General features: G+C 43.8%; 2 protein-coding genes across 2 annotated transcripts; both read left to right on the plus strand.

The window, feature by feature from the left end:
• Positions 1–8,405: 8,405 nt before the first annotated feature.
• On the plus strand, positions 8,406–28,597 carry GUCA1ANB (GUCA1A neighbor). Its single transcript, XM_053248958.1, has 2 exons — positions 8,406–8,693; positions 27,919–28,597. The coding sequence occupies exon 2, from the start codon at positions 27,924–27,926 to the stop codon at positions 28,317–28,319; it is 396 nt and encodes a 131-aa protein (XP_053104933.1). The 5' UTR covers positions 8,406–8,693; positions 27,919–27,923; the 3' UTR covers positions 28,320–28,597.
• Positions 28,598–32,198: 3,601 nt separating this feature from the next.
• Positions 32,199–49,952, plus strand: GUCA1A (guanylate cyclase activator 1A). Its single transcript, XM_053250960.1, has 4 exons — positions 32,199–33,423; positions 45,939–46,088; positions 47,087–47,177; positions 48,313–49,952. Exons 1-4 carry the CDS (start codon positions 33,226–33,228, stop codon positions 48,471–48,473), a joined length of 600 nt encoding a protein of 199 aa, XP_053106935.1. The 5' UTR covers positions 32,199–33,225; the 3' UTR covers positions 48,474–49,952.
• Positions 49,953–51,417: the final 1,465 nt, after the last annotated feature.

Consider the following 51,417-nt stretch of genomic DNA (forward strand, 5'->3'; position numbering starts at 1 on the left):
CAAGGCAATGTGTGCACATGCACATTTTGGGTGGGGCCTTTCTGATTCAACCTGAGCGGGATCGAAAATTAACTGAGCAGACATCCAAAAATGGGTGAGCATGCACACATGTGCATGCCTTAGAACAGGACCTCACACAGACATATTTTTGAGAGCACAGGTGGCTGTCGAGGGAAAGGTGGATTGCCGAAAATCACCCCTTTCCTCTGTGTGTTCATGGAAGCATTCCCAAGTGTAACTTTTAGTTTGGTTGTAGGCAATAGTAGTACATTTCATGCAAGTAAGTCTGCAGTAGCAACTAGCAACGAACAAGCAACAAAATGAAGATATGCCTAGTTTCTTTTCCACAAGAGGGCAGTGCTCTATGGAGAAAAATGGATCTTCTAAATGAAAAAGTCTGGTTTTTCCAAATGTTTTGAATGTACTCAATATTTTTCCTACAGAAAGAAGTACAAAATAATTCTCTGGAATATATCTGGTGATTTACTGTAGTCGCAACCTCCAAAATGTTTCTACAATACACTATGAGGTGCATGGCACGGCGGGGCACATATAAGTGTGCCTTTCAGATCTCTTTTGTTTAAGAACACCAGAAGCCTAGTTTCATAACCATTTTAGCAGCAGCACATGAAAAACTGAGTCTATCAGAATGCTGCACAAAATCAATGTAAAAATCAATACATGCAAAGTTGTCATCTTCTGTGACAGAGACAGATCAGGTGTGCCGATTATGGACACTGCCATCATGAAAGGGGCTAGAAATGCAATTTTAAAAGAGTACTCAAAAGTTGAACAAATGGAAGCTGTGCTGGAAGAAATGTTCCTTGCCCGGAGCACCTGAATCTTGTTCTTTGGTAGGTATACGTTTCTCTTGTAGCTGTGATAAAACAAGGGACCTTGCAAGGGTCATGGAAAGAGAGCCAGACAAGTGTGGGGAAATGTTTCAGGTCAGACACATGATAGAAGGACCTCCTCAGAAAATAGACATGCATACAGTACGTATTCTGCAGTCAGCACTGGCAACAATGCTGTACAAATCATCATGACAAGGGCAAAATGTCCTAAGGGATTTCTCATCTGCAGAATTGATTAAGAATGCAGCAGGGAGGTTATATAATTAAAAAAACAAAACACATAGCACTCCCTTTCCAGGAAGTATCTGTTATGACATGATGGAAGTTATTCATGCCACTAACTCACAAGAAACTCAGCTATGTGTGTACTTAAAATGGTGCATGCCCAGAGGGGTGTAGTCCCTTTAAAAGATTTCTGAGAATGACAGGCTGCCACTCACAGACAACCCAATCATGGGACAACCGGATGTAGATGACCCTCCGTCAACATCCATGCCCCAAGACAGGGCAGTGACATCATCACTGTACATATGATTTGCAAAGAAGAAGAAACAAACAAACCCACAACAAAGCTTGTAACCCCATTATGTTTAAGTTAATGTGAACTTTCAGGCAGTAACAGATTAATGGCTGTATTTTGTGAATGGTTGACAGCAATGATTAGCACAACACATATTCTTAGACTATAAGACACCATGGCAACTCAGTAATGTTCAGTTCAGCACCCTGCACACAATAAGACTTCTGAGCACAGATAATTGACTGAATGTAAGGCTGAGGTATTCTCACATTTGAATCCTCCCTTCCTCTAGGGAGCTCAGGGTGCCATATAAAAGGTTAATTCATCAATTCTCATAGGGCCGGTTCAGATGATCACCAGCCTGCACACATGATCAGGATGGAGTTGCACCAAGAGCATTCCCGCTCTGACATAATTGGAGGATCCCAACACACTGTGTATATTACAGGACTAATTACTTTGACTAGAGAGAGACAGGGAGAGAGTGACCTTGTTAATTCTATCAGATCTCTTAGCAATTTACGATACCATGGTATCCTTTTGGATAGGCTGTCCAGGTTGGGTGTGGGAGGTGCTTGCTTGGCGGTGGTTCCGCTCCTACCTGGATGACCGTTTCCCAAAGTTGGTGCTGTGGGATTATTGCTCAACCCCTTGGCAGTTGTGCTTTGGAGTTCTGCAGGGTTCAGTTCTTTCCCTTATGCTGTTTAACATCAACACAAAACTGCTGGGAGAGGTCATTTGGAGATTTGCCTTGAGGTGTCATCAATTTTATTTATTTATTTGTTTACATTTATATCCCGCTCTTCCTCCAAGGAGCCCAGAGCGGTGTACTACATACTTGAGTTTCTCCTCACAACAACCCTGTGAAGTAGGTTAGGCTGAGAGAGAAGTGACTGGCCCAGAGTCACCCAGCTAGTTTCATGGCTGAATGGGGATTTGAACTCATGTCTCCCCGGTCCTAGTCCAGCACTCTAACCACTACATCAATAAAATAATATATAAATATTAGTTGTATTCGTCATATTCATAATATGTGGATGACACTCAGTTGTATCTCTCTTTTTCATCAGACGCAGGCAGGCGTGCAGGGAGGCCAGCAGTGGCCCCTGTTCCGCCCACCACCACCGCTCCCCGCCAACCACCCCCATGCATCTGACATAAAATGCAGCATCTGACCTGTGACACAGGGGGCATGGCTGGGGCATAAGGTGCGGCCCCTGAGGGGCACGGCCCGGGTTCTTTGAACCCATTCACACAATGGTGGCTCCACCCCGGACGCATGTGAGGCAGTGACTGTCCTGAATCAGTGCTTGGATGCAGGTGAATCCAGACAAGTCAGAAATATTACTGGTAGGTGGTTCATCCGCCCAGGTAAATGAGGTTCAGCTTGTTTTAGAAGGGGCTGTACTCCCTCTAAAGGACTAGGTTCACAGTCTGGGAGTGCTAATTGATGCAGTACTATTTGTTAGCCACTCCATAACAAATTGTTCTCTGGGCAGTTCACAACACAGCAGAATTAAAACATGAGATAAAAACACACCGCACATAAAATCGTAACAGACCAAAAAAGGAGGGGGGGGGAGATACAAAATACAATACAAAACAATTTAAAAGGCATTTTTAAAAAAATCAGATCCAAATTAAAAATGTAAAAGGCCTGAGTGAATAAAAAAGGTCTTTACCTGGCATCTAAAAGAATGAAGTGTTGAAGGCAGGTGGACCTCAGTGGGGAGGCTATTCCATAAACAGCATTTCATGCCAGTGCTTTGTCAGCTGCACTGGCTCCCAGTCTGTTTCTGGACCCAATCCAAAGTGCTGGTTTTTACCTTTAAAGCCTGAAATGGCTTGAGACCAGGCTACCTGAGAGAGCGCCTGCTCCATATGTCTCTACCCAGACCCTGAGATCTTCTTCAGAGGCCCTGCTGCAAGTGCACCCACCAGATGAAGTGAGGCGTGTGGCTACTAAGGAGAGGGCCTTTTTGGCGGTGGCATCCAATTTATGGACTATCCTTCCCAGTGAGGCTCGCCTTGTATTGTCACGTTGTTCTTTTAGACAACAGGTGAAGACCTTTCTGTTCACCCAAGGCTTTTTAAAAGGTTTTAAAAATGTTTTTGTATTGTATTTTTATTGTATTGTGATTTTTTGTTTTGTTATATTTATTTATTATTATTTATTTAAAATATTTATACCCCACCCCTCCAGTGCACTACTGCTCGGGGCAGCTCACAACAATAAGATAGACACAGATACAATAAAAGTACTAAAATTAACTATTAAAAAAAAAAATTAAAAAAATCTTTTTAAAGCCAGATGAAAAACCACAATTATTAAGTTCAAATTAAAACTGAAAATTATAAAAAGCTAAAGAACCTAACAGATATAACAAAATAATAATGGAGCATTAAAAAGCCACCTTTAAAAGGTGTGTTTTAAGATGTTTTTGAAAAACACTGAGGGACAGAGCATGGCGAAGCTCTTCAGGGAGGGAGTTCCAAAGCCGAGGGGCCATATTTGTTTTAACTGCATGATTTATTCTATTGCTGTTTTTCTTTATTGTATTGAGAGCTGTTCAGTGAACAATTTGTTATGGTGCAGCTAAATAATAATAATAATAATAATTATTATTATTATTATTGTAGTAGTAGTAGTAGTAGTAGTAGTAGTAGTAGTATAAGATTATGAAGACTGAAAGGCAACAGTATTCAATATCATTTCTCTTTTTCTTTTTAAGAATTAGCCTAGTTCCTATTAAAGACCATATGCCAAACAGCGCCATCACTTTATTTTACACTGTACTAAATTTTTGACTACACAAAACTTATCTAGCTGCACATTAGAATAAAGGATGCTACAGACTACAATAGGCTAGCCCAGAGGTGCCCTGTCTTGGGTCCCACACGGGTGCAGACAGAGGGAACCTTGAGGAGCAACTCCTCACTGTAATTTTTAAGATTATTATTATTTATTTTTTAGGTACGGTGGAGGGAAGGGAGACATTTGATGGGTGATATGGGTTTGGCAGGGGGAAGTTCAGTAATATGAGGGGGGGACTCTTCAAATGCTTGGGGTGGGTGGACCTGAAGTCCTGCAGTCCCCAAATGCTGCCTTGCCATTGCAGCTGAGGATGATGGTAGTTTCATAACTTGTTTCATGTTATCACCCTCACATAAAAGCCAGTGCTGTGTTGTGGACTGAATATTTGGATTTGGCATGCAAGGACCTTTGATGCTCAGTGAGCATCAATAACAATAATAACTGCGGACCCAAGGTAGGGAACTCCTAGGCTAGGCTAAGAGACATAACTGGCCACTCAGGTTACCAACAGTCCCTTATTAGCAGGGATGCCCCTTATTTTAGCCCAGCATTGTCAGGAAATGACAATTTCCTGGATTCAGGAAATGGGAAGAACCTATGGCTCATATCAAACCAGTTATTTTGACTAATAACGAAATAATGAATGACTCCAACTCCTTTCCCTTCTCCCTCCCTACCATTGTACTCTGTGGTTCTGGTGGGCTGCAGGGTGAAGGTTGCCAACAGTCATCAACGATTGGCGAGCTTAGCATTCTCCAGGTATCAGGATGGATCACAAACATCACACAAGCGATGACTATTAAATAGTACTCACGTGTGAAACTTTTTTTTACTGGCTAACAATGTTTCTCTTTCTAGGGAAAAAAAATTTCATCATATCCTGTTTGGCTAACCATGGTTATATCAATAAGCAGAGGAGAAGTAATCTAAGTTATAGCTTATACCACAGTTTCAATGGAAAGTGGTAGAACAACAACACCACAACACTCAGGCTCCCAATTACTCCCTGCCTCATGAACCTTATTTGGGCAGTGGAATGTTGGCAACCCTACTGGCCACTCACTGAGCATCAAAGGTCCTTGCATGCCAAATCCAAATATTCAGTCCACAACACTGCACTGGCTTTTATGTGAGGGTGATAACATGAAACAAGTTGATCTAGTAAGAACTAATCAGCCTACTTTCCTTTCAATGTCTCTACAACTGGAATAAATTTGGCTCAAATCAAGGTTCACAAGTTAGATCACTTGCAGCTCAAATGTACACGTGTCCACCATCTTGGATCGGGGTGGATGACATCATTCCTAACGACACCACTGAGGTGTTCCTATGTATCACTCACTATAACTGTACCAATTTGGTTCAAATTGATTAGACAGTCCACAAATTAGCTGGCTTGCGCATTAGATGTCTACGTGGCCACATCTTGGATTGCGGTGGGTGACATCATCTCAGACTATGCCATTGAGTGTCTCTTCAGCTGTACCAAATTTGGTTCAAATCAGTTAAGCGGTTTACAAGTTAGCCCACTTGCCCTCAAATGTTTACATGTTCACCATCTTGAACTGGGGTGGATGACATCATCACAAACTACATGATTGAGGTGTTCCTATGTGTCCCTACAACTGCAGCAATTTTGATTCAAAATGGTTAAGCAGTTCACATGTTAACCCACTTACACCTCAAAAGTTTATGCATCCACCATCTTGGATTGGGGTGGATGATATCATCACAAACTATGCCATTGAGGTGTCTCTGTGTGTCACTCACTGCAACTGTACCTAATTTGGTTTGAATGGGTTAGGCAGTCCACAAATTAACCCACTTGCACCTCAGAAGTTCATATGGCCGCCACTGGGATTGGAGTGGATGACATCAGCACACACCATGCCATTAGGGCAGGGGTGGGGAACCTTGGCCCTCCAGCTGTTGTTGAACTACAACTCCTATCATCCCCAGCCACAATTGGCTGGGGATGGTGGGAGTTGGAGTTCAAAAACAGCTGGAGGGCCAAGGTTCCCCACCCCTGCATTAGGGCGTCCCTATGTGTCCCTACAGCTGCAGCAAATTTGGTTCAAATTGGTTAAGTGGTTCACAAGTTAACCACTTGCACCTCCAAAGTTTACGCATCTGCCATCTTGAATCGGTGTGGATGACATCATCACAAACTATGCCATTGAGGTGTCCCTGTACGTCACTCACTGCAACTGTACCTAATTTGGTTTAAATTGGTTAGACAGTCCACAAATTAGCCCGCTTGCACCTCAGATGTTCATGTGGCTGCCATCTTGAATTGGAGTGGATGACATGATCACACACCACACCATTTAGGCATTCCTATGTGTCCCTACAGCTGTAGAAAATTTGGTTCACTTGTGCCTCAAATGTTTACGCATCCATCATTTGGATCAGAGTGGATTAGCTCATCACAAACTACTACGCCACTGGGGTGTCGCTATGTGTCCCTACAGCTGTACCTGATTTGGTTCATATTGGTCCAGGCATTGCGAAGTTGATTAGGGACATACACACACACACACACAGAATGCCAGGTGATCTCATTAGTCTACTGGAAAGTAGACTAAAAATGTGGAAACTGCCTCATGATTTGGAACAAGCAAACAACAAATATTTATTAACCACTTTTCAACAAAAGTTGAAAAGTGGTTTACATAGAGAAATAATAAATAAATAAATAAATAAATAAATAAATAAATAAATAAATAAATAAATAAGAAAGATGGTTCCCTGTCCCCAGAGGGTTCACAATCTAAAAAGAAACATGAGATAGACACCAGCAACAGTCACTGGATGTACTGTGCTGGGGGTGGATAGGGCCAGTTACTCTCCCCCTGCTAAATAAAGAGAATCACCACCTTAAAAGGTGCCTCTTTGCCCAGTTAGCTAGCAGGGGTAACTAGGCAAACAAAGCCATTGTCTGTTTAAGCCAGAATAGGGTGTACCTTATTGTATCTGTTTATTGCATATGTGGAATGTATTTTTATTGATACATTAAAAAAAACACATTAAGAAAATTGAGTCATAACAATGAAGATTTGTGTGCTTGCCAAAAGGAATGTGGTTGCTATCCACCGAATAATGCACTGAGAGGAGAGCTGGTCTTGTGGTAGCAAGCATGACTTGTCCCTTAGGTAAGCAGGATCTGCCCTGGTTGCATATGAATGGGAGACACTCATTGGAAGGCACTCCAATGAATGGGAGACATTGGTTGCATATGAATGGGAGACTAGAAGTGTAAGATACTCCCTTAGGGGACGGAGCGGCTCTGGGAAGAGCTTCTAGGTTCCAAGCTTCCTTCCTGGCATCTCCAAGGTAAGGCTGAGAGAAATTCCTGCCTGCAACCTTGGAGAAGCTCCTTCCAGTCTGTGTAGACAGTACTGAGCTAAGATGGACCAATGGTCTGACTCGGTATATGGCAGCTTCCTATGTTCCTAGAAGCAAATGCGTGGCTACCACACATTTCAGACTATACATCCTCCGCTGCTTCACACACACTACCGCATTCTTGATATATTTCTTACATCTATATTCCACCTTTTTCATATTGTGCAACTCAAAGCGGGGTTCCCAGGCGGTCAGCTATGTCGATTTAGAACGGGAAATCCACAGCAGTAAGGCAGCGGCGCCGAAAGCTGTTCATCCCCTTACCCGAAAAAGAGCAGATTCGAACTAGTGGCGTTATTTGAGCCAGGGTTCAGTCCAAGTATTGGGGACGGTGTAAAAGCCGGAACGGAACAGATCCTCTTAAAGAAAACGGAGGCAAATCAATATGGGATGTGTAGAAACTCCTTAGACCTGGGTCCCGGCTGGGAAAGGATTAATAAAGTTGGGTTTCAGTTCTAAAATATTAACAACGGTAATCTCGGTAAGCACTTTGAGATAATGCTTTTATCTCTAAAGCATCTCGCTGCTTGTTAACTCGGTTTTGTTTGTTTTTTAGAACTTGCCCGGTCCGGTTGTTTTGTTCCGTTCCGGTCTTTGCAGCATTCCGCGAATCATAAATAAAGAATGCTTCTGAGCATAAACAAAGTGCCTTGTCCTATAACTTCAGCTTGCAAGTGGATTTAGAATTCAAGGGTGGTGTCATGGGATTCGCGTGTAAGCGAAGCGGAAACGTCTCGTTTGAAGCCCCGATCGAGTCGAAACTCGCCTCCCGAGTCCCGGCAACCCCACATCGGCCAGAATACGAGCTGCTCGCTTCCCTTTTCGGCATCCCGCCCTGCCTTGCTAGCTGACGTCCGCCACAAGTCACAATGGCCCGGGCGGGCAGGAGAGCACAGCGCCCCCGCCGGCTGCAGAGCGGCAGCGGCGCAGGCGGGGCAGGTCACCATGCGCCCGGCAGCGGCAGCAATTCCTTCCCTCCCCTCCGGCTGCACTTTTCCAGGCGCTTAGGAACAACGGGCGGAGGCGGGCGGGCGCCCACGCGGGGAGGAGCTGCAGCGTGACGCACAAGGAGAGCCCCGCAGGGAGGATTCCCTCGGAGGTAGGAGCCGGCTGGGCTAATGGGCTTAGGAGTGGGGGGCGGAGCCGGAGCAGGGAGTCCCCCGCCAGCGGGTCCTAATCGCCTCTCTTGCAACTGGATGCAGGATCCAGCCCTGCCTTGTTGAATGTGTTCAGCGGATCGCGTAGAATTTCAGCCGCTCCGGGATGTGGTCAAGGCGGCAGGCAGAGGGGCTTCTTCAGCAAGCCCTTGATTCTGTCCTTTATTTCACAGCGAGAAAAACTGCCTTACAAGACATACAAAATATCCAAGCATATAGAGGGGCTTTTCTAGCAGAAAAGAAACTAGACACATATTACTGTCTCTATCCCACCCTGCCTCTAAGAAGCTCCTCTAAGGGCAGAGGACAAAGGAGACACTGTACAGGATCTCATTTTTATCTGCAGTACGGAGTCTCCTTTTTATCTTCACTGCAACCCTGTGATTTATTTATTTATTTTATTACATTTTATATCCAGCTCTTCCTCCAAGGAGCCCAGAGCGGTGTACTACATACTTAAGTTTCTCCTCACAACAACCCTGTGGAGTAGGTTAGGCTGAGAGAGAAGTGACTGGCCCAGAGTCACCCAGCTAGTATCATGGCTGAATGGGGATTTGAACTCATGTCTCCCCGGTCCTAGTCCAGCACTCTAACCACTACACCACGCTGGCTAGGTTAGACTAAAACACAGAACTTGCCTCCGAGTCACACAGTGAGCTTCATTGCCGAATGGAGATTTGAACCTGGGTCCCCCCATGGTGCAGCGCGGAAGTAACTTGCCTAGGGAGCAAGAGGTTGCTGGTCTTTTGGTAGCAAGCATGACTTGGTCCCTTAGCTAAGCAGGGTCCACCCTGCTTGGCTATGAATGGGAGACTTGATTGATGTGTGAGCACTGTAAGATATTCCCCCTAGGGGATGGAACCGCTCTGGGAAGAGTAGAAGGTTCTAAGTTCCCTCTCTGGCATCTCCAAGATAGGGCTGAGAAAGATTCCTGCTTGCAACCTTGGAGAAGCCGCTGCCAGTCTGTGTAGACAATACTGAGCTAAGATGGACCAATGGGCTGACTCGGTATATAGCAGCTTCCTATATTCCTATGCACAGGGGGAGGCCATGGTAAACCCCTTCTGTATTCTACCAAGAAAACCACATGGCTCACTGGTCACCAGAAGTCGACAGTGACTCGATGGCACAACCTTCCCCACCCCATATTGTGTTAAAGCACTGTATGCTGAACACCATAGCAATGGTTGGTCCATGGTATTATGTTGGCCTGAAGCAAGGCTGTATGCAGATAACCAATTTCTCCTTAAATAGTAACACTGGCTTTTGCAGTCGCGAAATGGCGGCTATTAGGTTGCCTGATAAAAAGATTTCCAGCCAGCAATAACCTGAGAGCCATCAACTGAACAGGCTGAATATTGGCAGCCCCAAGATCCTTCTGTACAGAATAGCTAGACATGGAAGAAGCTAGCTTGAAGTCCTCCCTTGCCATGGATTTGAGTAGCCTTGGGCAAGCAATTAGCACTCACTATCCATCTGGAAAATGGGGATAATAGTGACCTCCCTGATAGTATTGTGAGGGCCAGTGCTGTGTTTTTGAGGATCATGTCCACAGTTTCTAACTAGAAATGTTTGTTTTTGAAACTGATTGGTTTGTGAGCTGGTGTAGTATATAGTGCAGTGTAGTGAATGTGCATTGTGAGCTGAGAAGTCCCCAGTTCACACCTTGCCTCGGCCATCAATTCATTAGGTGGCCTAAGCAAATCACCCTCCCTCTCAGCCGCAGCTTTTTACCTGCGATGATAATAGTGACCTGCCTTATGAAGGTGTCTTAAAAATTGCTGTAACTGGGATAATGTATGTGACATTTTTGAACACTCTAAACTTAAGCACTATGTAGATGTGAAGTACTGGCATGTATTTGGGAGTAAATTATAGTAAGCATAAAGCTAAGTCTTAGTATATCCTAGATACAGTAAGACAGATTAAAATGGCTTCATAGATGATAAATAGTAGTCATCCAACAGTTATGCTGAAACCTTTTAAATTCCTTTTCTAGTGTAAAATCACCTGCTAATAAAGTACCCAGAATGTTGGGGGCAATATGCTAAATCATTGTAAACCGCTTAGAGAGCTTCGGCTATAGAGCGGTATATAAATGTAAGTGCTATTGCTATTGCTATTGCTAATAAGTCACTCACTTTGGGTAAGTTTTTTGTTTGTTTGTTAAACACAGCTCTTGTCTGTGGAATGAGAATGCTAATAGCCTACCTCACAAGTTTCTTGTGAGGCCAAGTATGGTAAACTCAGTTGACAATTTCGATCTCCTAGTTCTGGAGAAGGTTACACTTCATCAGAAGGAAGAGGTACGCAGTCTGGGAGTGCTTCTGGATCCAAATCTCTGATGTCTCAAGTTGAGGCAGTGGCCAGAGGTGCTTTCTATCAGCTTTGGCTGATGCTCCAGCTGTGTCAGTTCCTTGAGGTCAACAACCTCAACACAGTAGTACATATGCTGGTAACCTCCAGACTTGACTGCTGCAATGCATTCTCTGTGGTGCTGCTGCCTAGCCCCAAAACTGCAATTGGTGCAAAATCGGGCAGCCAGGTTGGTCTCCGGGTCATCTCGAAAAGACCATATCACTCCTCTATTAAGAGAACTACCCTGCTGCTGCCGCTGCTGCACCACCCTCTACCACAAAATGCCTGTAGAGCCACAGCATTCTCTTGCTAATTGCTGGTCCGCTCCGTGGCACGTTCTTCTGGGTCTGGTCCTCAGTCCAAAGACTGAGGGCCTTCTCCATCTGTTCACATGGATGGAATGCCATCTTGAGACTATCCAACAGGCGTGGAGGGAGGCTGGCAGCAGCCTGTGTTTGGCCGCCGCCATGGCCCCCTGTCCCTGTCCCCCGCGTCTGATGTCAGAGGCAGGGGGGCTGGCTAGTCATGCCCCCACTTCTGACATCAGGTGCAGGGGCATGGTCTCCTTCCCAAACGGGGCCCCATGGCCCCGTTTGGCTCTCCCTGCCTTTAAAAGGCAGGAGGATGTAGGAGAAAGGCAGGACGTAGGAGATCGGCCTTTAAAAGGCAGGGAGAGTCACTCCGGCCGTGCTGCCAATGCAGCGCGGGCCGATTTCAGTCCCAGACGAGGCCACACAGCCCCATTTGGGAGTGAAATAATGTCCCCTGCATCTGACATTGAACGTTCTTTGAACCCATTCACTCAGTGGTTGCTCCGCCCCTGTTATCCAGTGTGCAGGGGTGCACTGACACGGATGCTGGCTTCACACTTCTTGATTGAACAGATAGTCAACTCATTGATGCCAAAATGGCGGCCAACAGATGCGACACTGTCCTCCCAAGCCATGTCCAGAAGCTTGACCTTCTCATTCAGTGGCAGCGCTTTGGGAGCCCTGTTACAGTCCAGGCCTGATTTATATACTAAATATGCTCATTAGCTAGCATACAAAATTAGGCCTGGCTCATAGTATCACCAAGTGACCAAGTTCTTTTATATAGTGACCATGTAGGATCTGGGCGCAAGGAAGAATGGAGATCAAACCAATCCTAAATGATTCAATGGGCTTTATTGAGTATAAAAGAATAACAACATCAATCTAGCTGAGCAGAAAGCAGAACATTCTATCAATATTAACAGTTTTTCAACCCTAACCAGCAACAATATTCACCTAGTGTTCCTAACTAACATATGTGTGTGTGTATTAAATCTTCCTAGAGCCTAAAAGAACTCAGATATAGATGGGGGGGTGGTGGTAAAGGGGGGGGTAAGGAAAGCTGAGGGCTGGCATGGTTTGGGGAGATCAGGAATTAGTAGAGGGACGAGGGGAAGGGGGAGGAAGGGGAAAGGATGAAGGGATCCAAGGCTTGTAGGGGCAGCATATTACCAGGATCAGAGGCTGGAGAGCGGTGGATCTTTCAGCTGAAGGAGCGAGGCTTCTGGCTGGAGACAGGAGCTTTGGGATCAAGCATGCAGTTTGCTCAGAGCATGGCTGAGACTCAGAGCACCATGGCTGGGGAAGTCTTGACTTCTCACTGCGCAGTAGAAGTCACAGACAGTTCCTGTCCATGGACAGAGTTCCTGCTTGTTGCCCCGCGGCTTAGCAGCAAACTCTGGGATTGCTTGTGAGCAGATCTTGCTTGTAGGCACAAGATTGCTAGCTCTCTGTCCAGCAAGCCTGTTCTTTATAGCTGTATTTTCCTTTGATCTCTCATAGAGTCTATTCAAATCTCCTCATCTTTTCCTGGGTCCCCAAAAAGGTGACAACTTGCTGTTACCTTCTGGATATCATCTTTTAATTACTCAGCCAGTCCAGAGAGATCTCAATCTCATCTTCTGTTAGCTGCTATCTTGAGGAGGGGACATTGCCCAAAGCAAATCTGTATCTCTGAGTTGCAAATGGGCCCCTAGATTTGCTAGCCTGGTCCCAAAAGGTGTTAAAAGTCAGGAGTTGGTGAGAGAATTAGTTCTATTTGTGTGAGACAGCAATTACATTATTTCTTGTGTACCTCTATCTAGTGTGTAATTATAACAAGAGAATATTTAAAGTAACATAAAAAGGGGTACATGTGTGAGACGAGTTAATCAATACATTTGACTGAGGCAGAAGCATCCTGTCAGTGAGGTAAGGGGATTACTGGACAGCAGGTTAATTTCAGCAGTGTGAGACTGGTAATTAAGCCTGTCCCATTGTGTCTCTTGTGAGTTCCACAAACACTGATAAACAATGCTAGATTCCCCTGCCTTTACAAATCATTTACCAAGCATTACCCAGGCAGATCTGGGTGTCCATTCACCCTAGGTCCAGGCATTAATTCCTGTCTTAATAAAATGGAACCAGACACAGGCCTGAATTCTACATACTTCTGGGTTGGTACCTTTTAAGTCTAAGGCTGGGGTACATGTGCCCGTACATGTGCCCCAACAGCCCTCTCGCCCTCTCAGCAGAGCTCTCAGCTGCACGCTTGCTCATTTTGACTGTGCAGGAATAAAATCTTAACTCAACCTCTTATCAGTTTTAATTTGAATTGTACAGTGAGTGAATTCCAGATCAATTTTCAAAGCATGATTAAAATCAATTTTTTAATGCACAGCGCTTTGGACCAATTTACAATGGATGCAGAAGCAGTGTTTTCGGTTCTTCAGGTAAAGCTCAGTTGGACAGCAAAACTGGGATCTTACCAGGGCTCCAAGGTGCTACAGGAGGTCCCTCTAAGAAGGTCACTGGGAATGGGGAAGGTAACGCTCCAAAAAGGCTTCCGCAGGCTTGAGAAGCCTCCACAGAAAAACAGAGCCAAATTTAGCAGCAGCAGAACACAATGGCTCCAAAAGGATCCCCGTGGCTCCTTGAGGACACCAAGGCTCCACACTGCTGCAAAAAGCTCTGAAATACTGTGTGTTTTTTTTCCCCTTGGGAAAAAAACCACACAAAACCACTCCAACAAACTCTCTTACGTCCTCCTCCCACGACCCATGGAGCACGTGTGGGAGGAGGATGACCATATAAGGATGGTCAGGGAGGAGAGCTGGTCTTGTGGTAGCAAGCATGACGTGTCCCCTTAGCTAAGCGGGGTCTGCCCTGGTTGCATATGAATGGGAGACTGGAAGTGTGAGCACTGCAAGATATTCCCCTCAGGGGATGAAGCCGCTCTGGGAAGAGCCGAAGGTTTCATGTTCCCTCACTGGCTTCTCCAAGATAGGGCTGAGAGAGAGTCCTGCCTGCAACCTTGGAGAAGCCGCTGCCAGTCTGTGAAGACAAAACTGAGCTAGATAGACCAATGGTCTGACTCAGTATATGGCAGCTTCCTATGTTCCTTCCTAAGGATATGCCCTCTTGCCAGAAAACCGCAGATATGCGAAGCAAACTACTGTGATTGCTGAAACCAGTGCCTTTTTTCAATCTGCAGATTTGTGAAACTGCATATCCTGGGACTGTGAATAATGAGTCCTACTATTTAACTATGATTAGAGCTTGATTGATTGACAATATTGTTTCATTTGCATCCAGTTGTCTAGGTACAAATCACAGGTCGTTCTGCAAGGTAGAATGCCTTATGCCTGTTTTCTTTGCATTCCCCCTTGAATTGGACCCCTGTCCTGACTTGCTCCCTCTACAACTGTGAACCAAGGCCTTGGTGCAGTGGGAAGGGTACTTCCGAACCTCCACAAGAGCCTGTGTATATTTGGTCCCCTGTGCAAAGGGGACCTTGAATGCATATGGTCAGAAGGTGGGACCAGCAGGCCCACCCATCATGACCTCTCCACATTGGAGTTAGAGTTTTCTTTCATGAGATGATTTTTAAAAATATACCCCTTTCATTAATCCACACATTGCAATTGTACTTGCAAATAAAACAATCACAATCATGTGAAAAACAAATCATTCTATTCCTAGAACCGTAATACGTCAATTATAGTTAGCTAAAAATAGGTATTCCAAAAATATCCACTAATTTCAGTTCCATCATTTTGTTTTGAACCTTATTAACTCATTCTCTACCTTCTCTGTAGATTACTAGGTGTGGCAACTTAAGCACTGAGCATTCCAGACTCTATTGGACCACTTTTTAGTCAAGTTTGTTCTCCCCCCCACCCCAATTATCTGCCAGCTTTCAGGCTATAGTTTTTTCTGTTACAAAAATATTCAGACCTATGGAACCATGTGGTATTTGTTTTGAGCTGGAATTTTTATTTTCTGCAAGGTGATTGAAGAAATTGCAAAACATAGTCTTCCCAAACCTGAACCTAGGCATGACTATAAGCACTCAGTTGGAGTGAAACAGTCCCAGGTACATCACAAGAAAAAGAACTTGTTTAATAATGCAGAATACTTAGGTGGAGCTGAGCGCAGATGGGTCTGAACGTGTAATTCAGACCCTTCAAAAACACTCTGATTTCTCAGTTTGATCTCTGCCCTCGCTTTGACCCCCATCTGGAGGATACTGTAGAGGGATTATGTGTCTATAAAGCAGGCCTGCACAACATAAGGCCCGGGGGCCGGATTTGGCCCACAGGGACTGTTTTACTGGCCCCCGGGTATCCTGCAGCAACACAGAAGCTGGATACTGCCTTATAGCACCATCCTGTGCATGCTTTCCCAGTAATATGCTCTATGGTGTACCCAGTGAGGCTTACTCCCATGTAAGCATGCCCAGCATTGCAGCCTGAAAGCAACAACAATTTAGGGAGAGGAGAGGACTTAGCATTTGTTTGGGGCTGGCATGCACTCCAGGGGCCCCACTGATTGAGCAGGGACAGGACCTGTTCTCTGGCCACTATCCTTGGTTGAAACCATGGGTCAATTGACAGGGGAAATAGAGCCACAAGTAGCTAATAATATTTAATTATAATGTCATAATGCGCTAATAATGTTACTGCGGCCCCTGCACACCAACTTGTGGATGGTTCTGGCCCACTGGGGCATTTGAGTTGTGCAGCCCTGCTATAAAGAAATACTCACTTGTGAGAGGATTCTGCAAGTTTCTAAATCCAGACAGAAGCTATGGCCATAAATATACACAAATTTATACAAAAAGAAATTGTTTCCCTCCCCAAGATAAGCCATGACCTAAAGGTGTTTCAGAAAGCCTGTTCACATGTTATGTTCAACATGTTTACAATCAGTGTACAGTGTACACATGTACAGATCTGCATGCACATAGATATTGACACATTATGTTCAATGTAGGGACAGTAGTACACTTATTATCTGTATCCTTCATTGATTGGTCTTATACACAGGTTCACTTTTAATGTGAGCACACGTGCAGTCATTCATATTGTGACAGTCCCTCTATTCTCTGCCACCATTTATTTTCAGTAGTCCTCTCCTATAATAGCTATTGCCCTGGATAGTGGGGGGAATGCTTTAGTCATGGGGTGTTACTCCAATAGAGAAAGTCCAAATGTTTTAAAAAATAAATAGGATGTATTGTTTCACAAAGAAAAACAAAAACAAATGAAGCAAATGTTGATCCTTGCCAAGAAACACACACTTTGAAGCTTTGAAGCAACTTTCTGCCTGTCTCATCCTTCGCAGCTAACTTCCAAATGACTTTCCTTCCTAGATTCTGAGATTCATGGGACTCTTCCTGTCAATCCCAGTACCTAGCAACAGTTGCCATGCGTACCTCACTCATCCCTAGATTAAAACAACCTATAAACACATAAACAATCGTTAACCAGTGAGTTCTTCACACATACAAAAACACGTGCATGTGTACGGACACCTGAATGCATGTACAACGTAATGTCTGAATAGGGCTAGAAATGCTTTGAAAACTTGGTGCAAGAGAGGCAACCAGTATATGAGGAAAGTGGGCTGTAGCTGAATGGCAGAGCATCTGCTTTGCATGCAGAAGGTCCCACATTCAGTCCACAGTCAAGACTTTCCCCTCTGTCTTCTCAGTCACAATGACCTCTTTCGTAAGTTATTTTCTTATCATGCTGGCATCAGTGGCTGGATCAGCTTCCTGACTTGCATTCAGAGATTTCTCAGGGCCCACATTCTTTTGATAGCAGGCATCCACCAACACAATGATGTCTTTGTTCCATGCTTAGTTTATATAAAGAGAAATGCCAGGTCTCAAGTCTACTTGAACACTCATCCTCTAATCCAGTCGTTCCCAAACTGGGAGCCTCCAGATGTTGCTGAACTACAACTCCCATCAGTCCCAGCTACCATTTATTGTGGCTGGGGATGATGGGAGCTGTAGTTCAGCAACATCTGGGGGCTCCCAGTTTGGGAACCACTGCTCTAATCCCAGTTGTGTACAGAGAGATTGCAGTTGCTCATACATAAGGGAGAGTCACTGTTGGCCTGTTCACAAGTACTATCTTCATTATTGCTTCACATGTTCTAAAAACAAGCTCTGGCATTGAAAACAGGCTGTGGGACTGAAACCTGACAGGTTCTAATTAAGCCCTAAATCTCCCTAGAACTTTTGTTCAGCATTCTCCTTAACAGTGTGCTGGCAACTTGGTGATCTACCTTCCGAACCTGGTATGGACATTTTGAGTATCTAGACATGCCCTTTGGGTTGAGTAGGGCTCTGGCCATATTTCAACACTTCATGAACACTGTGTTCTGAGATGTGTTAGATTATTTATTTGGATTGATATTTTGATTTATTCAGTTACCAAGGAGCAACACTGTATTCATGTAAAACCTGTCCTACAGCGTCTCAGGGAATACCATCTTTATGCCAAATTAGAAAAGTGTGCCTTCAGCTTAAAGGAAGTAGAACTTTTAGACCATATAATTGCCTTTCAGAGGCTGAGGATGGACTCCTGCAAGGTTCAGAACATCCTGGACTGGCATCCACCGCACACTGTAAAAGATGTACAGCAGTTCCTTGGTTTTGCGAACGATTATCAATAATTATACCCCAGTTCTCTGCCTTAACTGCCCTGATCGCCAGCCTTTTGAAACAGAACAAGCAAGCACCCTTTTGATGGACCCCAGAAGTGAAGGAAGCCTTCATGTGACTCAAGCAGTGGTTCACCACAGGCCCAGTTCTGGTGGATCCTGACTCAAACCAACCATTCACAGTAGAGGCTAATGCCTCAGATATCACCCTTGGGGCGGTTCTCCTTCAGGCCACCCCGGAAGGCAGCCTGGATCACCCCTGCATGTACTACTCACGAAAATTCTCGGCATCTGAGGCAAACTATACCAGCTGTTGTTGCTGAACTAGCCCTCCAAGGTTTGGAGTGTGTAAAAGTGCAGAAAAATTTCAGGGCATAGCAAGGGAGTTACTGGAGGTGTTGGAACATCTTGGACATGCTCAGGTTTATGAGAAAAGGCATCTGTCCATTGGTTATGCGTATGTGGGATGTACACAGTCTTGATGTTGAATCATACAAAGAAAAGGGACCATCAGATTCAATGCTGTTTAAGTAATTACAGTGGACTGTGTGCACTGTAATTGTGTTCTGTGCCCCTTCAAGGTCTTGTCACCATGTTTTGAAGGCTGTTTTGATAGCCAGGAGTTCCTCACCAGATTCCCCTTTACAAGCATAGCCTCCCAAGCTGGGTTGAACCAGCTGAACTGGATTGATCAGAACTGGGCCTGGTTTGGTTCAAACTCAGGCTGCCCCTCTTTTGCGGTGGGGAAGGGGGGGTCCAGTCCAAGCTCAAACTTGTCTGATTTGAATTGAACGGGGTTCAATTTGAACCAGTTCTGCACACCTCTAATCCTAAGAAGCAATGTGTGAACCGGTTCTAATTCGGTTCACACTCAAACCGGCTCCATTTGAGTGGTTCAGCTTTGAACTGAAACAGAGCCAGTTGGGTCCTATGTCAGACTAAACCTCTCGGGCCTCGTTTTGAGGGCAGAGGGATTCAATTTTTAGTTTTAAAAAATGACTTACTGCCCAGCAAAGGCAGTGGGGGCCTTCAGGGGGTGCTCCGGTGGCCGTGGGGGGATCTCTGGTGTCTCTCCCTCCCTCCACTGTCGTCCCACCAGTGTCCCACAGGCTGGGCCAGCCTGTTTCAGCCCACTGTGAACACGTGTTGGCTGTTTTTGAGGCTGCCACACATGCACACAGCCTTGAAAATGGCTGCCATGTGCTCACAGGGGACTGGAACAGCCCCCAAATGGGCTGGCCCAGCCTGTGAGGGACACCAGGGGAAGGGGGAGACACCAGATAACACCCCTCCCCAAAGGCCACCGCTGCCCTTGCTGGGTGGTAAGTCATTTTTTAAAAACTAAAAATTGAACACACACCCCACCTTCAAACCGGGCCCAAACGGGTTGTAATTCAAACTGAACCGGGCCCTATTCGAGAGGTGCCAAAATCGAACTTGCCTAGTCCAGATCTGATTCAGATTCTAACCGAACCGCACAAATCAGTTTTGCTCACATCCCTACCCCGGTGTCCTCTCCGAACTGCTTCAGAGTTAGCCCTTTGATATTCAGAAGACCTATGGGAGCTGAAGTCATGAGGTAGACGACTAGAGCACAACTGGAGGAAGACTCAGCATGAATCCAACAGATCACACCGAGCACATTTGAAGATCTATTCTCTGGCAAAGAAGCAGTTCTTTTCTGCCCACATTGCTAACACAAATTCACAACATTCAGCTGAGTTGTCTAGGGTTGTGAGCAGAGTTCTGTCTAAGAGGGAGTCCCAGATGTTGTGGACTACAACTCCCATAATCCTCAAGCAAAAGCCATTGCAGCTGGGGATTCTGGGAGTTGTAGTCAACAACATCTGGGAGTCCCTGTTAGATGGAACACTGATTGTGAGGGGGCTAGTATGTGCCCCCCCCCTTGAATTTGAACTTGGAACCATCAGTCACTCAGTGATGTTTTCAATGAGGTTTTTGCAGATAAAATCTCTCATTTGGGCTGAGCTGGATTCCACAGTTACTGCAGAATCTACTGTGGAAGAGTCCAGCAGCTGCTCTTATAGGATTAGATTGGATCACTTTCAGTTTGAGATTCATGAAGAGGTGGACAAACTGCTTTGGACTGCATTCCGAGGACCCTTATTATGTGAGGCCCTAAGCTGTAGCTTAGGAACATAGGAAGCTGCCGTATACTGAGTCAGACCATTGGTCCAACTAGCTTAGTATTGTCTATACAGACTGGCAGTGGCTTCTCTGAGGTTGCAGGCAGGAATCTCTCTCAGCCCTACCTTGGAGAAGCCAGAGAAGGAACTTGAAGCCTCCTTCTCTACCCAGAGGGGCTCCATCCTCTGAGGGAAATATCTTATAGTGCTCACATGTGGTCTCCCATTCATATTCAACCAGGGTGGACCCTGCTTAGCTAGGGGGACAAGTCATGCTTGTAACCACAAGTCCAGCTTACCTGGTGCCTATATCTTGCACTGCAAGCAAAGCTAGTTTTAAAAAGTGACAACCCTAATTATATTCGTTGTGTAGATTTCTTGATTCCCATGACTCAATTCCAAAGAGTGTGTGTGTTTCTGGGAGGGTTGTTGTGTCATTTTTTATAGGCACCTGCCCATATTAGACCTTGAAAAGGCTTAATGGAAAAACATACTAGTTTGTCTGGGAAATATGCTGCTTTAGGAACCACCCAATCCTTTGCTGCTTGTTTCACTCTCTAATTAATGGGGAGATGCTATGGATTTTTTGCCTTGCACTTTGGTCCTCGAGAATGCTTTGAGCATAAACTCAAGGATAGGAAATTATTTTGGTTCCACTCTCATAAACTTGGATAAATTGGATAAAAATCCAATTATATTTGGATTTTCTGAAAGCTTTATTTTGAAATGAAGGATGAATAAATGGTTAATAATGCTATATGTGTGTTTGGTATAAGGGTGTGTCTCTTGTCAGCATTGTCTTGGTATGTAAGCATTCTTCCAGCTGGGTGTGCATGCAGTAGGTATACATGCCTCTCAACTGGTGGACTGTGAAACAATACCAGATATGCATCCATGAAGCAGTATGGAATGCTATGTGACAGGCATGTTTTCTCCCAGGGAATCTATATGAATCATCAAAACGATTGTGTAGATTTTCTGATGTGCATTATTATATGACTGGAAAGACATATGAGACGTTGTGAGGCGCATCACACGATCGGTGTGAAGCGCCAGATGGGGTTAGGCAGAGAGAGTGGGCTTAGCCCGCTCTCTCCGCAGATGATCAACAGGCAGGCCTGGGCGGCCGGATCAGCCACCTACACGACTGCCGGCTCCATCATGGAGCCAGCGGGGGCTGAGGGGATCGGGAGCCACGCGGCCCCTGGAAGTTCCAAGATGCCCCGCTTGAGCGCGCGGGGCATCCTGGAGAGACCCCCGAGCCCGGTAGGCTGCTTGCAGTCTCCCGGCGGGGGTCTTCTCGTGTGTTGCCATGGTGCGGAGCCGCGCCGTGTCAGCACACGATCGTAACACCCAGGTTAGCGGAGTGCTGGCTCCGCTAACCTGGGCTAAGGGGAGGGCTACTTTGGCGGGCTAGCTGCCAGAGAACCACCAGGCTCACCCGTGAGCCCGCTGGTTCTCACGATGGGGAAAAACTGGGCTGGGCTTCTTTAGCCTGGTTTCCCCCCATCGTGAGAATAGCCTCTTTGAATGGGGGAAATTACTGTTTGCTCTGACATGGTCTGACTGAAGCCCTATTACAATAACAAATTAAGGCAAAACTACAAATTTGAAACAGGCAGTTAAGTTAAAATGGACGGGGAAACAAACAAACAAAAGTGTTCTTACCATTAAGTCAAGGTAATTTTTTTTTTCATTCCATCTAATAGGAACAAAGGAAGATGCCTTATACTGAGTCAGGCCATTGGTCCATCTGGCTCACTACTGACTTTACACCGACTGGCATTGGCACTCCATGGTGAATCTTTCCCAGCCCTACCTGGAGATGCCAGCATTGAACCTGGGACCTTCTCTATACAAAGCATATGCTCTAACACTGAGCGATGGCCCCATCCCCCTTATTGTAGATGCTGTTGAGGGGTGGTAAGATACATTGGAAAGTTAATACATATTTGTGCTATGACTGAATCTCCTGATATTATTTATTTCATTAAAGCAACTGTGGGGAGCCCCAAATGGGGAGGGGTGTGCACGAACCGTTCAATGCTGAACCGGTTCGCCTCGAACCAGTCTGGTTCAACAGCTTAATCATGAACCAAAATGCCTCAGTTTGGTCTGCGATTGAACCGAACTGCACACGTGCAAGCACACACACACACACACACAAACGCACACACTATGGAGGGGGAAAAGACAGGTACCCATACTGTTTTAGGCAAGTGAGGTCATTGGAAGTTTTATATTAAAGCCTGAGTATAGGAGGAATCTGTTATTCCCAAAACAGAAGTACTTCCTTGAAGGAAGAAATCTGGATCCAAAGTATGAGAAATAGCTTGCCTGGGGAAAAGAAAAGAAAAATCCCTTAAGAAATGCTGGTTATTTCACTGCACTGTAGCCATTCACTGATTTACATTAACATGTCACTGATTTCCCTAGTTACAAGATTAATAGCTTTGCCAATGAGTAGACAGAACCAGATCTAGAGGCCTAAAATAATGCAGCCTAATAAGCTCAGAGCGTCATGGAAAGTAGAAACCCTTTAGCAAGGTTTAAAAATAAACTCATGCCGTAAGAGTTTAAGATACACAAATAAACAGGATAATCAACACAGGATGGAAATTGTTTTCCATTCAACAATGATCCGGTATGCAAGCGTCAATGATAAAAAAACAAAGCAACTAATTTGGAACTGGGCAGTTAAGTAACAACTTGTGGGGGTGGGCAGTTCTCACACAAAGATCTCAAATTACTGACAAAAACAAATTCAAAACTAACATAACAGCTAGACTGAAGAAAAGGACTACATGGAAGTTTTTCACACCTGGCTTTTAGTTTTCACACCTCTGGAATGGAGGGTGTGCATTCACATATCAGCCAAATTTACCCCAAAGTCCCTGTGAGCTATCGGAGAGCACTTCACACACAACTTGGATTTTTCATTGTGTGTTAGAGTTGCCATTGAGTCGGTGTTGACTCCTGGCGACCATGGAGGAGCCCTGTGGTTGTCTTTGGTAGAATACAGGAGGGGTTTACCATTGCCATCTCCCACGCAGTATGAGATTATGCCTTTCAGCATCTTCTTATATCGCTGCTGCTTGATATAGGGGTTTCCCCATGCATACCAGCGGGGATTTGGACCGGCAACCTCTGGCTTGCTAGTCAAGTCATTTCCCGGCTGCACCCCGGGTTAATATTCAGGGTAAAAAATCCACTTTTTGTGTCATTTTGAGGGGGCAGTTTCAAACTTGCAGCAAAGCCTTGCAGAAAACCTTCTGGGAAAGGTCATGGTCATAGAAAACACTTCTCTATGGTCTGCTATTGCTGTTTCAGTATAAGGCATATTTATACTTCTGAGATACTTTGGCCTTCATTTTGTAGTGTTTCATTTTCTTACCATTACATTTTTTTAAAAATGTGCTCTCTACCCTCCGTTACATTCAGTTATGAATTCTGTTGAATTTGAGACTTGAGAAAAACACATTGTAAAGCTGTATCAGAAAGTTAATACTTGAGGAACGAGGCTGTAGCCCAGTGGTAGAGCATCTCCTTTACATGCCGAAGGCCTGAGATCAAATCCCTGGCAGCAGCTCCAAGGAGGGTTGAGAGAGACTCCTGCCTGAAACCTTGGAGAAGCCGCTGCCATTTAGTGCGTAGACAGTACTGAGCTAGATGGACCAAAGGTCTGACTCATAAAACAGCTTCCTATGTCCTAAAATGTAAAGCAATGCTTTGCTTTTAGTTTAGTTTTTTTTTAATGTTCATCAAAATCAAATGTTAACATTTGAAACTGGAGATTTTGCAGATTTTCAAAATCTCAGCTCCCTCCCTGTATCGGTGGCTGCCCATGTAAAGCTCCTTTTCTCAGTATGAAAGAGGTTCAAGTGTCCGAATGGAGAAATCCCACACCCTTCAGTTTTGTTGCATGCGGTGCCAGGGCGCTTTCCAGATTACACCCTGCAATGGGGTCATGACTCATGGCAGATCTTGGAAGTGTGCTTCCACACTTCCTGTATTGTGACACCGCAGTCCCTACGCTGACAGCAGGGTGCCGTTCACATTTCTGATGCCTTGTTTCGAATTTAATCACTGTAGTATAGTGCTATGAGGTTGTGTATCTGGCGTAAAAAGGTTGCTGGTTTTTTCCCCAGATTGTTAGTTTCCACAAAACTGCTCCCCCTGCTGTTTATGTTCTACGTGTGATTTGCCTGAATGGAAGCATCTTGCTGGTGCTGAGCAGCTAAACTGGAAAGCGCCCAGGCTTGACTTACTCTTGTTGAGATTTTTACTGGTTTTAGTTTTTTTTTAATTAATAAATAAAAATAGAGATGGCCCAATAACTCACTTACCCACCCCTTCCTCACCTAATCCACCCAACAGAAGAAAACGAAATGGGACTGGAGGATACTAGAACATGCAACCATAAATAGTAAGGAATAAGAGAAACCAAATGCTTAGATTAGAAGAAGCATCCCTGCTAACTTGGCAAAGAGGCACCTTTTAATGTGGTGATTCTCTTTATTTAGCAGGGGGAGAATAACTGGCCCTATCCGCCCCCAGCACAGTACTTCCAGTGACTGTTGCTGGTGTGTATCTCATGTTTCTTTTTAGACTGTGAGCCCTTTGGGGACAGGGTTCCATCTTATTTGTTTGTTTCTTTGTGTAAACCACTCTGAGCCATTTTTGGAAAGGCGGTATAGAAATTGAATGAATGAATGAATGAATGAATGAATGAATCGGGTAGGGGGAGCAGAAAATCAGGTACAAGAGCGGAATAAGTGGGGGTGTACACTATGGAGGAACTTAAGCCAGTGTGGCATAGTTGTCAGAGGGCTGGATTGCGACTGGGGAGACTTGAGGTCAAATCTCCATTCAGCCATAAAACTCCCTGGGTGATTCTGGGCCAGTCGTTTATCTCTCTCAGCCTAACCTACGTCAGATGGTTGTGATGAGGATAAGCATAACCATGTACACCACTCTGCTCCTTGGAAGAAGAGCAGGATATAAATGCAGTAAACAAACACATGGAGGCACTGCTCAAAAAGAGAATCTTGCCATAGACATGTGTACTGTCAGGAATATCTTGCTGATTGTAGGCAATCTGTTCCTGAACATAAAGATTTATGATTTTGACTTGGCCCTGTCCATCCCCAGCACAGCATCCTTCCAGTGGCTGTTGCTGATATCTGTCTTACGTTCCTTTTTTAGATTGTGAGCCCTTTCCGGACAGGGAGCCATTTTATTAATCTATTTATATCTATGTAAACCGCTTGGGGAACTTTTGTTGAAAAGCAGTATATAAATATTTGTCGTATTCATCATATTCATATTCAAAATCAGATCTTGAATGCTGGCTACTGTAATGAAATACTGCATGTCATGCAGTTTGAGTAATACATGTACAAGCATCTCTTTCTCTGTTTGTTTGTTTTTTTAGTACTCCTGTGAAGAGCCAGTGGAGCTCCCAATGTGGGGGTCGATACCAACTGACCAGCTCAGTGGCCCCTCTAATTCTTTTCATCTCTGTGCGGAATGTGTTTTGTTCTGGGCAGCAGTATCAAAGCACTGTGTGCACACATGCCTTCAGAATGGGGCCTTCCTAATTCAACCTGAGTGGGATCTAAAATTAACTGAGTGGACTTCAGAAAACTTGTGAGCGTGCACATCTGCACACACCTTAGAGGGAACAGTGGACCAGCTGCCCAAATGCATGTAGAAGTGTGTATACCTGTATGTCTCCCACTTGGTGTGCTGTTTTGGCCTTGCATAGTCATATACGGATCAGACCTGTGTACATGTGTGGTGTTTTTGGTTAATCCATTTATTGATTTGGTTTGATCCAGGCCAGCTTTTGAAGGGGGCTTTGGTTATATGTATTCCAGTCCTGGAGTAGAGGCGAGGCTAACAAACAGCCAACAGCAAGAGCACTGAAAAGCGGTCTGTACTTGCCTCTCTTTACATAAGGAGGCAATTCTCACGATCGGCCAAAAGAGGGCTAATGAAGCCTAGCCCACTTTGGGGCAACCGTGTGCTGCAATGGAAGCCGCGCAGCTCCTGGCAGTAAACCTCCCAAAGTACCCCTCCCCTTAGCTGAGGTTAACAGAGCAAGCGCTCCATTAGCCTCGTCTTTTTGATCGTGTGTCGCCGACCGGGAGTCTCTCCAGGATGCCCCATGCGCAAGTGCATGGGGCATCCTGGAACTTCTGAGGGCCGCATGGCTCCCGATCCCCGCAGCACCCGCCAGCTCCGTGAAGGATCCAGCAGTCATGTGGGTGGCCGATCCAGCCACCCAGGGCTCCCTTTCAATCGCCTGTGGGGAGAGTGGGCTAAGCCCGCTCTCCCCACAAACCCCCTTCCAGCGAGTCTCGCTGATTGTGAGACTCGCCTCAAGATTTATTTCACTGAACTGTTAATATTCCTGATTTAACTCCACTGCCTTGTCCTTGCATACTACAACTCTTTCCCTTGGACTCTACAACATGCAGTTGAGCAGTTGCTGGTTGGGCGATATCATCCACACCAGTGCAATAAGTCCTGGGTGCCACTTGGCTTGCCCTTGCTAGAGTACAAGCCTTTGTTATTAACCAGACTTCATGTTCTGAGGATGCAGATGGGCATGATGGTGACTCCAGATTCCTTAGCAAATGGGTGGGCAGCACCAAAAATTGAGCACCCCCCCCCCAAAAAGAATAGTGGGTAGGTGTCGAAAAATACAAAATCCCAAGATCCCAACCCATTTTGAGCTAAATGCTCCTCAGCGGGGGAAAGACTAAAAAATAGCAGTGCTCCAAAAAGAATATACCCCAAAGAAAACGGGGGGGGGGGGAGGAGTTGGTTTTGTAGTAAAGTAAAGGTAAAGTGTGCCGTTGAGGAGGGGTTTACCATTGCCATCTCCCCGCGCAGTATGAGATGATGCCTTTCAGCATCTTCCTATATCGCTACTGCCCGATATAGGTGTTTCCCATAGTCTGGAGAACTTCTGGGGAACTTCTGGGGAACATAGTGTGGGAAACTTCTGGGAAACTTCCCATAGTCTGGGAAACATACCAGCAGGGATTTGGACCGGCAACTTCTGGCTTGCTAGTCAAGTCATTTCCCCGCTGCGCCATTAGGTGGCTTTGGTTAGCAAGCATGAATTTTGTGAAAAGCTGTATATAAATATTCATCATATTTATATTGGTAAAAAAAACAACCCAACAGTTTAGAGGGAAGACTGGCTCCTTACTCCCAAACTTCACTTTAAATCCCAATCCTAATCCTTTCTAGGGATCCAGCTGCTATTCTGCAGATGGGTCTGCTGCCACCATGCCTTCTTTTGATAGTTAGATGTCATAATGCTGGTCTTGTGGTAGCAAGCATGACTTGTCCCCATAGCTAAGCAGGGTCTGCCCTGGTTGCATATGAATGGGAGACTTGATGTGTGAGCACTGCAAGATATTCCCCTTAGGGGATGAAGCCGCTCTGGGAAGAGCAGAAGGTTTCAAGTTCCCTCCCTGGCTTCTCCAAGATAGGGCTGAGAGAGATTCCTGCCTGCAACCTTGGAGATGCCCCTGCCAGCCTGTGAAGATGATACTGAGCTAGATAGACCAATGGTCTGACTCAGTATATGGCAGTTTCCTATGTTCCTAATGCTGCTTGTTCTGTTTGCATTGAACAGTAAGTCTCAGTATGCCTTCCCATTTTGTTTTTGCTCTTCACAGACAAAATGGAAAGAATGCCTGTCCCGGGCTGCTGCAAGATGTCAAAGGAGGAGAAAGCGGCCAAAGCACTGCCCCACTCGTCTACACGCAAACCCAAGAAGCAGTTTCCAGTCGCTCTGGGCTATAAGATGGAACAGGCTTTAGCCTCTGAATATGTCCCTGTGGTCATACACCCTGGGGGACAAAAACCGGAGGCTCTCAGCTTTGCTTTCTACAACCCAAACTACTCCAATTCGTACATGCCGTTCTACACTTTGCAAAAGCCAACATGTGGTTACCGGTATTGCCGAGACACAGACCACAGAAGAAGGGTGCTGGATGTTGAGCGGGTGAATCTTCCCAAGTGGAGAAGCATTGTGGGGAAGAAACCAGGGTTGTCCTCTGTTGCCTCAAAACAATGAAACGGCTGTGCACAAAGGCTGAGACTCTCATTTATAAGGGTGTTCTATCTGGAGTCTGTTCAGCTCGATCATTCCCCAAAAGCACCCAGAGGAGATGTTGCAGAAGCTTCTGAAGAAACAGGTCTGCCTTCCCCAAGAGCTTCTGGAACGCATTCAAACCATCATAATCCAAGTTCTGCAACAGAGGTTACCATGCCAGCCTAAAGCTGGCACTCTAAATCAAGGCCCATACTGAGTAGAAACAATAAAAGGGGCTGACTTTTACTCTTTTGACATGAGTCAGCAGTATGAGTCAGTAGGACAGATGTAGGGTGTTTGAGAACAGCATGACATACATGCTGAGCATGTGATGAAAGCACTGACATGCATAGCCCATGAAGGGATACCTTTCCTCTATTGCCTCACTTATGGCATGTTCCTTCTTCTGTGGAAACAACAGAACTGCTATAGCAGGGGTGGCTTTCCAGCTGTTGTGGGACTACAAATCCCACCCCCAGACAAAATGTTTTTCAGCTGGTGTTGATGGGACTTGGAGTCCAACCATAGTTGGAGCGTCTCTGATTAACTGCCCCTATTCTATAGAATAGTCCACATATTAGGCAGAAGTGGGGAAAGCAGAAGCTACTTCTGTTTTGCCTCTCCCATCTTCATTATAATGTAAAGTCAAGTAGGAACCTGCAGATCTTATCCTCAATGAGCACAGTGAGACTCAGATAATCCCTGGAATTCCAGATATTACAGCTCAAGCCGGAAGGCAGAAACAGAACTTCTGTTACTCATGATGGCTATATGGCACTTCAAAGTTCAGAGACAATATACGTCACTGTACATCAGTTACTGGGAAGCAAGAGTGGAAGAGAGCTATTGTTTTCATGCAGCCAGAGGACTTCATGGAGTCCCCTGGTTAGCCACTGTGTCAGGCTGATCAGCTAGGCCTCTGGTCTGATCCAGAGCTCTTCCTATCTTTTGTACTTCTGCATTCACTCCCATCTGTGTAACATGAGCATTTGCTTTCAGGCTCTGATGTTTAAAGCATATCAGCTTCTGGAGCAGATGAAGGAGGTGTGTAGCCGCTTAGGTGCTCATTTACATTGGATAAACCTGAAAGCAAAACTTCTAATTCAAAGCCATGTTAGTCTCAGAACTCAGAAATGCCAGAATTCATCTCAAAGCCTAACCAAGTACCCGAGTACATAGTATGAGAATTCTGAAATTATAACTTCCTATTCAGTCACTACATTCTACACACATGCACTAGAACAATTACTATCAGTACCCTGCATTTGAGGGCGCCTATACCCAGGTTTGCTTTGAAGTGAGTGCATGTGCAATCATACACACAAAACATGTATATGTCTATATGCGTATATAATATAGCATTAGTTGGTGGCTGCTGCTCTTGAAAGGAGCAGAGAAGGAGCAAGTTGTGGGAAGGAAGTATACCATATCCTAAGCCCCCAGAAAGGCCACTAGTACTATGGGGTTGATGGTGAGCAAGGGTATTTCCACAGCTTCCGCCCTCATTTTCTAGAAGTCTATTTTCTAGAAGAATTTCCCCACACACCTGCATTAGACTTGGCTGTCTTAAATACTCTGACCTAAGTGAGTTCATGCCACTCAGTTCTGTATCAGAAGTGCTTTCACTACAGGGACTTTGACATAAGTTGGGGCCAAACTATACAAGAAAGTGAACGCATCTTTAGAAGATGCGCTTAATCTTGTAATAATGTATTTATTATTTCTCTATGTAAACTGCTTTGGAAACTTTTATTGAAAAGCAGTATATAAATATTTGTTGTTGTTAATCTGGAAGTAGACCAGAAGTGGTCCTTTGAGCTTTAAATATAAGCTGCATCGAGCCCTTATCCAGATGGGGGAGAGTGGCCCAGTTAGCAGGGGTTACTACCTCTGTGCCATTTTTGCCCCATCCCCAATTCCCCTCCTGAAACAGTGGTCTGCCCCCAAAGCAACAGATAAAACAAGATGAGCTCCAGGATTTTTGTGAGCCTATAGGCAAGAGACCAGCTGCGTGCTACCTACCAGTGAATGGGGACCCGTAATGAGACTTCTAGGCATGGGCTCACTTTGCAAGGGAGGCAGGATGGGAATAGAGATGGGATCTGAATTCCTAGCTTGTTGGGGATGTGACATGAGATTTTATTTTCTCCATCTTCTATTTTACCTTGCAAAGAAGAGAGAGCACCTAACTGAAAAACTTCAATTTGCAGAACTGAAAAATGTCATTTAAAAAAACAAACTTTCAATTTGCTAGGAATCAGATCCTAAGCATGCATTAGTTTGCACAAACAGTCACAGAAAATTTTAAAGAGCTTTATCCACATTTATGTTCGGCCAATTGTCCCCATCTCTATGGGCAGGCTAAATTCCAAGGGACTTGCAGACAGACAAAGGGAATCCTGGGGTATAACAAGAAGGTAAGGGGGGGAATCCGTGGATAGGTTTAGCAGCTTCAAGCAAATCCAGGTTTAGGTCAGGATAAGTAAGGGCTGAATTTTGACACTTCTTTGGGTTCTCATTCCTCAGCAGATTGGAGGGAATCTCCTGAAATCCTCTAATTGCATAAGGGCTGTCCCTAATTCTTAGTGAACATGGTCATTCCTCAGCGATAAAGAGGTGTTTCCTTGTCCTCAATATTAATCCTACTTACACAAGCTGCAGAAGTATGCCATGAACTGCCTTGCACTCTGCTGTATCCAACTCCTTGATCTGATTCACTCCATCCAGATGCAGCTTCTATAATCTAGGACAAACTACTGAGATGGTGAGAGGGGGAAGAATTGCATAGAGGACTGCTTAGATTGGTTCTGGCCTCATCATGATTGCTTGGCTGGAGTGGAATCCATCTTTTTGTCCCCTGGATCACATGAATTTTTCCAAGATCTGGCAACCAAGAGCTTCTGAAACAAAAAAAGAGGTGTTTGAAAAGTTGCCCTTTTATATATTTTGTTGTTCATTCTATGAGGTCATTCACACAATCGAAAACTGTGTTCTACCCAGGTTTAGGAGCTGTGTGTACTCCCGATTTTTGATTGTGTGGAAGCAAGGTTAGAGGAAAACCTGGGTAGAAGTGATTGTGTGGAAGCAAGGTAGGAGAAAAAGCTATCCAGATTTATTCTGGAACAGATCTGTAACAAAAGGGGAAAGCAGGCATGAGCTCCCAGCCCCCTCTGCAATTAAATGGGCTTCTATGACTGTCGAGCGTGTTGATGATGGATCAGGAAAGATCTCAGGAAATGGTAGTGGCTCTCTTTGACTGATGATGAGAAGGCTCCATTAGGAATAGGGTAAAAAATAAAAATTGGAGAGACCAGCATGGCAGAAAAAGGAAGAATAGTCAGGGGTGCAGATCCCCCTAAGCATTTTTCATTTAACTGACCACCCCCTGTCAAACCTAATAACCCATAACTCCTCCCTCAAAGGATCTTTTTCCCCTCCCCTCCAAAATTAAGTGAGAAGTTGCCCCTCAAGCTTTCCTTCTGCTTGCACATTCCTTGAGAATAGCCATACTTGCTATTGGATCTTTCAGCAGTTGTGTGTCATTTACCTTCATCCTTGGATGTTTAGTGAGGGGCATGGCTTGTTCGAACTGGGTAAGCAAGTCTGATTATTTGGCATATAATTTATACATGCACACAGTTATTGTTGCACACTTTGGTCTAGTGAAGAAGGGATACAACAGCTTTATTAGGCTTACCCATGAGTATATAACATATACATTGTTTTTCCTCAGTATAAGAGGCTGTCATAAGCATGTGCAATATTTGGGGACTGCTTCATTTGTTCCACTTGCGATCCTTGATACAAATTGCTCATATTGTCCACCATTGTCCAAGTCTACAACAATGGGTCCTTTGTGACTGAAAGCAAGTACTTTTACTCTTTGGGAGAATAAGGTTTTGATTTGTTGTGTTCACTTCCTATACTGTGTTTCTTAGCTAAATTTATTGAAAAACCTGCAACTCTTGCTCTTAGGGTTGCCAACATTTCATTGCCAGAATGAGGGACACAAGTTTGAGGGGGCTGGTTGGGGGGCTGGGAGGTGTATGCAGTGGTAATCAAGAGCTTGAGTATCATTGACATATCTGCAATTGAGTTATATGCTATTGTCGGTCCCCTGTTGGAACCAACAACGTTGGCTCTATAGGGACCAACATTTCATCGCTGAAATGAGGGACATCCTGTGTAATAATAGACAGTTGGAAACCCTACTTGCTCTACTGGAATATTTCATGAGAAACCAGATCTCTGTCTATGGCAAAATCTAACCTGTGGAACATGGTAGGTAGATGATCCTATTTTACACCTGAGTATCAGACTAGATGGGCTTTTAGTCCATTCTGCTTGATGAGTCCAAGGGCATTCTAGGAAACAATAAAAATACAATAGAAGTACTTTCCCATCCTCTTCCCTGCTATGCCATCACTATTCACGTGGCTGGCAGAATCAATAGTGAAGTGGATTAGAAGCTTATGCTATCGTCAGGTAAATCCTGCCATTTTAATCTCTTATCGGGGCCCATAATCTGCAAGACTCTTTCCCATTTTACCTCCTTTCTATTTTCACCCTGAACTCCACATGTTCGTTTTGGGATCCCATCACATGACTCTTCCCTCATTGGCTGGAGAAGGATTTAGTGGGTACTTAAATGCCCGGGGCTTCTTTGCAGAGGCTTTTAACTCCTTCAGTGAGTGTGACATTTTCTCAGAAAGGAAGCCTTTTGCAGCTCCTCCTCATTCATGATCTTTAGCCAGCCTTACTCGTAGGAAGTTTTCTGCTTTTTTGGCACATAGACTTCACACTGCCTACTTCTGAATTTTAAATAAGGGAAACCCTTTAGAAGATTTCCATTGCTCTCAAGAAACGTGCCCATCGCTTTTGCTTTAAAATGGGGAACATGGATGGAAAATCCGTTGAGGAACTGAGTGCCACCGAATGCCACCAGTGGTACAAGAAGTTCATGACGGAATGTCCCTCAGGCCAGCTTACCCTACATGAGTTCAAACAGTTTTTCGGCTTGAAAAACCTGAGCCCATCGTCAAATCAATATATCGAGCAAATGTTTGAGACTTTTGACTTCAACAAGGTGAGTATTCATTTGCAACCAGACAGTAGTTGAGTATATCTACATAATATATATGTGTGTGGTCTTTATATTACTTAGAAGTTAGTTATACATGCCTATATCACGTGCCTATCAGATAACACATACATTATTTGATCTGTGCGTTTTCTACTTTGCACATGTAGGACTGTAATTTGTGTCTGTGAACACTGAAAGAATAATGATGAATGCCTGCCTTTCAAACACCGTATTTTGCTAATATCAAAATTTGCACACCTTTACAATGGCAAAGCAGCAGATCTGTTCTTTCTTTTTCTGTTGTAAATGGCTATCCTGATGAGTATGCTATATTGTTGTAAACCAAAGGGAATATTTTCAGAAGTTGTTTGGTTATTTGGTTATAATAGTTCAGTGATTTAAATTTATTGTAGCTTTAGATGAATATTTAAAATAATAAACTCAACAATTCCCCAATCCTTGTCCCAGGATTGCCTGAATACAGAACAAGAGAAATGGAAATAACATTATTTACTGCAAGCTTACTACAAAACAATAGTTGCTTTAGTTTATGTTCATATGGAAACAACTTTTTAAATATGAATAATTACAAATAATAGAACATAGAAAGAAAATAGGTACTAATTTGTTTTCTTTCTATGTTCCATTATTTGTAATTATTTATATTTTAAAAGTTGTTTGCATATGACCATAAAGACTCTAAGTACTGAAACAATACAGTAGCCATTAAAGCCATTTTTATCTTCTCATATTCCTCATCCTCAAAACAGTTCTTAAAGCAGTTTATGTAGAAAAAAGAATAAGAAATTTTTGCCTGTCCCCAAAGGGCTGACAATCACACACACACACCACACACACACACACACACTGCTGTGCTGTGCTGTGCTGGGGCTAAATAGGACCAGTTGCTCACCCCCTGCTTAGTATAAAGAGAATCACTACTTTGAAAGGTGCCTCTTTGCCCAGTTAGCAGGGGTTACACATATAGTCAAAATCCATACCAGAGTAACGTTTGGGAGGGTGTGTGTGTGTGTGTGTGTGTGTGTGTGTGTGTGTGTGTGTGTGAATCTACCATACCAGCTTTTCTGAAGAAGTATACCAACACCTTTATTAAATACAACTGGAAAGCAATTTTCGTATTATTGTTAATGCTCTACAAGAATATTCTGATCATGCAACTCTTCTTGCGATAACTGTGAAGATAATGAACTTTCTTAAGCCATTTTGTAAAAGAAGGTTCATTTTTATATAAAATGTTGGTTGTATGTTCAGGGCCAGCTCCAGGATTTAGGGGGCCTCCTCCTACTGGTGGCCCTGGTGGCACAGTGGTAAAACTGCCGCCCTGTAACCAGAAGGTTGCAAGTTCAATCCTGACCAAGGGCTCAAAGTTGACTCAGCCTTCCATCCTTCCGAGGTCGGTAAAATGAGTACCCAGAATGCTGGGGGGCAATATGCTAAATCATTGTAAACCGCTTAGAGAGCTTCCAGCTATAGAGCGGTATATAAATGTAAGTGCTATTGCTATTGCTATTGCTACTTGGCTTATCCCTGAGAGAGTCGCCCTGGTGCCATACACAAAGGCTATGGGCCCAGAGATAGTCTCAGGGATGGGCAGTGGATTCTTCTGAGGGCCCTTGGCCCTCATCAACTGTGCCGATTCTGACACTAGTCCTGACAAGTTTGCTATGCTATTCTTATTTCATACTTCATTATTTCATACCTGCTTTAGCCCATTTTGCATCACTGGAGTTGATAACGTGATCACAACCTGTGCAAAGGAGTGGTGGAGAGAGCCAGGCTCAAAGAACCCTATAAGGAGCTTTCAGGACAAAAGGCCTGGGTGGATTATTTTCTGGTCATAAGGTCCTAGGGTCAAATCCTGCTCTCAGATAACCAGGGTATAAATATGGAATCAGCCTGTTAACGTCAGAGTTCCAGTCCTGGTTTTATCCTTGTGGCAGCTTTGCACTTGAGCCATTTACCCACACACATCTTTGCTTCTGTGCAAAACAGATTGACCATTGCAAAATCCCTTCAAGGAGTCTCCAAGGAGTTTCTGGCTTGCCTCAGATCCCTGCAAAACTAGATGTGACTGCAAACATGTTGTTTGGCCCTGATTGTTTGGGGTTTTTTTTGGTAAATAAATGTTGGGAGAGGAGCCCATGAGAAACGCCGCATAAGGGAAGTTGGGATGGTGGTGGTAACCTTTGTCCCACCACAGTCCCAATCTGTACTGGAGGTTTCTATAACTGCTATTTGTCCTGGGAGGAAAGCTGCTATTGCCTCTTTCAGTGGACAGTCAAAGGCAAAATGTGAGAGAATGAATCAAAAATGAAGTCAGAGAAATGAAAGCGAATGATATAGGTGTAGATTAAGCTGGGCTTTGTATAAGGCCTGGTTTTCGTGATAGAGTAAATTTTGTACCACAGGGCTTCTAAATCAACTGTGTGTTTTCTGTATTCTTTGCTATAGTTAGTTTAGAAACTGAAGTTGGTGGGGTGTGAGGCAAGAGTTTGATAATGAGTGGTCACACAGTTGTTAGTATTTGGAAGAAATGAGCCGTGTTAACATATCCTGCTTCAATGAAAGCCACTTTTAACTTCTATATTATAAAGTATGTAATGGTTAAAAATATGGGTGACTCCAGGTTTTATTGTGAAGGGAAACACACCTTCCTCTGAAAATCATTCTCATGGACAGTAATGGAATAGAGAGATTATATATCCAACAAAACAATTTCTCTATATACTTAGCTCAGGATTCAGTCTGCTCAGTGAATTATGTGCAGCCAAGAGTGCTTTGAACTTGAGTTTCCTGAAGCTATCCCTCTTCCCTGTATATTACATGGGAAACCTTTTGAAACTGAAGGAAGTGGCAAAAAATGTTTGTGACATGTCCTTGGGGTTGGGGTCTGCTCTCTCAAGAAAGAAGTCAATGATCCTACTGGGTGAGCAAAATACCTTGAACTACTTTAAAGGGGTAGGAGAGGAGAGCTGGTCTTATGGCAGCAAGCATGACTTGTCCCCTTAGCTAAGCAGAGTCCGCCCTGGTTGCATATGAGTGGGAGACTTGATGTGTGCTCCCCTTAGGGGACGGAGCTGCTCTGGGAAGAGCAGAAAGCTCAAAGTTCCCTCCCTGGCATCTCCAAGATAGGGCTGAGAGGAATTCCTGCCTGCAACCTTGAAGAAGCTGCTGCCAGTCTGTGTAGACAATGCTAAGAGAGATAGACCAATGGTCTGAATCAGTATATGGCAGCTTCCTATGTTCCTAAGGGTATCTTTGGATACCTGCTCTGTGTGGCAAGTTGGGTGCAGAAAGGAAGGAATAGGTTTATTCCTATATCTTGTTTTACTTTAGAAGACAAACTAAGCTACATTCTAGTCCCTAAAGCTCACCTCAGAAGTGCTAGATGTCTCTTTCTCTGTTCCTCTCTCTCTTTCTCTTCCTCATTTGCATGAAGGAAATTCTCCTTGAGATAGATGTATTTCATTATGCAAAGAGAGGAAGAATATGTGACTAAATGCACAGTAAGAAGGATGCAGGCATATCCAGAGATTTTTGCTACCAAACTGTCATTTTAACTAATCTAATATCAAAAGCTAGTGCCACAGTAACCACTTCCCTTCCCTTCCTCTTTACCTTAAGTCCTCAAAGGAGGCTTACATAGGATTTATGTGATGCAAAAACCTGATCCAGGTTTTCTGCAGGTGGAATGAATGTCACCCACACAGTAAGCTTTTCATGGCTAATTTGGAAGCAAAGATAATTATGTCCTACTAATGGCGCAGTGGGGAAATGACTCGATTAGCAAGCCAGAGGTTGCCGGTTCGAATCCTTGCTGGTATGTTTATATCAGGCAGGAGTGATATAGGAAGATGCTGAAAGGCATAATCTCATACTGTGCGGGAGATGGCAATGGTAAACCCCTCCTGTATTCTACCAAAGACAACCACAGGGCTCTGTGGTTGCCAGAAGTGGACATCAACTCAACGGCACACTTTGCCTTTATCTTTACTACTGTATACAAAGAAGAACTCTCACAGAAAGACTAATTGCCTGTCAAAGACTGGCAGGAATATCATCTGTCCTCTAGCATTCACAGAAAAGACAGGATAGATGTGATCCAGTCAAAATTAAGCATTTTTATGTCCCATAAATTTCAGAGGAAAATACACTTTAGGATGTGCTCAATCTTCCCACTGACAACCACTGGATTAAAAGTGTTTCGTTTTGGCTAGATTATGTTATGTGTTGAAAGTCTTTAGATATTCTCAAGGTCTCATTATAAAGCAGGAGTTCCAGTTGTCTTGCAGACCCTGAACAGCAAACTGGGCCCAAGCTCTGCATAAATGCATAACCAATTTAGTGGCCACCAGTCATTCTTGTTGTATACCTAGTGCCACTGAAATCTGCAGGGCAAAGTTGATTTAAATCCAAGTATGGCACAGTGGGGAAGTAATGTGCCTAGGGAGCAAGAGGTTGCCTATATGAATCCCCTCTGATATTTCCCAGACTATGAGAAACACCTATATCGGGCAGCAGCAATATAGGAAGATGTTGAAAGGCATCATCTCATACTGCGTGGGAGATGGCAATGGTAAACCCCTCCTGTATTCTACCAAAGACAACCGCAGGGCTCTGTGGTCACCAGGAGTTGACACCGACTCAATGGCACAACTTTACCTTTACTTTACTTCAGGCTAACAGGGGCTGCCATGCCCTATTAGATCTCTATCAGGAAAGCCTATTATTCACAACGTCTACAATAGAAGAGTGTTCCTGGAAGATAACATTAGGTCCTATTTGCCTTCCATTCAAAACATCTCCAATTTTAGTCTCTCAGTTTTAATCTGGAAATTATTCCAGACTTTTTGTTTAGACAGCCAGTTGGGTTTGTACCCCAAAGCAGCAGGTTCTGCCATAAGTACTCTGAATTGTGAGCTCTGTTTTAGAGCTTATCAAATTTCACTTCTAAAAATTATTAATAATTTAAAATTCATTTACAAACTTCACCTTATACAGTGTTCAGTTAGCATTATCAACTGTACATATGAATTATCAGCTGAAAACAGACTCATTGACTTGGAGCCAAATCTCTGTGAGTAGCAGAAAATGTGTGAATGCTAGTTCATGAACTCTCACACATTGATGAATATTATATTTTTGTACACATTTGATCACTGCAATTGCATTACAACTGGTATTATATAGTAACAGTCTTATCATTATTGTCAAAAACAACATATATTAGAGGCTCCTATCACAATTTTTGCATAATTTATAAATGCCCATTATTTTATCTTTCACTCAATCTCTGGGTATTTTTTAATGCACTAAATTGGCACAACAAAACTGAAGGTTCCTGACAAGTATTCAAGACTATCTAATTCACATTTTTCATCAAAACTATCATTAGATACTGTCACTCAAACACTTACAGCCATGGATACAGACACCAAACTGAGTAAGACAATTGGCCTTTGTTTTTGTTTTCTCCTTATTGCATAATGGGTCAAACCAGTGTCCTATGTGCAACATGACCCTAAGCATATTTACCCTGAAGTGAGTTCCATTGAGTTCAAGCATGCTTTTCTGTAAGTAGGATTGCAGCCATAACTTGGTATTGTAATACACTGTGGGTAAATCAATCAATTTATGGTTTAGGGATTAATAAGCATGAGGTTGCATCATCCTATGCACTTGGGCTAATGTGACCTTTATTAATTTAACCAGCTGCTTGGATCTGAGAGTTTAATTGTTGTGTTTGGCCATTGAGCCAACATTCATGAGAACTTGTTAACACTCATCCTTAGTGCGACCTCAATGGACACGGCGTAAACCCCTTATCTGCAAACCTCTATCATGTTCTTATATGCTCTTGAGGCCCACTGAATCATTGAAAAATAAGTGATGTCACTAGGTATAGGATGGTATAATCCTATTATCTTGAGAGATTATTTTGGAAATTGTTGGAGCCATGTTGAAAGCCTAATCAACATCAGATATTTGGTTTTGGTTTTTGTTTCTTAATTAATCATGAATAACATCGTAGAAACTAATACGGGAACTGAATCAGTTCCTCAGTATGGATGTCTCTTGACACCTCCTCCTTTTGGATTAAAGTTTTGCATTCTATATCCATTGCAATCCTAGCAATTTAATTCTGCTTATAACATGGATTAGTTGCATAACCATAGAGTTGAGGCAGTATGCAACTCTAACCTCCCTACTCATGCCGTCAGAGGAATAATCGCCAACTTTGCCGCTCACATTTAGAGTCATCAGATCTTTTAATCTTGACCTGACCAAAGCAAAAATTCCATGTCACATAAAACTGATTATCTGAATAAGGCCTCTAGGGAACAATCTGCAGAATAATAATAGAATGTAGGAATGAGCTTAGAGGTAGGTTTGGAAAAGCATGTATGTTTTTTTTCATACACCAACTTGGAAGGAAATCTCATCAATTTAATGGAACTCACTGGCAACCACGGTTTGCAGCTTCAAGCTCCCATCAGTGAATGTTTCATTTGTGATTTTCCAAGGATCAAAAAAAGAACTTAAGTAATGTGCTGGACAGGAAAGAGGGGGATAATAAATACCCTCTTGGACTTGAGTGTATCCATTGTTCTCCGTTCTAAAGGAGTCCAGGTCTGACTACACACCTGAGCTAGAATTAGAGATAAGAAAGGTCTGGGGTGGGGGGGCAACAAATATTGGGGGTGGGGAAACTCAGTCCACCCCACCCCCCATTTTTCTGAAGGAGGGTTGTTGTTTTTTTGCTTTTGTTCTACAAAATGTGGGGGGAGGATTATGAAATATTTTCTTTTGGAATTATGAATAAAATGTTCAGATATATTCATATAAAGAAAGATGTTCTGGCCTTTATTCTCCCAGGCTTCTTGCTTGCTTCAATCTCCTCCAAAGATCAAAAGCTGATGTTGAAATTTGAAGAAACTGGCTCACAGAGATGTTAGATTCCTTGGAGTCCAGCAGATTGCAGTCCATTTGTAACAAACATTAAATACCATTTAAAAGTAAATCACTACCTTTTAACTAATTGTCTGCATAAATTATACTTCTAAATGTAATATACCAAACATGATCAATGTTATGAGCAAAGCAAGTTATGCATAATAAATGTTCCTAAAGAAAGAATGAGGTCGTGCATTCAACCATTGGTTGGTTGGTTGGGGAGGGCAGGTGGGGCAGAAGGCAGGGTTGAACCTAGTTGATTGTCATGCTGCTCAGTGCAGCACGGATCGAGCAGCAGCACCCACACAATCTCCACTGCTCTGAGCAGCGCGGATCACCAGAGGCTGGAAAAATAAGTCCCAGCATCCAGGTATCCCACAATTTCCCTAGCAACATGCATGGTGCATTGGGGAAATTCCCTGTGAACTGGGCGTTCTAGTCACCCGCCTCTGTGTGTGCTCAGGCTGTGTGCAGCCCGAGCACACACATGACCCCAGCCCTGGGGTTAAGTATGTGCTTATGTTTGGGGCTAAGGGCCAGGGTTAAAAGTCAGGCTTACAATGGAGACAGTAGCCTGGGTTGGGCCTCTCCTGTGAATAACCTTAATGTGACTATAGACCTGTAAAAAGGTAAAGGTAAAGTGTGCCGTTGAGTCGATGTCGACTCCTGGCGACCACAGAGCCTTTTGGTTATCTTTGGTAATAAAGGGTGCTTTAAAAATGTATTGCCTATATGTCAATATTCCCCCCAACATTTCCGTTTTTTTCCAGGAGGAAACCCAGGAGAGAAAAAACCCAGGGTTTTTTTATGACTTCAAATTTCCGGAAATTTTTGCTTTTCTAGCTGGAGAGGAGAGCTGGTCTTGTGGGAGAGGACAGCTGGTCTTGTGGTAGCAAGCAAGACTTGTCCCCGTAGCTAAGCAGGGTCTACCCAGGTTACATATGAAAGGGAGACTAGAAGTGTGAGCACTGCAAGGTATTCCCCTCGGGATGGAGCCGCTCTGGGAAGAGCAGAAGGTTCCAAGTTCCCTCTCTGGCTTCTCCAAGATAGGGCTGAGAGAGATTCCTGCCTGCAACCTTGGAGAAGCCACTGCCAGTCTGTGAAGACAATACTGAGCTAGATCGACCAGTGGTCTGACTCAGTATATGGCAGCTTCCTATGTTCCTCTAGCTGGGATCCAAAGAGATTCTATGTCTGCCCAAGAATTTGGACCGGCCCAATCGGATTTCTTTACTCCCCTCCCCGTCAAACAGCGGATTTCATTGCCATATCACAAATTGCTTTGGAAAGTCTTTTTTTCAAACGTGGTTTGCCATGTGGCATGAGAGATTGTGATTTGAGCAGCACAAGCTGAAAGTCTCCTTGGGCATGTGGGACTGGATGCGTGGCTTTTTATACCCCAGCACTGATGGATAAGTCACATACAGGAAATCCAGGTAATTGGGTTCAGTATTTTAAAACCTAATCTGGTTTTTGCGTCTGTAGCATAAAGCAGATTACCTGTTTGTGATCCTGAGGGCAAGAGCCTGAGTTGATGCAAGAGCAACTCCTATTAGAATTTCTATTTCCTTTCAGACTGTGTTATTTTGTATTGGAAACACAGGTATGGAAGCATGCAGATAAGTTCTGGGTTTCAGTTTCAGCAGATTAACAATGTAAAGGCAGACATGGTTTGAGCAGGCTGTTTCAGAGTGTCTGAACAGATGCAAACAGATGCACCTGTTAAAGTGTACAATACATGCAAATACACCTTAATCCTGACAAGTAACTTCTTAAAAAGTATCTTGAAAGACCTGGCCATGAACTGAACCTAGCTAACATGGCAACACCTGGTGAGGATATAGTGCCATAACAAAATTAAGTGAAAAGGCAAAGACAAAAAGAGTAAAGGCTCAAAATGAAACGAAAGCTCCAGTGGAGATAAATCTGGACTAACAATTCCTTATTTACCAAAATAACATTTATTTTATTTTGGATATTGTTGTGGTATCTTCCCCCCCTTTGATGCCTACATATCAATCAAATTAGTAGCCAAAAGAATTTCATTGGTACAATCCATTAGGGTCCATCTGTATACCCCTGTTTTGCGTTGTGTTCCAAAAATCACTAGACTGCATCAAAAAATACCATTTAGCACTGAATATAACTAAGATCAAAGCATAGGAAATCCTATGAGGTTTTAAAAAATTTATTACTTCCATTGAAAATCTTTTGATACTTGAATTAGGAGGTACAGCATACCTATTTGTTTTTTTGTGAGATGGATTTCACTAGGTTCACTTTGATTTTTAAAGCTGTGTACCTGGAAGACAACAGTAATATTACAGATTTCCAGTAGGTTGATATAGAAGTACAATTATAATTGTTGCCATTAAAAAAAAAAAACCTCCCCAAATAACCCCATTGCTGTTAGTAATTAGTGTTTATGACAGTGGTCTGAAAATCTCAAAGTCGCATAGAATCTTGTTCCTGTGCAAAAAAAAAGAAGAAGAAAAAGGAGGAGATGCAAGAAGGAAGGGTTGGGTTGCCAATCTTCAAGGACTGGCTTGGGGTCTCTAGGAATTGTATCAATCTCCAGGTAATGATTGAAAGCAATCCTGGAGATGTTAATGATTTAATATAGTGAAAAATATTGGGAAATAAAACCTTGAGGAATAGCAGTTGGAGTTGCCAACCCTAAGGAAGGGAAGGGAAGGGAAGGATGATGGACGGACAGAAAAACAGATGGACACTGAAGTGTGGATTCACATGGGCATCAGAGGGAACAAAACCACCATAAAGAAAGGAAAGATTGTGCCGTCAGGTCGGTGTCGACTCCTGGTGACCACAGAGCCATGTGGTTTTCTTGGTAGAATACAGGAGTGGTTTACAATTGCCTTCCTCCCACGCAGTATGAGATTATGCTTTTGCCATTGTCACTTGTTTATTTATTATTTCACTAAAACATTTATATCCTGCCTTTTGCATGACCATCCCACTTTTGGTGTGGGTATGACTCTTGTGTGTGTTCTGAATGCACAACTCAAATGCCCCAGTGGACTGGAATTCACACACTGGACTTGGTGTGTGAAGCCTGAGGTCAATTTTCAGCACATTGCTTATAACATTCAAATTAATAATTAAAAATATTAATGAAAGCAAGGGGGCAGAGGGTTGGTGTCAGGGGGAAAGGCAAAGAGAAAGAGGGATGAGGGATGGTGTCAGTGGGCCTTTCATTACCCAGGGCAAAGCTAAAAAGGTGGGTGGGCAGCATCTAGTATCAAGCCCGCTGCATTGAGCTGCTGCTGCTCATCAGTGGGACAGACCAAACACTCTTCATGGCTCATGCTGTTGCTGCAGGACATTACTTCCTGTAGGCCAGCAAAGAGAGTGTCTGTGGGCTGAATCAGGCCCCTGGATCTTATGCTGTGCAGGCCTATTCTGAAACATCATTGGCAACCATACCATTTCAACTTACCAACTTCTTCAGGAGAGGAGAGCTGGTCTTATGGCAGCAAGCATGACTTGTCCCCATAGCTAAGCAGGGTCTGCCCTGGTTGCATATGGATGGGAGACTAGGAGTGTGAGCACTGCAAGATATTCCCCTCAGGGGATGAAGCCGCTCCGGGAAGAGCAGAAGGTTTCAAGTTCCCTCCCTGGCTTCTCCAAGATAGGGCCGAGAGAGATTCCTGCCTGCAACCTTGGGGAAGCCGCTGCCAGTCTGTGAAGACAATACTGAGCTAGATAGACCAATGGTCTGACTCAGTATATGGCAGGTTCCTATGTTCCTCTCCCTACTTTTCAGGAGAACTGGGAGGCAATGAGCTGCAACTCTGCTACTTACCTGTGAAACATCACATTCATATGAATGATCCCTGTATACAAATAATGATGCCATGGTGGTCTTTACCACATTAGTTGTTTGCTTGAATTTATTTATTCATCATTATTATTTTATTTATTTGATTTAATTTGCTGGTGAAAGGTGGCGCTTGTGATTTGAGACCTCTTGAGCTCCTTTTTTCTAATGTAAACTTCCAATGCACTGGATATGTTAACCAATTGATACCTTTCTCCAGCCTTACAATAGGGTTGTGATTATACTTCCCTTGAAAAGGGTGAGATATTCTATTATAATGGAAATTAAGCCTATAGAAATCTTCTATATACACAGTATTTTAAGGGGCAGTGTTATTTGACTTTTTGGCATAAACAGATTATTGCAGACAAATGGTAACATGCATTTTGGGAAGTGTAGTTGGCTTTGGTGATTCCTACTGAAAATGTCTTCTACAAGAATATTTGCAGAGGTGCATTTAGCCACGGACCTTGGGGACCAGGTCCGTGGCCTCCTGCCTCCTGGGGGCCTCCAAAGATCAGGAGCATCGCCAGAGCCTCACTGTTGTGCCGCTACAGCCCTGCACCTGCCGCTGCCTCACCACGCTGATTTTTCTCCTATTTTCACCACCGGGGGGGTGAGCCAAGCAAAGCAGGCCACCCCCCACCCCTGTGTCAGCAGCAGTGGTGCACAGGCCTCTCCCCGCTCCCTGGCTTGTGCGTGGGATGCTCTCTGACATCACGGCACGTGATGCTTTCCATACTCAAACTGCCCCGGCTTGCCGGCCAGAAAGAAGCCCTCATGCCGGCCGAGGAGCAGGGAGAAGCCCACCCACTGGCTGGGGAAAAGCCTGCCTGCCATTGCCATGATATGGGGTGGCCTGCTCCACTCGGCTCACCCACCCCACCCCCTGGTGGTGAAGATGGGAGAAATATCAGTGTGGCGTGGGGTAGTGGCAGCACAGTGGCAGGGCTCTGGCAAGGCCCCCCACATCATTTGGAGGCCTGCCAGAAGGCAGGAGCAGTGGCAGGACCAGGTATCTTTAAAAAAAATTAAGGGGGGCCTCATGGTGAGGGGGGCCCTCTGAAGCCCTCTAGGTCCAGGCTGATTTTGGACCTAGGTGCACCACTGCATATATTTTGAGGCTGTTCTCATGCGTACCTTAACCTAGGCTAGGGAAGTCAAGCCTGCCTTAGGCTCCACATGAGAACCACTGCGATTTGGATCGATGCTGGCAGGGCAGCGCTGCCCAGCCCAACTTTTAAACTCAGCTCTTAGCTGGGGTTAAGGGCTTCATCAAGCCCTTAACCCAGGTTCCGGATCGTGCGTTTGCTGGGGCTACATTAAGCCCCAGTGGGCACAGGGATGGGTGCTTAGAGTGCCTAAATTCTGGGAAAATCCCCCAATGCTTCATGCATGTTGCAAGGCGTGTTGTGGGATATCCGGAGGTCAGGATGCATCATCCTGACCACCGGAGCTCCACTCTGTGCCATGCAGCATAGCATTGTCTGGTTCATGCTCCCAGCAACAGACAAGCCTTCATCTGGGGGGAAGGTAAGCTCAACCAGCCTCCACCACCCATCACCTCGCCCACCCGCTCATGTGAACGGCCTCATTGTATGCCCCATGTATTGAATGCATACCTGTGCTTGTGACAAAATGTATGGAACAAAAATATTCAAAAAGTCCAGCTGTGGTTTACTCAGGCTTCTTTGTATTTCAATAGGATGGCTACATTGATTTTATGGAATATGTGGCAGCTCTAAGCCTGGTCCTGAAGGGGAAAGTGGAACAGAAGCTGAAGTGGTACTTCAAACTCTATGATGTGGATGGGAATGGCTGTATTGACAGGGATGAGTTACTGAACATCATTAGGGTAAGTTTTCTTTCTTCCTCAGCCAATTATTATGCTGATAGCAGCTCCACTGCTGGCTCAGTGGTGGGGGCAAATTTTGACAACCTCCCCTTCCCCAGAAGTGTTCTGTGCCATCCAAAAATATGTCCCTGATGGTCACAGAGCTATCAGGGACATATTTTGGGGTTACATAAAGGACTTCTGGGGGAAGGGGAGGTCACTGAAATTCTCTCTCTCTCTCTCTCTCTCTCTCTCTCTCTCTCTCTCTCTCTCTCACACACACACACACACACACACACACACACACACACACTAACAAACATTGGTGCAGCATTAGTCTGGACCTCTTAAACAGCATCAACGCTATACCAGTGCTTCTCCCATTTCACTGTTGTTTGTTAGGATGTCAGCCACTTTAGTTAATGCCTGTGGTCTGATGCTGTTTTTCTGTTATATGATAAATGGTGGCATGTCAAGAGCTGTAGCAAGATAAGTCAAGAGGAATTAGCAATGCCAATTATACTGAGGGCATTCAGAAATCTCCCTCTCTCCATCCCGGTGTCTGCTGTCGAAGAGCTTGGTAACTATGGAGACTTTCAGTGGGAAGTATGTTTCTGGGACCCTTCCATAGCTCAGATCAGAAGAAGGCTATACAGAATTATTGTCCTCCTCTGCCACTCATGACCACCACCCCAAATACATCGATATTGGCAGACTCTGAACAGAAACTATCACAACACTCCTGTAGAGAGTACACTATGCATTAAAACCAAATTGAATCAAAAAGTAATGCTCATTAATTATTCTGGAGGCACCTTATGTACTAAAGTGTGTCGTGCATTCTGGTTTATTTTTTAACTTACAGGTGGGAATTATTTGTTAGTCCCATTGGGAAATGTCAGGCTTTGCATGAGAATTTGTTGATTCATGCATGGGGGGAAAATCATCCAACTGCTGGTCTCAGTTATATAAATCTGAAGCCCGGGTCATTTAATATTCTCCATCTACTTTTCCTGCAGGCAATTCGCACCATCAATCCATGTCAGGAGGTGATGTCTGCTGAGGATTTCACAAATATGGTGTTTGATAAAATTGATATCAATGGAGATGGTAAGAATGTTTGTTTCTGTGTATTCTACGGCATTCCCTTTAGTTAGTAGATGTCAAAATATTATTTGGAACCCACTATTGGGTCTGTGTCTGTGAAGGTTTCTGTATCCACTGCCATCATTTATCTTCAAAAGTCCTTTCCTACAATATATGTTGCCTTTGATAGTGGGGAATGCTTTAGACATGGGGTGTTACTCCAGTACAGACAGTCCAAATATTTAAAAAAATAAACAGGATTTATTGTTTCATAAAGAAAAATAATAACAAACAAAATCCTTTCCAAGGAACATACAGTTCAAAACACAATAAGTTACGGTTCACTGTCTTACAATCTGAGTCCCTTTCTGCCAGCTTCCTCCTTGGCAAGTTATCTTCCAACTGACTTTCTTTCCTAGGTTCTGAGATCCATGAAACTCTCCCTGTCAATCCCAGTACCTAGCAACGGTTACCATGGTGACCTCACCAGCTGCCAGACCAAGCAACAGATAAAAACATAAACATTTATTAACTAGTGAGTTCTTCACAAGTCTTGTGTGAAACTTGCAGGCTGACATCAATATATTCTGGGGGGAAACAAACATTTCATTTATCTAGGAGAAGTAATTTGATCAGATTGTGAAAAAAGATCTCAGATGGCAGATAAGCTTTATGATTTAGTAGAGAAATAGGTCTGGTTCACACAATCATTTGAATCTAGGTTTAATGTTAGTTACCTACATTAGTGTGATTGTGTGAGCCCATGCCAAGGTGGTTTATGGCCCAAGAGGAAATTGATTCCCACTTTGACATGGGTTCATACAATCATGCTAATGTTGGTAACCCACATTAAACCTAGATATGAATGACTGGCCATTTGAAACACAATTTACAGGAGAGAAGATGATGGATTCAAATTATCTGTGAGGAAGACGGTTAACATTTGGTTGACTAAACATTGTGATAGCCTGACATAGGAACTAATGGATTCGATATAAGAAAAGCACAGAACTTTTTCAAAAATGTGCTCACAGGCAGAATTGGCAGGCATGATACAGAAACCACTATTTAGAGGTCCATATCCCTGTATGACTGTAATCAGAAATCCCATCTATTACTTCTGGCCATAAACAGAACAATTCTCTGTGTGTTCCTACAGGTGAGCTGTCTCTGGAGGAGTTCATGGAAGGTGTACAGAAGGATGAGGTTCTACTTGATATCCTCACCCGAAGCTTGGACCTAACACACATTGTTCGAATGATCCAGAATGATGGCAAGAGTCCTGACGTGGCAGGGGAGTCAGCAGAGGCTGCCAAATAGACTGCTGGTTTGTTTTAAACTGCTTTTGTAACAGAAGAAAAGAAAGAAAAAGAAAGCTAAATAAATGTAATATTCATATCAAGAAAACTCAGGGATACAGATTGGACAGGTGTCCAATGGACTCTCTTTTAGAATATCACCCTAAAGAGAAAAAGAAAATGTACAGTTTTTTTGTGTACAATTGTGTAATCACAATTTTGTTTGTTGTGAACACAATGAATTATGGTTATCAACACCTAAAAGCTTTCAGGATTGCCTGGGAAGTAGAGGCAACAACTGACGTTTTCTGCTAGAGGAAAGTGTTACAGCTATAAAGGGAAGAAGGTGCTTAGCTGGCAGGTCCCTCTAGGATCAGCACCATGGCCAGCATGGAGGGAATTTACTGAATGGTGCCACAAGAACCCCTGTGCCATCTGACTGTCTCTGAATGCTAATGCAAATTGTGGTGAGGAATATTCATCCTGGGGATGAATAGGATCATGAAAAGTAAAACACTTGCAAAATGTGCATGTGAACCCTTTCCTCCTTATTGCCATCGTCCTTAGTGGAGCCCAGCACCATCAAAACATTATCTCATTCTGAAAATCTAAGTAAAATTGGTTCCACTGAAGTCACTGGCCAAAGTTTCATTGACTGGAATTAATCTAGGCTGACATCCTAACACTGTGTGTATACTTCAAATAACCATGCACATGCCCCCATGCTGGCCTCCATAGGAAGCATGGGCATTCTTACAGAAGAGACTGATTATTTTGGAGCTCGCCCAGTACTCTGGGTGTATGTGTGTGTGTGTGTGTGTGTGCTGTGTTAGAACTGAAACATGTTCTTGATCCATCCTTCAGAAGTGGAAGGACTACTGTGAATGCTAGCGCGGCATGCATGTTGTTGTTTGAAGCACAAACACAGCATTAGTCAGGATGTCAGCCCTAGAGTCTGTAGTATAATACAAGTATTTCTGCATACAGAATAATAATATAATCTTCCAGGAGTTGTGGCCCCTTGATGGCCAGTGTCAACCTGGGAATACAATGTAGAGACATACCACTCGGCCCCCCAAATTGCAAGAACAACAACAACAATTAATAATGTGCTGTTTTACTGAACCAGTTTCTATTAGTATGCAAACATGCACACATTTGATTCACAGACTTCTCCTTCTGCCTGATGAAGGGTTCTGTATAATTAAAAAATGGGCATACTTCCATAGCAAAAAGAATTTTGGATGAATAACTATCTCTGTACTGTATTTTGGAAACAAAAAAGACACAATTGAAAATGTTGATATTTTTGTTAATGAAAACAAAAGACAGCTGAGAGTTGCAGCAGGTCTGAACCAAATTGGCACTGTTGGTGAAATGAAGGCACTCAGAGAAAAACTTTGCACACAATTCCTTCAGAAAAGGATTAAGCAGCATTTACCCAAGGTTTTTTCTGTATGCCCTATATCCGCCCCCCCCCCCGAGAAAAATAAAACACCAGCACCAGTATATATTTGTATATTCTTATATAGGTATGTTACACCCTTGATAAAATGATTCCTTTTCTCACTCTGCATACGGTTTTCAAATGTGCAGCAGTGTAACGATATAGCTGAAAGTCTGTGAGTAAGGAACCAGGAGCTTTCAAATATGAACAATTTGACCATTAGGTCATGAGCAGAACTCAATGTGAATCTGGTGTTGAATGTCACTGCTAGAATAGCTTTTTGAGCATTCGTGGTGGCCTGAAAAAAGCCAACACATCAGGTTCTGTGTGTGACCACTGGGCGGCCGGGCGGCTAATGCCACATTTCAGCATCTAACAATATAGCTGAAAGTCAGAGGAAGTGAACGAAACTGTAGTTCCATGTGTCAAGAGGATGATGAGAATGGGCCCCAAGATTCACCATTTCTAAGGATAGGGTTTAATTTTAGATTATGCGGGGTAAAAATATTTTTATGGAGAAAATGATGGATCTCCAAGCAGAGGCAGACATTAATGACACAGCAGGGTATGAAAAGATTGGATTTCCTTAGTCTTTCCAGACAGTTGCTCTGTGATAGAAACTTTTATGTTGTCTACATAGATGGGTGAGATTTGTAGTAATGATGAGATATACTTAGCCATAGGATGTGCAAATTAAAAAAATACCAGGCCCACAAGCCAGAGTTAGAGCTAGAGTGATATTTCCCCCCCCCTTTTGTGTGTTTATCATGTGCCTTTAAATGAGTACTGGACTATTCAGAGCAGTATCTGCACAAGTCTCTAGTTGTTTCATGAAGAATTTCTAAGGGCAACAATAACATGTTATGACACAACATGTTTTCTTAGAAAATCTCCTGTACATAATGGAAAAGTTTTTCAGCACCATCTACAATTTTTACTTGCTGGTCCTGTGAGATTTATTTCCCATCATCTAGATGCATATAACCAGATTCTCATTTGTTCTAGCATAAATCCAGAGTCATTATCTGCACAGCTATACAGTGGAAATAGAGCAACTGAGAATTTTGGCTTAAGTGCTTTATGGTTTTGATAGACATAATAGTCATTTTTTAATAAATAAGGGAAGTGTTTTTCATAGCTTTCCATATTACCTACATTATTCTCTGACAAGTGATTAATGTACAGATCAGTTTTGAACACCAAGTTGTATAACTGCTCTCTTGTCAAAGTTTATACTAACTAAATGCCAGCAAAGCTAACGAAAGCCTTCTTTGATGGAAAAAGAAAATACCATTCTTGACCTTAGTAAAAACTACATGCTTAGCTTCTAAAATGTTGCTACACCTTTTTAACCAAATCCTTTTAAGGCTCTTTATAACTCATTGATAGAAGTCAGCGACAGAAACATATTAAGGTTGTTCGCCTGACCTTCTGCAGTGCTGGGCTGGCGGGGGCGGGGGGGGAGGCAGGAACACCTACCTTCCCCCCCACCCCACCAGACGATCCAGCAGCAATCATA

Source organism: Hemicordylus capensis, chromosome 4 (genome assembly GCF_027244095.1).
Source record: "Hemicordylus capensis ecotype Gifberg chromosome 4, rHemCap1.1.pri, whole genome shotgun sequence".
NCBI lineage: Eukaryota > Metazoa > Chordata > Lepidosauria > Squamata > Cordylidae > Hemicordylus > Hemicordylus capensis.

Coding starts and splice junctions, on each gene's coding strand:
- GUCA1ANB (XM_053248958.1), top strand. CDS start 27,924: ATGGAAAGAATGCCTGTCCCGGGCTGCTGCAAGATGTCAAAGGAGGAG.
- GUCA1A (XM_053250960.1), top strand. CDS start 33,226: ATGGGGAACATGGATGGAAAATCCGTTGAGGAACTGAGTGCCACCGAA. Junction 46,089..47,086: donor AGTTACTGAACATCATTAGG/GTAAGTTTTCTT, acceptor CTTTTCCTGCAG/GCAATTCGCACCATCAATCC. Junction 47,178..48,312: donor AATTGATATCAATGGAGATG/GTAAGAATGTTT, acceptor GTGTTCCTACAG/GTGAGCTGTCTCTGGAGGAG.